At 35.8% G+C, this 72,089-nt stretch overlaps 3 protein-coding genes and 1 non-coding gene across 6 annotated transcripts in view; 2 read left to right on the top strand and 2 right to left on the bottom strand.

Annotated features, from left to right (window-relative positions):
* LOC124455534 (low-density lipoprotein receptor-like) overlaps positions 1-5,210 on the top strand; it is an 18,751-nt gene extending 13,541 nt beyond the window's left edge. The window contains exons 2-6 of the mRNA XM_047006168.1: positions 22-77; positions 261-450; positions 1,888-2,063; positions 4,438-4,616; positions 4,903-5,210. Of these exons, the coding sequence (XP_046862124.1) occupies positions 270-450; positions 1,888-2,063; positions 4,438-4,616; positions 4,903-5,074 (708 nt within the window). The 5' untranslated portion in view covers positions 22-77; positions 261-269 and the 3' untranslated portion in view covers positions 5,075-5,210. The remainder of the gene's footprint in view (positions 1-21; positions 78-260; positions 451-1,887; positions 2,064-4,437; positions 4,617-4,902) is intronic.
* Positions 5,211-31,192: 25,982 nt separating this feature from the next.
* LOC124455514 (leucine-rich repeat-containing protein 56-like) lies at positions 31,193-54,192 on the bottom strand. Of its 3 annotated transcripts, XM_047006148.1 has the most exons (15): positions 53,874-54,185; positions 52,506-52,706; positions 50,729-50,816; positions 49,590-49,650; positions 46,992-47,088; positions 44,196-44,278; positions 42,869-42,986; positions 41,067-41,289; positions 40,055-40,249; positions 37,027-37,074; positions 36,851-36,906; positions 35,842-35,963; positions 35,300-35,377; positions 34,772-35,086; positions 31,193-31,494 (listed from the first exon to the last, which is right to left on the bottom strand). In XM_047006148.1, exons 2-15 carry the CDS (start codon positions 52,668-52,670, stop codon positions 31,311-31,313), a joined length of 1,833 nt encoding a protein of 610 aa, XP_046862104.1. In that variant the 5' UTR covers positions 52,671-52,706; positions 53,874-54,185; the 3' UTR covers positions 31,193-31,310. The 3 variants fall into 3 exon arrangements, with proteins under 3 accessions (XP_046862104.1, XP_046862105.1, XP_046862106.1); XM_047006149.1 differs by lacking the exon at positions 35,300-35,377 and having other exon boundaries at positions 53,874-54,186; XM_047006150.1 differs by lacking the exons at positions 31,193-31,494; positions 34,772-35,086 and adding an exon at positions 35,152-35,228 and having other exon boundaries at positions 53,874-54,192.
* Positions 54,193-54,943: 751 nt separating this feature from the next.
* Trnal-cag lies at positions 54,944-55,027 on the bottom strand. Its single transcript has one exon. It is a non-coding gene; the product is annotated as a tRNA-Leu (tRNA).
* Positions 55,028-55,129: 102 nt separating this feature from the next.
* LOC124455515 (FGFR1 oncogene partner 2 homolog) lies at positions 55,130-70,150 on the top strand. Its single transcript, XM_047006151.1, has 4 exons — positions 55,130-55,497; positions 57,148-57,333; positions 65,695-65,757; positions 69,729-70,150. The coding sequence occupies exons 1-4, from the start codon at positions 55,372-55,374 to the stop codon at positions 69,963-69,965; spliced, it is 612 nt and encodes a 203-aa protein (XP_046862107.1). The 5' UTR covers positions 55,130-55,371; the 3' UTR covers positions 69,966-70,150.
* The last annotated feature ends 1,939 nt before the right edge of the window (positions 70,151-72,089 follow it).

Raw genomic sequence — 72,089 nt, 5'->3', positions numbered from 1 at the left:
ATTACACACAGGTCATCACGTTGAGACAGAACTCATTGGTTAAACTATTTGAAAAAGAAAAGCTGTTAAAATACAACGTAAGTATGTGCAATCTTTTAAAAGTATATACATTTATCTTCGGTGGAACAAAAACTTTTAACGTGAATGTAATTAAATTGTGTTTGAAGTTATTGTCTTCAACAAACAATGTGTTTTAATTTGCTAAAGATGTTGTAAATGTCTACAATTGCAATTTAGCTACTCTGATGATTTTTTTGTAGAACGTAGAAATGAGTACTATGAACGTTTTATTCGTAACACTGTCAATGATTGTTCTGGTGCAGACTGTAATTGGAAGTACCTACTACAGATCATGCAAGTCACAAACAGAGCTATGTGTCAATCTCAGATGCCAAGGCTATTCCTCAAGGACTAATTTGCCATTTAGCTACAACTATGGCTGCTGCAAAGGTAAGGTATAATAATTGAGACGAATGCTGTATGTGAGTAAAGAAGTTTATGTCAACTTATTTAGATGACGGAGAAAACCTGCATTTGCGTACTTTAACTAATTCGAACTACTTAAAAATCAATAATATAATTTATCACAACAACGATTTCCATTCATTTTCTCGTTGTTTTCAAAATTGCAGCTATTCATTCTTCGATGCACCGATACTAAACTTTCTTTCTATTTGCGCACGCACAAAAGACTTCAAACAAACTACTGGATAACGTTATTAAACAATAAACACTTTTTGGAACAAATTGTTATATTATAGAAAAATAATACGTATGAATCACGTTCGTCAATTCACCTTAATTTTCAGCTATAAAAGCATGTAACATGTGAATATCTAAAACAACCTACTTTCAATACGGCTCTAAGATCAAGGAATGGATTTCCAGAATTTACTAAGAACCATAACATTGCCGAAAGTTGTTTGATGTCGAATGTTGATGCACACAGGCAGTCAAAAAGAAGAGTCCACCGGTATTAAAGTAATTCAACATGGCGTAGCATTTGGACAAAGTGAAAAATTATTAGATATATAAATCTTAAGCATGCAAACATTATGGCACTTTATCATCTAAAACTTCCTAGGTATAGATATCGAAGGATATGCAACAGAGTGCACGAAGAATTCTGCTAACATTACATGGTCCTAAAAAAGCCCCGTAGCACAACGAACATTCCATTATTAGCTAAGTAATATGCTATGTAAAATGTAATTTTATGTTATATTTCTTTCCAAACTAACAAAAATAACAACGTACTGAAAGATTTTTTACCAAGCACTTTATGAACACCTATGACGTGAAACCAATAATAAAATATCGTACTTTTCTTTGTAAAAGTGAATTTATAAGCTCCATCTGCAAGTTTACAAAACTTGGATGATAAACGTAGATGATAAACATTACTATCCAACTTCACTGGACAAAGGCTTGAGAAATTCTTTTTAGTTTTTACTGCTTTAGCACCAAATATTTTATAAGTTTCGTCGTTACCGACAGTAGCGGTAAAATAGAGCGCTTTGAATTGTTTGGAAATATATTTGGCTATACCTATTACTTTTCTTCTGGTAATGGAACAAGGGTGTATTATGCAAAAGGATGAACCAATTAAACAAGAGAAGTGAAAGTTAATTCTTTTGAAATATCCAGGAAAGCATCGAATAAAAGAAAGACAGTTTCGTGTTATATATGTCAAATAATGTCATACAGTAACTTTTTATTGACCTCGCATTTGCTTAATTAAAGCCCGAGAGCAAAAGAAGATATTGTAGTTGTCTATTTGAATTGTTTCTAAAACATTTCAATTTATACTTTGTTATCGGGTTCTTGTCGTAGAATGAATAACACTGGTGCAATACTAAATACGGGCAATAATTAATATATTTTTAGGAAAAATATTTGACGAAAGAAACTTTGTGTGCGTATCTCGCCTTACTTCGTCTGGTTACAAAACTGCCATTGAAAGATGTAATCCTTGCCGTCAGTACAAGTGTGGAAATGGGCAGTGTATATTATCTCATTGGAAATGCGATAAAACAAAGGATTGTATGGACGGAAGTGACGAGGTAGATATTAATTTGTCTTCTATCTTTAAGACTACGTTTTCACTACGCCGGAGCGAAATAGTGACAGATAATTTTACTGCGTTTACAGTGATCCGTTTAAATTCCGCTACATTTTATCAGGTGTTTATACGTAGTGTTTCTTGCAGTCAAAATTCGTTAGTTGTTTGTGAAAGATGGCGCCGTTTCTTACTTGCATATTACTAGATGTTTATATCTCTTGACATACGTCATAAAAAAATATTAATTTTTAACAATACAACGGAATCAGTCATTAAAAGCTTTCTACAACATGAAATGTTCACCATTTTTAATTATGCCCCACTAATTAAAGAGAACTGGTATCTAAAGCGTAGACAAATATTAACGTTTAGTTGTGTATACGACAAAGCGTAGCGGTCCGTTTTCGTTCGACCACGTTTAGAAAGTGTAATCGTGTCGCTCCAACTAAAGTGACGTTTTCAAACAATTCCGCTCCGGTGAATTATTAGCGAAACCCGATTGTGCTACTTTTTTTGCGCCGTTTTCAGACCGATCCGGAGTAATGTAAACGTAGTCTAATAATGACTCTCTCTCTAAAACAAAGCTGCCAAGTTTCCCGTTATACCAGTCAGTTTTTTGTTTTTTAACATAAATGGTTTACTGTAACATGTTAACACTTAAAATATTAGAGAATAACTATGATACATAACTGAATGTAAAAAACAAACTTCTTAAAGCCAAACGTTCATTGATGGCACAAGATCGAGACTTCACAAATATCTGTGCTCAATTTCAGGGCTTGAAAGCCGATACAAATTTTGAAAAATCCTTTTATGGAATATTATATAATGAGCAATGACGTATGCTTTAATCATTGAACTAAAATAGGTGGAAGGCCTCGTCAGCCGAATCTTAGTGCCAGTTAAACCCTGTTTTAATCCAGGCATTATAAACACACGGTCATTATGCAAGTGTAAAATAACTTGTACGAACTGCAAAGATCTTAAAAAGACACAGCCATCCTTTTTCTTAACTATGCGAGCAAAACATTTCAAATGAGACTTAACATGAAGCATACACAAATTTTGGACAATAACATTTTTGTATAATAAGCCATAACCAACCATAATTGAAAGCCATTTTGCTACAGCTGTTTTATAGTTGTCAATTTGAATAAAGATCAATCCCCGTCACCTTTAATGCCACAATACTTTTCCATCTCTATTCTTTGAACAAAATCAAAAGACTTCGGTAGAAAATGTTTTATTAACAAGTCCAGCGTAACGTGTATAACTTCGCGTGTGCAACACACGTAATTTGACCTCCAGACACAGCTACCATTATCATTCTGAAATGAGTTTTATTAGTTTTCAAGCCATGCTCTTCTCATGTGAGATAATTTTAAAAGAGTGCTGCATTCCTCTAAAGATGTCAAGATTTCATATTTGTCTAAATTACAGTTTGTTTTTCTGACATTACGATGTATTGAAGCAGTACATTAGAATTTTCGTTGCAATTTCTAACGACTACGTAAAATAGTCACTTGCCCACGCATCCAATCAAAACTATTTGATCTAGCTCCTCAAGCAGTAAATTTATAAGTTCATGTAATCTATTTCTGGACTTTGCAATTTGTCGGATAACCTTTTAGTTTCTTAATGGTAATAGTGAGATGAAAATATCTTGGTGGAAATTGGGGACGGACAAAAAAATTTTTCGGATGCGTTTCTCCCTTTGACTACCCCAGCACTGCCTCGGAACATATTGTTTTTTAATCATACGAAATCATCAATGTGACTAAATTAGTTTTATTGCAAATATTGTTCGACATTAAGTATTTACATTTACGATAGAAATGAATAGAGTTTAAAATATTTGCAGGTAACATATAAAAAGCTAATGATTGTGTGCATGAATTTCATTAAAAAACCAAGAATAGTGTTGACGAAGTGAACTTGGTTAAGAAAATAAAGTTTGCGTTTGGTAATACATACGACTCCTCAAGTTTTGTTTGAAAAATAATTGGCATGTGTCAAGAATGACAGGGGCTGGTGAAGATAGATAATACGGGGGTATTTATATATGCATGTTAATGCTAGTTTTATCATATACTTTCTAGATTATGAATTATTGCATATGAATATATGAATATCGCCACCAATCTCCTAGCAGTTTGTAACTTCGATTGTGTTTCCGCGTAAATATAGAAAATGAAAATACAATCAATTAATTGAAACCATTTTTACTGTTGGAAGTTTATTTATCGTAGAATATCATGACAATAACGCTTAGGTAAAAACACAAATAAATATCAATGTTGATTCACAATGTGATTGCATGATTCTTTCTGATGTTGATTGAAAACTACAAAATGAATACCCGTGTTTTATTATAGGTTGGCTGTGGTAGCTGTTCGAGCAGCCAGTTTCGCTGCAGAAGTGTTAATCAATGCATCAGTGCCAGCTATGTGTGCGATAAAGACAACGACTGTGCCGATGGATCTGATGAAGCAGGCTGTCCAAGTCCACACGGTGGTAAATGTGGATTCAACTCTTTCCGTTGCGATAACAACAGGTAAAGTATTTGTAAAACAGAGGAATTGAAGCGCATGACATGCTTAATATATCTATCATGAGACAAATCATCCTATCTCTAAATGAGGTTTAGTCAAATATACATGTTTTAGTTTTTATATGACATGCGACAAAGATTATATCAATTCTATCATATATATGCTTGATAAAGAAACATATTCCTGAAAATACAAACGACAAACTTGTATGAAATGATAAATCAGGAGTTTTGCTTAAAGACAACATTCGCATCAAAACATTTTCATAAATCTTGCATACCATCATAGATGCATACATTGGACAAAAGCTTGTAATGGTAGACGTGATTGTACAGATGGCTCCGATGAAACAGGTTCAAGGTGTAGAAGACATGCACTTTATGGAAAGAAACGAAGTGAAATTCCGAGAGGTGCCCCAGGTGCGGCTAAAGATGGTGAATCGGGAACTTTTGCACAATAAATTTTTGCTTCATTTCGATTTAAAAAAGGTTTTTCATACGGCTTAAATGTTATTAATTACTTAGTATAGTTTATATTACTACCTTGTAACGTTTTTAGTTTAAAACGATCACTTCAATTACACTTTAGCATTGCAATGTTTGTTTAATTTCGATTTAGAATAAGCAAGTAATCTTTAACCTTTAATACATGATTTATTTAACTAGAAGAAACTTTATCAAATTCACATTTTTTATTGTAAACAACACCCACACACCACACTGACAGCCGTACGGACACTTTTTCAGCGTTACGTCACAGATAAATGATTATACAGAAGGGTCACTCAGGTGTACAATTTGTCCTCATGTAGGCCATTATTCCAGCCAGATAATTAGGATTTCTCACTTTTTTCCAACCATTAAAATTACTTGACGTCAATACTTAATAATGAATTCAAATATATTTTGACTCAAGAATGACTTCGGATCAGTTTGAAGGCTGGAAAAAAAACAAAAACCCTCATCATCTGGCTGGAATAATGGCGGCCACCATGCACGGCACGACATGAGCGAGAACAAAAACTTCAAAGTTTCCGACACGAGTGACTCTTCTGTATATTCTTATTCTGTGGTTACGTAGGGATTAGCTTTAGCTACATGTTGAAAAAACGCTCATATAAAATGCCAATTTCTTAGAAATGAAAGCAGAAGTACAGACTGAGTAACGAAATATGTGAACTAGGCATCTAGCTTCAAAATTGAGTTTGTCAGCCATCGTTTTGCGACCACTGTTGATGAGAGATTTATTGTAATATAGGCTATTATCAACTATTTTTGTCCTCTTGGTCTCCTTTGGGAACATTGATCAATACTCCAAGTAAAAGAACTTTATGACAAAAAACTCAACGTCGTCTTGGGAAACTCATTATTTTCCTCATGAGCATATATTAAATGTATTGTCTTATATTCTTGCTTTGCACGAAAGGAGCTATTTATAATAACCCATTATGTAGCTCGTACGTATAATTAGTATTTTTATATCCAGTGGTAAGATATTTTTGCGTAACTGTGACCTTTTTGAAAATAACAAACAAGCTGGAAGTGGAAAAAATATAGTAGTCCCCCATTTGAAATTATCACTTTAGATTCGTAATTCTTACAGAAATAAAAGAGAAGTGAAAACTTACTGTTGAAGCATAAAAAGAGCAAAACTGTAATGTTGGACACGAATTGACCACAAATTCAATATAATTGGCATTGAAAGCTATTTTTCCTTTAATACTATACCTATCTCGTCGTCCAAGCTTGTCTCTCATACCAACCTTCAGACATTGTATGTCAGTATGATCGATCAACATACATATAACACGCACATATGATTTGTGTTCACAATTTGTTTAGTGATGTAACCATCCGGCAATAAGCTGTATTAATTTCCGTAGCATTATCATTACTTATTTCGTTAGAAATTTGGTCATTAGTTAATAACAGATAAACTTGAACAGCAAAGTCAAAGTAATGGCTGGCTTTGCCACTGCTTGCATTGCCGCTTACATACATATGTACGACATTTGTGTTTAATAAGCTAGGGCCAATAAGCCATATTGTTGCTTTTTTATTTTTTGGCGTATATTAACATTTCTAAACACCTTAAAGAGTAATCTATTGGTAAAATTGTACTCTTCATAAATTAAAAGTGTTTTTCTGAATGTAATTTGAATATAAAATCGAGGAGCTATTATTTTATTCTGACGTACACGGGATCCCGCCACTGACGTTCTTCCCAGACGAACAAAGTTTATTTACATTAAATACTTCGTTTGATGAAATACAAGCGTCACTGAATAAAGTTTCTGAATTTCCCATCTAAAAGTATTTACTCCACTTAAAGTCGTGAAATCAATTTAAACATTACAACTTTGAAAAAGACTTGCAATTGATTTCCCTGAGAAATTTAACCTAGTTCAAGTTGTCATTTTTGTTTCTTAACGCTGTATAAGAATAACGTATTTCTTGGAAATTAAAGCAATAGGTCATGCAACATGAGACGTAATATGGATGTCTTGGCGACTAGTAACACTGAGATGAGCGAGGCAAGAATGATGTTTTCGTCATTGAGGAGAATCCAAGTCATACGTCGACAGGAAATATCAATGCACGATATTGCATTCAATTCCTTATCTGTGTTGTTAAAAGTGATAGCAACAGATGTCTCTTTTTTTTATTAAATAAAGTGAACTCCTTAACGACGTTTCCATGTTGATCAAACACTTGTGCAAAGCAGCCATATTTTTTTATAGTGATCACATTCAACTCATGATCTATAGTGGCAAGTGTTGGCGCGACTATTTCTGCTTGTAGTACCAAGCTCTTAATTTCTGAATCACGAATCTTTGTTGGAGCACCTTGAAGGAATATGTAATTCTTCTTTGCAATGAGTATTGCAATGTCGACGTCTGCAGGAGGGGAACTAATACCAAAGAATTATCTGTCATGATAAACTTCTCGTCGACTTCCAATATTGAACCATTCATATCAAAGATATAAACATCATACATACAATGTCCGGGAGACAATGTGTCATCAACCACGTCAACAAAGACAAGTAAATTATCATCAGTGTTAACAGTCAAAAATGACACAACCGTAATATTAATCGGGTATTAACGTGTTATATGTCCAGGTACTAGTTTGTATCAGTGACCACTTGCATACGCTCATACTATCGTGCGTAAATCGTGAAAGATATTGGAAAAGAGCAAAACTGATGGTGAAAATTGTTTGAACAATCTCATGTCGTTTAACAGAGTTAAACATTGCTCTTACACCACCTTGACGATCACCTTTAAATGTCTCTCCAATCTCGGGCAGATTAAGTAAATCTGTCAGATAAGATTTACAAAGTATGAACAGTCCAGGGTCTTCTAAACTAAGAACTAGGCGACTGTGTATTCTAAATGACGCCGCCATAATGCGATCTTCCAGGCTCAAGGAGGCATCGTTGAAAGCAAGTGTGGCGTTTGAATACTCATCCTCAACACTCTTCATTGCAGAGTGGTATTTGCGGAAAGACGTGAAGAATGAAGGTTGTTAACTTCTTTCATTAATTCTTCCGTACGGTTGTAGTTATAGTTAACAAGATAAGGAGGAAATTTCCATTCTGTCTCGTCCTCTTTGTTTCTGCAAAAAATGAAATGAAACAATTCATCCAGGAGCAATAACATAGAGAAGTATTTCTCCTCAGTGAAACATTCAAAATCATGTTACAATCTTGGGATGATCAAATCAATGTTGTGGTTAATAAAGGCAAGAAACTACCATCAGACTCACAATGGTAACTTAAAATCAGAGCATTTTTACTCCTTTTTTCAGCGTGACCTGTATGTAGTAATCTGTGCCGTGTAAACAGTGTTTAAAGAATGGGTGAAAAGAAGTCTTATTTCGAGATCAGTGTGGTGTATTTAGTCTGCCATTTTGTTATATATGCGAGTGACACAATATAGCTCAGTCTGCGCAACTCATCTGAGGTTTATTTGAGATTGACGAGATTGTCGAATCTATTGATCTACATAGTATATTTAGTGAGTGTCTTCACTAATCTTACATTCATTACAATATTTAGACCCCGTTTACACTATATCAGATTGCTTTTGTATCAGATTGATTTCCTATCAGATAGAAATATTATGGGTGTTCCAACTATATGGTCGCTTATAGCTATTTCAGGTCTCTATTGTCATAGTAACAGACAATCTCGTGCCAAAATTATACAATACGTCGTTGTCGAAAGCAAAGGAACTAAATACTTGAAAGCCATAAAAAGACAGGGAGATGCTTTTCCAAGTAATTTAGAAAATGTGCATTGCAAAAAGCTGACAAAGGCATCGATTAAGAAAACTAGCAAGGGGGCCACGCCACCCCCAGCTATTAATTTTTAGGGGAGGCTGAAAGACAATGGGGCGTCAAGTTTTTAAGTTATGTTGGAGAAATGCATTAGAAATTATACGGTTGGTACGATTTTATTCCCCAAAGTCCAAGAATTAGCATTTCAGAGCTTCTAATCTAAAAATTTTCCTTCAAGGGAGCATTCCTCCAGACTCTCTAAACACGACTTGCACCTTTGGCACTCGGCTGAGGCTTTTGACCCTCGTTATTCAGCAGTTATATTTTTAAGGCACGTTTTCAGTGGTAACCGATTGCCTTCCCTCCCCTCCACGAAGAAGTTGTTCCAGTGCGCTACTGACAACCATTGTGTATTTTTGGGAAAGGCAAATATCAAATGTTGAGAAAAATTGAAGTTTCTATTGGAATGCACCGTTTACACTATGCCGTCAGGTATCGTATTGCTTTTCGTGTCACCTCCAGAGCGGAATGATTTTCACTACGCTAGACATACAAGATTGATTCAAATACAGCACTCACAACAGCCCAATCCTATACAAAAATTACGGCGCGACGATGCAATCCTGTATATAGTCGTGTGACTAGCGTATATATCCCACGCATGAATGAATGAATGAATGAATGAATGAATGAATGAATGAATAAATGAATGAATGAATGAATGAATGAATGAATGAATGAATGAATGAATGAATTAATGAATGAATGAATGAATGAATGAATGAATGAATGAATGAATGAATGAATGAATGAATGAATGAATGAATGAATGAATGAATGAATGAATGAATGAATGAATGAATGAATGAATGAATGAATGAATGAATGAATGAATGAATGAATGAATGAATGAATGAATGAATGAATGAATGAATGAATGAATGAATGAATATTTACAGAGTTTAGTTTATTCAATTAAATACATGTTAAACTAAATCATAAAATCCAAGCAGCAATTTTCATTTGAAAAAGTGACACGCTTTTGCTATTTCTGATTTCTGCTGGAATTGAATTCCAAACAGAAGCCCCATTTTTGTAAAGAGGTATAATTCTTGCTGTTTTTCGCTCATCTGGGAAGAGAGATAAAATTATGCACTGATTGAAGATATAGATTAATGTTTCAGATATGACAGGTGCAGCTAGCTTTAAAATTTTACATGAAATCCAATCACAACCTGTTGCCTTATTTGCAGAAAGTCCACAAATGAGATAGTACACATTATGGACAGTAGTTAGCTGAAAGGCAGCAAACTCTGATTTAGTTGTATTTATATAATTTTCAAAATTAGTTTTTGTGTTGTCTATTTCTTCTGCAAGTTTTGGGCCAATATTAGAAAAATATGTATTAAGGCCCTCTGCTATGCTTTCTGAGGTTGTAAAAGTATTGTGGTTGATAATCAATTAATTTATACTGGTTTCATTCTTTTGTTTTCCCAATAAATTATTAAAAGTTTTCCAGGCCTGTTTAGGGTTTTGTTTTGCAAAAACAATCTTTGAAGAGTAGTACTCTTTTTTTTGCATATTTTAGTTTAATATTTATTTTTTTCCTGCTTTTCCTGTAACACAGCCAGTCTGTTTCGAAATTTGTTTTCATTGCCTTGTGCTTCAAATAGTCTCGCTTTTTCATTAGTTCTTTTATGTCATTTGTCATCCACGGAAGATTTTTCCTCGAATCTTTTCATTTTGAATGGGTGCATATTTGTCAAAAATCTCAAGGAGTAGACCTTCCCACACTTCCCACATAGCATTAGTGTCATGGGGGAAGAAATATATAAAATCCCATGGTAGCTGCCTGAATTTATTAAGAATATTTTTCTCATTAAAGTTTTTCTTGTTCCTTATTTTCATGATGTTTTCACTTATTGGTATGGAATTTTTCTGATTGCAAAAATCATATCATGGTCATTAACACCTGTGTGAATAACTCCTGATTCATAATATTTGTGACTATGTGGTCAATCAGACTTTTGGAGCATTTTGTGACTCGTGTAGCCTGATTAATTAATTGAGTAAGCTAATAGGTTTCGTAAAGTGATTTAAGTTTCTTTGTTTTCTCCAACATATGGTCACATGGTTTTAGCATTTCACAATTTAGATCGCCTAATATTTACATTTCTCCATTTTCATCATCCATTGACTGTATATTTTTCAAATTCATTAAAGAACTAAGAAGGAGCACTGGGTGGGTCTGTAAATTGTGCCAACTAAAAATGGTTTACTAATTTCAATGCAAATTGCTTCTACATTTGATGAGACAAGGTCATTTCTGATTTCATAGTTTATGGTATTGCCATAAATATATTTCTAATGTGTTAAAGCCAATGAGCGAACGCCCTTCTCTTCATGCTGTCAAAATTGCATTTCCACATATTGAGCATTTTGCTATATTAATGTACGATCACGCAAGCTTATGTGCAACCATTAACGAAGCGCACAAAGGTCTATTCACACGGAAAGGTATATCTATCGAACGTATTCCATGGACAAAAGATGCTCTGTTACAGCATGTTAAGAGAACAGTATACCAAGCTGGCTATGTCTGGGGTACGTCAACGGAGCATTCACCAACTTTACCATGTGCAAATATATGGGGCTGGAAACAAGATTCATCTTATAATTTGGAACCTGTGTGGTGGTCCCGGAAGCTTCCAAATGTTGTCATGAGCTATTTAAATGTGCCTGCAAAAACGAAAAGGGCTGCACAGGACGATTCAAGTGTGTACAAGCCAGCATGCCGTGCACAGCATTATGTTCATGAGGTATTCCTTGGCAAGATTAAGCTAATGCAAGCAAAATTCTATTAATTTAAAACTTTTCTTGGATTTATAGTACTCTGTATTCCTTTTCTAGCAATTCATATGCAGTGAAAAGTGAAAACGTCTCTGTATTAGACGTATAACAGGTCTGTAATTCTTTAGTGACGTCATGTAATGCAGCAGTTAAGGCAGGGTTCTTCACTGTTTTTAAAACAGTGCAATACAATCACACCAGCATCAACAGCAAGTTTTGTTTCACAAGTCAAAATTGAAATTGTTTGTGGTTTGGTGCTTTCAAACATTAAAAACAACAATTTTAGAAATTATTTAGTGACGTCACACGACTTCTAAATAAGGAATCGTTTTTTGCTGTTTACAGGCACATTTACGATGGGGTCCATAGAAAGTTTTCTTCAGCATGTCAAAATGTAGAAATGGGTTAAATTTGGTGCTTTTAACTCATAACCCACAATTCTCCCATAAAAATGCACAAACCTGCCGGACTATAATTTCAAAGGTAAAGTTTGATTGCTTTTTTAACCAATCACATCTTTTTGTCGACTTTTATTAGATGTCCTCGGAAGACAATTAATCAAGAAATGAAACAAGACAAAAAACAGATTTTAAGAGATTCTTCCGTGTTCAATTTCCTCAATGCATTATGATGCTAATAAGATATTACACGACTATAAAACTCAAAAATTTCTACACTTTACTTTCGAGTCTTCAAAATTATCATTAAAATCATGTTTTGGGAAAAGTAAGCGCCCACAAAATTAAAATTAGGTTATCCAGAGTATTGGAAAACAGTATTGCTACAGACTTTTACATATCTTATTAAGCAACTCATATCATATTATATTACAATAAATCTGACTAGTGCGCATGTTTTGAACTCCTTATTTTCATCTCTATGTCTTTAATATAAGAAAAACTCGATAAGATTATGTCTTATGTCAGGTAATAACAAAATATTGGATGTAGCATATGCAAAGTAAAACAAAACTTTAGCACTATTCCAATCTTCCATTTGAATTTTTGTAGCTCATATCATATTACTTATGTCAACATAATGGCAGCAAGCTAATTGCTTTTTTAACCAATAAGAAGCTGTGTTAGCTAAACCATCGGTATTAAATATACGGCTCCATTAAGTTTTAGCAGATTTTGTTTGCCTGCTTATAGCATTAGATAGCGCTGAAAATTACATAACATAACTTTGGGATAGAGCACAATTCAAAATACGCATGTAGAATAACAACGAGAAATATTAAAAAGGGAAATGTTGGGTCACATAAGCTTTCAGCTGTCAATAAATGTGTTGTACACAGTTGTAGTACTTTCAAATGAAACAAATATCAAAACTACATGAGCAAGAGCATTCTTCAGGAAAATACTGTCCATTCAATTTTAAATGTCTTGTATTCTAAGGGTGAAACGAAGGATGCATACGCTTCATAATACCTCATATGAGCTGTACTTAACTGGCTGCTGTGACAAAAAAACAATGATAGACAAAAATAATTCCGAATTACTTAAATAACTCAACAATGGAATAGTTATGTTTTAAAGTTCATATAAGTAGCTATAATATGTAGTTAGTCCTTCAATATTTATTGATATTATTCAAGAAATTGTGGTATAGCTAGATATTTCGACCAAAATCCATATTTCATTTCTTTCTTAATATCCGTCTAAGCAATTGACAATGTCATGTACAAACTCGGACACCACGGCAAGTATTTGTTTCACTCAAGCAATATACGTCAATGTAAATTGCTTTTAGAAAGGCAGTAGAAAGTATTAAACCTTATCTTTTAGCTAGTTTGCATAAACATTTAAAGCCATAAATACTTTTAAACAGTTTTGCTAAATTGTGCTTATTTTACTGCACCACAAACTACATCTGCATATTTTTATTGTCACTATATTTGTCAAGACGCTTAGGGGGTGTGGGGTTCGAGATAGCAAAAGTGTTGTTTAATATCCTATGTTAGGTAAATAGAAATGAATTAGCAGTTTAATTGTTCGCTTACCACTATGAGCCACAAAAAATCAATATACAAAAAGCTCAAGTTTAATCAAATGGTCAAATCATTTTAAAAGATTGCACGAATCTTGCATAGCGTTATCCACTGGATAGCAAATTTTTCTGAACGTTTATAAAATCTCTTATAAGTGAAAAATATACGATTTGAACAGTGCGATCACCGATATAAAATATTCTTTCGAAGATTACACAATTTCTTTGTAGAAAGGAAAATATAAATACCTTTTTTACAAGTTTGAAAATTTTCGCTATCCAGTGGATTATGCTATCCAGGCTTCGTGCAACCGGCCTCGATACTTGAATTACTTTACATAGTTACAAAACTGCTTTAGCTTGCTCAATTGTATGAAAGTTGTAATGATATTGATCCAAATTCTTTATAATGAAATTTTGAAACCACATTGCACGATTAAGTTATTATCTAGTTTGAGCTAACGTGTGAGCGACTTGGATTGAACGAATTCAAATTATCCGGCTCTGTGTACTTTGAATGTTGATTTACATCAACTCTACCAATCATGCAAAGGAGGCAAAGCTTTCGGTTATAGTTTCATTTGTGAAATTTTTCTCTAAGCCTTAATTGTACTAATCTAAAATTGAATTCATCCATCTATGTTTTATATCCTAATTTATAATCTTATTTTGGCCTTTATAAACTGTGATCTGGACAGTATTTCGTCGTCTCGGATGCTTATACCAGACTATAGTGCATATGTTTTGAACTCCTAAATTTCTAAATTTCATCTTCAAGTTTTCAATATAACGAAAATTGTTAAGATTTTGTCTTAAAAGTTAGTTAACAATGCAAAATTAAAAATAACTTATCCAAAGTATAAGAAAACATTAGGGTTAATACTAGGAAAACATTTTGGCTTATATCATATTACGTTTGTGATCATAATGACAGAAGTTAACTGCTTTTTTAACAAATGAGACGCTGAGTTAGCTAAATCATAGTTATTAAATATACAGCTCAATTTTGTTTATCAAACTAGTCTTGTTGTTGGTATTTCTCATATTTCTTGTTGTTAACTAAGACGATTTTTACAACTTTTGTAATATGTACGATGGTAATTGGATAGGTGATTATTTTGACAAACTTTTCTATTTTACATTCCATTTCCATAACATCCGCCTCAGAAATTGATATTGCAATGCACACATGGCACTGTAAATGTTTGCACGACAGATCAGTCAAACGATCTTCGTCAATGAAAAATTTCGTTTCGGAAATAAAGGGAAAAACCATTTTGTATGAAAATTTTTTGCTAAATAAAAATCATTATAAATTCGGCTCATTTTTATTACTTATATTTCATCGTCGATATCTTTGACTTAATTTGAATGTTGTTTTACATCTACATTATTATCTACGGTACCAATTACATATTCAGAACCAACAATTCGATAAGATTTTTGTAGCTTTATTCAGAGTAATAAACTGAAATGCCTATGTTAGTTGGGTTTGTGTATCTTCCTTGTAGCGTAGAGTACACACTAAAGTAAGACGTTATTCCACATTTAAACTATCTTGGATCTCAATTTCCTTCGAAAAACTTTACATGGCATAACAGTTTTACTCGCAATTTCCTGGAAGATTCAAAGTATTATCTACATACATGAACACTGCCTTCCTATAAATCCTGAAGTAATGACATGCTTTTGAAAATATTTCTGCTAAATTAACCTATTCACTAATCACATCATTCGATTTTTCGTCTATTTGGCTTTTGCTATCGTAAATATCCATACAATTTTGAGCAAAACATTTGAGTCACACCACATAGCTGTAATTACTGATGTTGCGCATTCAATAAAAACGACAAGTTTTTTTAAAATAAACATGTTTTAACATCGTATGATGCCATCTTCAGTATTATAAGGAATATTATGTATGTGATGAATATGTATGAGTAATATGATACTGTTATACAATTTATACACTTATGAATAGATTATTATATTACAATGAAATAGTGGTTAGACTTAATGATGAAAGTATTTACGGGCTGAATATAGTGTTAAAACGAAAAACTTGAATGTTGAGATTAGGGTTAGTTTCGTTAATGTGAAGTGCTTCTTTGCTTTTGAGTGCGAATGTAGTATCTGCAGTGTCGATGAAATCATGTCGATGGCATCATGAGCTGTTGAAACATGTTCATTTTAAAAAAACTTGTCGTTTTTATTAAATTCGCAATATCTATAGTGCTTTTACGCAGCTATGGTAATTACTGATGTCGGAGAGTATTTTTCATACTTTTTAACATTTCAAAAAATGAAACCTCTTGGCCAATTTTTTGTAATTAGCAGAGAATTGGAGTGTGCCAAAGCGACTGGGGACGCGACTACTAAATAAATTTGTTTCATCTAATCTGCATCATGGAATTATTTGATGTGAGAGGGAGTAATTCACCGCTAAAGATGAATTTATTTTGTTTCTTATCAATTTATTAAATATTCTTTGCTGAGACTGAGTCTTATGCAAAAGTGCGATGTATATTCTACAATTACCAACTGTGAGAGCAGTAGTTCACAGCAGTTTTTTTGAACAAACAATTCTTAGTTAATATTTTAACAGGAAAAAGTCTCTCTACAGTTAAAAAACACAGATCTTCATTAACATTTACGTATAGCATCCGTTAAAGCAAGTTGTTGGAGGAAATTGTTGGAGGAGGATACTGCTCGTCATTTTCAAAAATTATAAATGTCCTTCACGTTTATTACTTTTGTCATTACACACAGGTCATCACGTTGAGACAGAACTCATTGGTTAAACTATTTGAGAAAAGAAAAGCTGTTAAAATACAACGTAAGTATGTGCAATCTTTCAAAAGTATATACATTTATCTTCGGTGGGACAAAAACTTTTAACATGAATGTAATTAAATTGTGTTTGAAATTATTGTCTTCAACAAGCAACGTGTTTTAATTTGCGAAATATGTAGTAAATATCTACAATTGCAATGTAGCTACTTTAATGATTTTTTTTGTAGAACGTAGAAATGAGTACTATGAACGTTTTATTCGTAACTCTGTCAATGATTGTTCTGGCGCAGACTGCAATTGGAAGTACCTACTATAGATCATGCAAGTCACAAACAGAGCTATGTGTAAATCTCAGATGCCTAGGCTATTCCTCTAGGACTAACTTGCCATTTAGCTACAACTATGGCTGCTGCAAAGGTAAGGTATAATAATTGAGACGAATGTTGTGTATGAATAAAAAAGTTTATGTCAACTTATTTAGATGACGGAGAAAAACTTCTTTTGCGTACTTTAACTACTTCGAACTTCTTAAAAATCAATAATATAATTTATCACAACAATGATTTCCAGTCATTTTCTCTTTGTTTTTAAAATTGCAGCTATTCATTCTTCGATGCACCGATTTTTAACTTTCTTTCTATTTATGCACGCACAAAAGACTTCAAACAAACTACTGGATAACGTTATTAAGCAATTAACACTTTTTGGAACAAATTGTCATGATGTAGAAAAGTAATACGTATGGATCGTGTTCGTCAATTCAACTTAATTTGCAGCTATATAAGCATGTAACATGTGAATATCTAAAACAACCTACTTTCAATACGGCATTAAGGTCAAGGAATGGATTTCCAGAATTTACTAAGAACCATAACATTGCCGAAAGTTGTTTGACGTCGAATGTTGATGCTCACAGGCAGTCAAAAAGAAGAGTTCGCCGGTATTAAAGTAATTCAACATGGCGTAGCATTTGGACAAAGTGAAAAATTATTAGATATATAAGAGGGCGTCTTAAGCATGCAAACATTATGGCACTTTAACATCCAAAACTTCTTAAGTATAGATATCGAAGGATATGCAACAGAGTGCACGAAGAATTCTGCTGCCATTTACATGGTTCTAAAGAAGCCCCGTTTCACAACGAGCATTCTATTATTAGCTAAGTAAACGCATTGAAAGGTTATGTTATATTTCCTTCCAAACTAACAAAAATAACAACGTACTGAAAGATTTTTTACCAAGCAAATTATTAACACCTATGACGTGAAACCAATAATAAAATATCGTACTTTTCTATGTAAAAGTGAATTTATAAGCTCCATCTGCAAGTTTACAAAACTTGGATGATAAACGTAGATGATAAACATTACTATCCAACTTCACTGGACAAAGGCTTGAGAATTCTTTTTAGTTTTTACTGCTTTAGCACCAAATATTTTATAAGTTTCGTCGCTTCCGACAGTAGCGGTAAAATAGAGTGCTTTGAATTGTTTGGAAATATATTTGGCTATACCTCTTACTTTTCTTCTGGTAATGGAACAAGGGTTTATTATGCAAAAAAGTTGAACCAATTAAACAAGAGAAGTGAAAGTTAATTCTTTTGAAATATCCAGGAAAGCATCGAATAAAAGAAAGACAGTTTCCATGTCAGATAATGTCATGCAGTAACTTTTTATTGACCTCGCATCTGCTTGACAAAAGCCCGAGAGCAAAAGAAGATATTGTAGTTGTCTATTTGAATTGCTTCTAAAGCATTTCAATCTATACTTTGTTATCAGGTTGTTGTCGTAGAATGAATAACACTGATGTAATACTAAATACGGTAATAATAAATATATTTGTAGGAAAAATATTTGACGAAAGAAACTTTGTGTGCGTTTCTCGCCTTACTTCGTCTGGTTTTAAAATTGCCATTGAAAGGTGTAATCCTTGCCGTCAGTCCAAGTGTGGAAATGGGCAGTGCATATTATCTCATTGGAAATGCGATAAAATAAAGAATTGTATGGACGGAAGTGACGAGGTAGATATTAATTTGTCTTCTATCACTAAGACTACGTTTTCACTACGCCGGAGCGAAACGTGACGCATAATTTTACTGCATTTACACTGATCCGTTTAAATTCCGATACAGTTTAGCCGGTGTTTACACATAGTGTTTCTTGCTGTCAAAATTCGTTATCTGTTTGTGAAAGATGGCGCCGTATAATATTTGCATATTACTAGATGTTCATATCTCTTGATATACGTCATAAAAAAACGTTGATTTTTATTAATTACAACAGAATCAGTCATTAAAAGCTTTCCAAAACATAAAAGGATCAACATTTTTAATTATGCCGCACAAATTAAAGAGAACTGGTATCTAAAGCGTAGACAAATATTAACGTTTAGTTGTGCACACGACAAAGCGTAGCGGTCCGTTTTCGTTCGACCACGTTTAGAAAGTGTGGTCGTATCACTCCAACTAAAGTGACGTTTTCAAACAATTCCGCTCCGGTGAAGTATAAACGAATCCCGATTCTGCTACTTTTTTTGCGCCGTTTTCAGACCGATCCGGAGTAGTGTAAACGTAGTCTAATAATGACTCTCTCTCTAAAACAAAGCTGCCAAGTTTCCCGTTATACCAGTCAGTTTTTTGTTTTTTAATATAAATGGTTTACTGTAACATGTTAATACTTAAAATATTAGAGAATAACTATGATACATAACTGAATGTAAAAAACAAACTTCTTAAAGCCAAACGTTCATTAATGGCACAAGATCGAGACTTCACAAATATCTGTGCTCAATTTCAGGGCTTGAAAGTCGATACAAATTTTGAAAAATCCTTTTATGGAATATTATATAATGAGCAATGACGTATGCTTTAATCATTGAACTAAAATAGGTGGAAGGCCTCGTCAGCCGAGTTTTAATGCCAGTTAAACCCTGTTTTAATCCACGCATTATAAACACAGGGCCATGTTGCAAGTGTAAAATAACTTGTACGAACTGCAAAGATCTTAAAAAGACACAGTCATCCTTTTTCTCAACTATGCGAACAAAACATTTCAAATGAGACTTAACATGAAGCATACACAAATTTTGGACAATAACATTTTTGTATAATAAGCCATAACCAACCATAATTGAAAGCCATTTTGCTATAGCTGTTTTATAGTTGTCAATTTGAATAAAGATCAAGCCCCGTCACCTTTAATCCCACAATATTTTTCCATCTCTATTCTTTGAACAAAATCAAAAGACTTCGGTAGAAAATGTTTTATTAACAAGTCCAGCGTAACGTGTATAACTTCACGTGTACAACACACGTAAATTGACCTCCAGACACAGCTACCATTATCGTTCTGAAATGAGTTTTATTAGTTTTCAAGCCATGCTCTTCTCATGTGAGATAATTTTAAAAGACTGCTCCATTCCTTTAAAGATGTCAACATTTCATATTTGTCTAAATAACAGTTTGTTTTTCTGACACTACGATGTATTGAAGCAGTGCATTGGAATTTTCGTTGCAATGTCTAACGACTAGGTAAAATAGTCACTTGCCCACGCATCCAATCAAAACTCTTTGATCTAGCTCCTTAAGCAGTAAATTTATAAGTCCATGTAATCTATACTTGCCCACGCATCCAATCAAAACTCTTTGATCTAGCTCCTCAAGCAGTAAATTTATAAGTTCATGTAATCTCTACTTGCCCACGCATCCAATCAAAACTCTTTGACCTAGCTCCTCAAGCAGTAAATTTATATGTCCATGTAATCTATACTTGCCCTCGCATCCAATCAAAACTCTTTGATCTAGCTCCTCAAGCAGTAAATTTATAAGTCCATGTAATCTATACTTTCCCACGCATCCAATCAAAACTCTTTGATCTAGCTCCTCAAGCAGTAAATTTATAAGTTCATGTAATCTATACTTGCCCACGCATCAAATCAAAACTCTTTGATCTAGCTCCTCAAGCAGTAAATTTATAAGTTCATGTAATCTATTTTTGGACTTTGCAATTTGTCGGATAACCTTTTTGTTTCTTAATGGATAATAGTGAGATGAAAATATCTGGGTGGAAATTGGGGACAGACAATAAAATTTTCGTGATGCGTTTCTCCCCTTGACTACCCCAGCACTGCCTCGGAACATATTGTTTTGTAATCATACGAAATCATCAGTGTGACTAAATGAGTTTTATTGCAAATATTGTTCGACATTAAGTATTTACATTTATGATAGAAATGAATAGAGTTTAAAATATTTGCAGGTAACATATAAAAAGCTAATGATTGTGTGCATGAATTTCATTAAAAAACCAAGAATAGTGTTGACGAAGTGAACTTGGTTAAGAAAATAAAGTTTGCGTTTGGTAATACGTACGACTCCTTTAGTTTTGTTTAAAAAATAATTGGCATGTGTCAAGAATGACAGGGGCTGGTGAAGATAGATAATACGAGGGGGTATTTATATATGCATGTTAATGCTAGCTTTATCATATAGTTTCTAGATTATGAATTATTGCATATGTGTGTATGAATATCGCCACCAATCCCCTAGCAGTTTGTAACTTCGATTGTGTTTCCGCGTAAATATAGAAAACGAAATTACAATCAATTAACTGAAACCATTTTTACTGTTGGAAGTTTATTTATCGTAGAATATCATGACAATAACGCTTAAGTAAAAACATTAATAAATATCAATGTTGATTTACAATGTGATTGCATGATTCTTTCTGATGTTGATTGAAAACTACAAAATGAATACCCGTGTTTTATAATAGGTTGGCTGTGGTAGCTGTTCGAGCAGCCAGTTTCGCTGCAGAAGTGTTAATCAATGCATCAGTGCCAGCTATGTGTGCGATAAAGACAACGACTGTGCCGACTGATCTGATGAAGCAGGCTGCCCAAGTCCACACGGTGGTAAATGTGGATTCAACTCTTTCCGTTGCGATAACAACAGGTAAAGTATTTGTACAACAGTGGAATTGAAGCGCATGACATTCTTAATATATCTATCATGATACAAATCATCCTATCTCTAAATGAGGTTTAGTCAAATATACATGTTTTAGTTTTTATATGACACGCGACAAAGATTATATCAATTCTATCATATATATGCTTGATAAAGAAACATATTCCTGAAAATACAAACGACAAACTTTTATGAAATGATAAATCGGTAGTTTTGCTTAAAGACAACATTCGCATCAAAACATTTTCATAAATCTTGCATACCATCATAGATGCATACATTGGACAAAAGCTTGTAATGGTAGACGTGATTGTACGGATGGCTCCGATGAAACAGGTTCAAGGTGTAGAAGTCATGCATTTTCTGGAAAGAAACGAAGTGAAATTCCGAGAGGTGCCCCAGGTGCGGCTAAAGATGGTGAATCGGGAACTTTTGCACATTAAATTTTTGCTTCATTTCGATTTAAAAAAGGTTTTTCATACAGCTTAAATGTTATTAATTACTTAGTATAGTTTATATTACTACCTTGTAACGTTTTTAGTTTAAAACGATCACTTCAATTACACTTTGGCATTGCAATGTTTGTTTCATTTCGATTTAGAATAAGCAAGTAATCTTTAATCTTTAATAGATGATTTATTTAACTAGAAGAAACTTTATCAAATTCACATTTTTTATTGTTAAAAACACCCACACATCACACTGACAGCCGTACGGACACTTTTTCAGCGTTACGTCACAGATAGATGATTATACAGAAGGGTCACTCAGGTTTACAACGTATCCTCATGTAGGCCATTATTCCAGCCAGATAATTAGGATTTCTCACTTGTTTCCAACCATTTAAAATTACATGACGTCATACTTAATAATGAATTTAAATATATTTTGACTCAAGAAATGACTTCGGATCAGTTTGAAGGCTGGAAAAAAAAACAAAAACCCTCATCATCTGGCTGGAATAATGGCGGCCACCATGCACGGCACGACATGCGCGAGAACAAAAACTTCAAAGTTTCCGACACGAGTGACTCTTCTGTATATTCTTATTCTGTGGTTACGTAGGGATTAGCTTTAGCTACATGTTGAAAAAACGCTCTAATAAAATGCGTATTTCTTAGAAATGAAAGCAGAAGTACAGACTGAGTAACGAAATATGTGAACTAGGCATCTAGCTTCAAAATTGAGTTTTGCAGCCATCGTTTTGCGACCACTGTTGATGAGAGATTTATTGTAATATGGGCTATTTTCAACAGTTTTTTTCCTCATGGTCTCCTTTGGGAACAATGATCAATACTCCAAGTAAAAGAGCTTTATGACAAAAAACTCAACGTCATCTTGGGAAACTCATTATTTTCTTCATGAGCATGTATTAAATGTATTGTCCTATATTCTTGGTTTGCACGAAAGCAGCTATTTATAATAACCCATTATGCAGCTCGTACATATAATTAGTATTTTTATGTAAAGATTTTTTCTGCGAAACTGTGACCTTTTTGAAAATAACAAACAAGCTGAAAGTGGACAAAATATAGCAGTGTCCCATTCAAAATTATCACGTTAGATTCGTAATTCTTACAGAAATAAAAGAGAAGTGAAATTTTACTGTTGAAGCATAAAAAAGGCAAAACGGTAATGTTGAACACGATTTCGCACGAATTGACCACAAATTCAATCTAATTGCCATTGAAAGCTATATTTTCCTTTAATACTATACTTATCTCGTCGACCAAACTTGTCTCTCATACCAACCTTCAGACATTGTATGTCAGTATGATCGATCAACATACATATAACACGCACATATGATTTGTGTTCACAATTTGTTTAGTGATGTAGCCATCCGGCAATACGCTGTATTAATTTCCGGAGCATTATCATTACTTATTTCGTTAGAAATTTGATCATTAGTTAACCACAGAAAAATCTTGAACAGGCTGTTCAGAACAGCAAAGTTAAAGTAATGGCTGGCTTTGCCACTGCTGTATTGACGCATACATACATATGTACGACTCTTGCGTTTAACATGCTTAGGCCAATAAGCCTTAGTGTTGCTTTGTTATTTTTTGGCGAATGTTTACATTTCTAAACACCTTAGAGGCTAATCCATTGGTAAAATTACACTCTTTAGAAATTAAAAACCAATAGTGTTTTTCTGAATGTAATTTGAATATAAAATCGAGGAGCTATTATTTATTTTGACGTACACTGGATCCCGCCACTGACGTTAAATACTTAAATATTAAATACTTCGTTTGATGAAGTTTAAGCGTCACTGAATAAAGTTTCTGAATTTCTCATCTAAAACTATTTACCCCACTTAAAGTCGTGAAATCCATTTAAACAATACAACTTTGAGAAAGGCTTGCATTTGATTTCCCTGAGAAATTTAACCTAGTTCAAGTTGTCATTTTTTGATTCTTAAAGATGTATATGAATAACGTATTTCTTGGAAATTAAAGCAATAGGTCCTGCAACATGAGACGTAATATGGCTGTCTTTGCGACTAGTACCACTGAGATGAGCAAGGTAAAAATGATGTTTTCGTGATTCAGGAAAATCCAAGTCATACGTCGACAGGAAATATTTATTATCAATGCACGATATTGCAATCAATTCCTTGTCTGTGTTGTTAAAAGTAATAGCAACACATGTCTCTTCTTCTTTATTAAATAAAGTAAATTCCTTAACGACGTTTCCATGTTGATTAAACACTTGCGCAGAGCAGCCATATTTTTTACAGTGATCACATTCAACTCATGATCTATGGTGGCAAGCGTTGGCGCGACTATTTCTGCTTCCAGTACCAAGCTCTTAATTTCAGAGTCACGAAACTTTGTTGGAGCACCTGGAAGGAATACGTAATTCTTCTTTGCAATGAGTATTGCAATGTTGACGTCTGCAGGAGTGGGAACTAATTCCACGGAATTATCTGTCATGTCATGATAAACTTCTCGTAGACTTCCAATATTGAACCATTCATATCAAAGATATAAACATCATACATACAATGTCCGGGAGACAATGTGTCATCAACCACGTCAGCAAAGACAAGTAAATTATCATCAGTGTTAACAGTCAAAAATGACACAACCGTAATATTAATCGGGTATTAACGTGTTATATGTCCAGGTACTAGTTTGTATCAGTGACCACTTGCATACATTCATACTATCGTGCGTAAATCGTGAAAGATATTGGAAAAGAGCAAAACTGATGGTGAAAATTGTTTGAACAATCTCATGTCGTTAAACAGAGTTAAACTTTGCTCTTACACCACCTTGACGATCACCTTTAAATGTCTCTCCAATCTCGGGCAGATTAAGTAAATGTGTCAGATAAGATTTACAAAGTTTCAACATTCCAGGGTCTTGCCGAGAACTAGCCGACTGTGTATTCTGAATGACGCCGCCATAAGCGATCTTCCAGGCTCAACGAAGCATCGTTGCAAGCAAGGGTGGCGTTTGAATACCCATCCTCAAAGCTCTTCATTACAGAGTGGTATTTGCGGGAAAGACGTGAAGATTGAAGGTTGTTAACTTCTTTATTAATTCTTCCGTACGGTTGTCGTTATAATTAACAAAATAAGGAGGAAATTTCCATTCTGTCTCGTCTTCTTTGTTTCTGCAAAAAATGAAATGAAACAGTTCATCCAGTAGCAATAACACAGACAAATATTTCTCCTCCGTGAAACACTCAAAATCACGTTACAAGTTTTGGGTGATCAAATCAATGTTAAGGTTAATATAGGCAAGAAACTATCATTTGACTCACAATGGTAACTTAAAATCCTAACATTTTTACTCCTTTTTTTAACTCCAGCGTGACCTGTATGTAGTAATCTGAGCCGTGTAAACTGTGTTTAAAGAATGAGAGAATAGAAGAATTTCAAGAACGAGTTGTAATCGGAAACATGGAGAAAAGATGTGAAAGTTTACAAGAGAATAGATGTACTAGTTATTATGACTTCCGTTATTGGCAAGCGTAAAATCATGCGTCGGATCTAGAAACTAACATACGTTTGTCAAAACTTGGGTTCATTACCCATGGCCTTCACACACAGGCTTCACTGACATCCTTCCTCCTTCAGTATAGAAAGTTTTGAAATCTAGGAACTGAAATGCGATTCCCTATTTTTACAAGTATATTTGGTACGAAGTATATAAAATTATATTAGTTTCTAAATTCTTACGAGTATTGAGAATATTGATTTGATCAAGTATTTTGCCCAATTTCATAGCTCCAAAAGCATGTCCATAATTCACTTCTCTTTTCAGAGTGATTGTAAGATCACACTACATAACTGAATATTCATGTTTTCCAAAAATCCCAGATTGTTTAATTTTTCTGAACTCAGATTGCAATTTGTTCCCAATCTCGTAAAATTTGCATCAGTAAAAAGTATATTTACCCTGCAATACTTTACGACATGCCGAAAAATACCATTATTCCAACCTCAAATTTTTTCCAGTCTAAGAACGTAATATATTCTAATGTTGTAGGCTTGCAGCTTGGTGTATCACTGATCTCGAAATAAAACTGGTCCAAGCAACTCTATATTTGTGATAAACAAATTTTGAAGACAAAGCCGCCATTACTAAAGGACCAACACATCGAAAGATTAATTTGTTCAACAAGCAAAACTATCAAAAATCTAGCAAAATCATGCTTTCAAATGATACAGAAGGTGAAAAACAACATTTGGGGCAGTGGTAAAGAGAGTCAGAAAGAATAATAGGCTTTATAACAACAGTTTGCAAACAGGTTTCAGTCCGAATCACTAATAAAAAAGGCTTGCAATTTTAAAGGATTGACAAGTTTATGATCGTAAATGAGAATATTTAATCATTTTGTACTTCTGAACTACGATTCCAACAATTCTTGGTATTTCTATGCAATTCTGGGCAATTCTCCACAGTTTTTCCATACCACAGTAGAATTACCGACGACAAAAATGGATTCATTTTGATCAAACTTCATCATATTTCATTGTATGTTTAGCTTTTATAAACTGATATATCTCTGAGTTATGTTCATGTAATTACATGTTGAAAATTCAGTATTAGTGCAGTGTCGGATAGCTGATTACTATCAGTTATTATAAGGTTGTAATCAGATATGTGTAATTGTGATTTTAACATGTGGTCGACTAGAACTTGTCGTCAAATTTTTATTTAAAGGATATTAATGAGAAAAATATGTACCAATGAGAAGTTGGGCTAAATTCCTGTCTTTAGCCACACGTACTTTTGACAGTGGCGGCCATATTGGACTATCCACTTCTTGTATATATTTTATAATGAATTTTTATCATATTTTGTATTCTTGTTATTTACTCTTTCAGAAATAATGCCAAATATTTTATCATGATATTTAAGCAACGCGAGAAGCTTTCTATATGAAATTTAGAAAAGATGAGTTTCTGCTTAAAATTTTTCTATTGCAGTCATTTCGTCATAATAATTCTTTTTTGTCCCAAGAGTAAAACATATGATCCAAAATCAATGGGAGAGTAGCAGTTTGAAAAAACTGCTAATCTCGCATTAAATAAAACCAATATAAAAACTGAAAAGTAGATAGCACAATATGGCTGCCACCTGGCTTCAAGTCCAGCACTCAGTTGTGTTATCCAGGTTTATACATATCTGTGTTACACACCAATACCCCCAATATGCACCTTTGTGATATTTTGATCCGATAGAGTCTTTAACACAATTTGCCTCAAATCAATTGTTTCTTATGATATATGCTTCACATAAGCAAATTTTAATTTAATGCAACACAATTTTTTCCTTTTGTTATGGTAATGACGTCATTAATGATCTGGATTTATGATTGGTTGGAAGTACAATAAAGTACATTACTCTTTAGCATTGATTAGTCTCTTAGTTGTATCCTTGCTCCAATCAGAAAACCATTTATATTCGAGTTAATATAACTGCATTTCAGACGACACCATTTCTTTGTTCTAGCTGTCTACCGCCTCTGTAATATAAGTTTAGTTCAACTTGCCTGTTTATTTCACATCAAAACGTTATCCGTCTAGATTACGGGAAGCCTAAATGGCAGAAATATTAAGGATAGCTTTCACAATGAGCTTGGAAATATTTGTCGACGATGTTCCTTTGTCATTAACGGAAGGCGCAACCAATATCGACATCGGCCGCTCTTTACTACTCTGCGATACGATACTTGATAAGTTAAACGATATCCAGGAGAAAATTGATCGCCATTCAAGAAGCGAACTGCTACCTTGTCTAAGTCATATGAAACACGGGATGAAAATGCTTCTACATGTAGTAGAAAAACATGAGGCGATGCAATTGAAAATGCGAACAAAAATGCAAAGACAAATGCAGAGACACATGTTAGATAAATATCAGAAAAAACGTAAAAAAAGGGTTTTTTCTAAGGACTTGCCTCTTTCGTGTTACATAGAAGAATTAATTGACCTAGTGATTGATTTAAAAGACACTTCGATAAGGTAAGATCATTTCGTTGTTAAAGCATTACGGGGGGCTGTGCACTGATCTGAAAATATACTGGGTAACGCACGCCGCTATTTCTGTGAAGCCAGAAACGCCATATTGTAAGGTCCCACTTAAATACGAAAAAATAATCATAATATTAATCAAAATCATATTTCCACAAAATCAGCTGGGTTTATACATGGTTTTAAGTTCCAAAAAATAAAAGAAATACGCCGTCATTAAAGCACTGTCTGTTTGTTATCGTTCCCTGAGTTGCACCTAGTAATTTGGTGATTACTTGACAGACTTACTCCAACTGCCTGAGATTAAAGAAATGTTTCAATTGGAAACGTTTCCATTTGCTGACTTTTTTAGAAGCAAGCTTTTATCACGCTTGTAACATTGAAGGCCGAGACACACTATCGCTGTCGCTTGGTCGTTACCACTCAGCGACATGTTTGCCATATATTCATCGTAACACGGTTTTAATATGCACATGAAAAACATGTGACTTGAGCTCCCACCTTCGGGATACTAGTCCGCCGCTCGACCTGTTGAGCTACCAAGCCCACAGGGATTGTACACGAGTCAAATCTCTTTTAAACTGCGTATGGACAAGAGATTCTCGCCACTATAGCAAATACATGTTATATTACATGTATGCCAGGTTACCAAGCCTTGTCGCTGTGTCGTTTCAACACCGCCAGCGAATTCGCTGGAGCACATGGAATCGCTGCGTCGCTGAGACAAAATGCAGAATGACGTCTTGCGAAGAAGCTTGAATAAATAATTTTTTTATGTATCCTGTCCTTTGACAAGACTTTAAACGATTATAAGAATGAAAAAGTCAAAGCAAATGTATGGGATCATACATATGTATTGATATCACGGAACTACCAGCGTCTATTGCAGCTCCTACGTTGTCGTCTTTTCTTCCACTTATTCGTTTAAAATTATGGCTAACAAAGTAGCGCGTAATGCCTCGTTAGTCGCCATGTTTGAGAGAAACCGCGAAAATCATATTTTCCGCAATAAATGCCATCAAAATTTAATCACTTCGCTTGTATCGCTAGCGACAGTGTATCATTTTTACATCGCTATGTCGTTATGTCGCTGAGTGGTAACGACCAAGCGACAGCGATAGTGTGTCTTTACATCATTTTTACATCGCTATGTCGTTATGTCGCTGAGTGGTAACGACCTAGCGACAGCGATAGTGTGTCTTTACATCATTTTTACATCGCTATGTCGTTATGTCGCTGAGTGGTAACGACCTAGTGACAGCGATAGTGTGTCTTTACATCATTTTTACATCGCTATGTCGTTATGTCGCTGAGTGGTAACGACCTAGCGACAGCGATAGTGTCTTTACATCATTTTTACATCGCTATGTCGTTATGTCGCTGAGTGGTAACGACCTAGTGACAGCGATAGTGTGTCTTTACATCATTTTTACATCGCTATGTCGTTATGTCGCTGAGTGGTAACGACCTAGTGACAGCGATAGTGTGTCTTTACATCATTTTTACATCGCTATGTCGTTATGTCGCTGAGTGGTAACGACCTAGCGACAGCGATAGTGTGTCTCGGCCTTAGTGCTCAACTCAACCTTAATATTCATTCTTTTTTTAACTTCTATTCCACTGTTTGTTTGTGTAATAGAACGTGATCTAATTCATCTGCAGTTTAACGCTCTTAGCGACCAATTTGGAAGTTGTACAGTTGCTACCTGAAAACGCAGAATGTACAATATTAAGAACCATTTAGTCCACACCGTCCAACAGCATGCATCAGCCAGGAAATTTTTGATTTCTCGAACCTGCAAAACTATTTACAAAATTTTGAGGACACATCAAAACAAGAAATTACATAAATGATAAATTAAAAAAAACCCATTGAAAATAACCAATAAAAGGTCTTTTTACGAAGTTTAAAACCGCTAATGTAACTGGCTTCCAAATCTCTGACATAAGCTTGCCCAAAAAATTGCCTATTCCACATTTTGGGAGGCGGTTTCCCTTGCACCAAGTTTTGAGTTTCCGTCTTTGCAAAACATCGGTGTAGAAAGTCACCTTCGTCATTTATTTACAATTTTCACAAAGTGAAACTAAAGAACACATTGGCACAAAAATATTCATTGGTCACAAACAATTTGTAGTTTTTTACGTCTTTACTCCATGTGAATGTGACGTAAGCGGAGGCAAGCACAAGTCGTATCAGCACTTGCAACCATGGACGATGACTTGGACGTGGCCATATTAGAAATAGATACTGACAGTGGTGAAATATTTGATCACTATAGAAACGTCAGCAATTTTTTGACTTTAGATAAGACAGATAAAAAGTCACGTGTTGCAATAACATTCAACAATTTCAAGGAACGAATCACCATATCGTGCATTGATGGCGAATCTTTTCTATACACACATGTTTTAGATTGTCTTGAAAAACGAAAGCGTCCTTTCCGCCTAGCTCATGTCAGTGGTTTTGATCACAAAAACATCGATTAACATTTACTTAAAGCCGAGTTCCCACATAGTCGTCCGAGTCGTTTCAGTCTTGCCAAAATTTCACAGACGACCCGTGCGACTGTATGAGAACATTTCAGAGGCGACTGGGATGACCTCAAATGGCTCACACGACTGAAACGACCAGGGTCGCTTGGATAGAACTTTACTCTATCCGGAAGACCGAAACGACCGTTGAGAAATGCAAGCGACCTCTTTATGGCGCATAACGATTTTAAGAATCAAATAACTAACCAAAAAACGTATAAACTGATAAACAGCAGTTGCCATTTTTAAATGTTTCGCGCGAAAATTTCTTAAGCAGTCTCTCGGCAGGGCTTGTACGAATACATGAGAAGTATATAGCTTGAGTCAACCCAGTCGTTTTGAAAAACAACGAAACTACTCGGAACGACTCGGAAGACTCAAGCGGCATAATGAGAACGAGGCTTAACGGTCACTGATGGCTTAATCCAAACACGCGGGAATGAAGCGCGAGTTAAGAAGTGTGCACGACGTATAAATACGGTGAAGTAAAATCCTCAACCCTTTATTGTTCACAGTTGTCATAAGGAAATAATTACGAAACAGTATCAACAGATGAAAAAATTCATCCTGTTATAGGTGCTCTAAGCAATATTGCATGGAGCAATTTACGCCATTTCACTACATGTAAGCAAGTATAATAAAATCATCATTCCTACACGTCGAAAGAACTTATTACTCGGATTTCTATACCTTTAATAGATTTTTCTTACACTTTTCAACTCTTTCTTACCACTGTCCAAATAATAAAATACAAATAAATAACAATAAATTATAAACAAAAAAAATCTTCCTACTTTAATTTCGCTCTAGCTTTATGAGTTAGAGGTCGCGAACTTGCTGGTCTTACTCCACGCGGCTTTTCTGGTTGTTCAAGAAGTTCTTTGGAAGCCGAAATGACAGGACTATCGGGAACTATTTGAAGATTACAATGTGATTCCGCGTTGCATGGTAAATCACATGTTTTTGAAGGCGATCTAAATAGATAAAAGTAAACTAAAATCACACGATATTGTGTCATAAGTGACAAACCAAAAGCAAAAAATCAAAAACTCCCCCTTATCACTCTGTCACCATATTTTTTGCTTGCACACCATTTGCCCCATAAGGACTAAAACGATTGACTCTGATTAAACCATATATATGTATAATAAACTAGACACCTCATTGCAATATAACGCCCAATCAAAAGTTGAAGCCAAAGTAATTGGTGCCTGTTGTTATCACCCGATTACTAGGTCCCACTTGAGGAGTAAAAACTAATTTTAATATACGACAGAGCTTTAGTGGAACTGGCAAGTGCAACTACAATGGCCTGATGCTACTATCTCTGTGCGCACAGCACGAGCTAACCATTACTAACACTCTCTTTCAACAAGCTGACAAGCTGAAGAACACATGGATGCACCCTCGCTCCAAACAGTGGCACATGCTGGACTACGTAATCGTCCGCCAGAGGGACCGCAGAGATGTGCACATCACACGCTGCATGCGTGGTGCTGACTGTTGGTCTGATCACCGCCTGCTACGGAGCAAGATGAACATCCAGCTCGCCAGAAAGAACAAATCAGCAAGAGAGAAGCCACTGAAGAAGTTGAATGTAACTCGCATTCCACCCAACAAAGAAGAGCTGCAAGAGAAGCTAGAGGTAGCCCTGGGAAACATTAACATCACGGGCGAGGATATAGAGGAAGACTGGAGCACTTTCAAAGAAGCCGTCTACAACTCTGCAGCGAGTGTCATTGGATACGTTGAGCGAAAACATCGAGACTGGTTTGACGAGAATGACGCTGAGATCAACGGGCTTATTGACAGGCTCCATAAGGCTCACAGCGACCTTATAGGGGACAAAGCTTGCGAGAAGAAGAAGCAAGACTACCAACAAGTGAGGCAGCATGTGCAACACAAGCTGCGGGAAATGAAGAACGCCTGGTGGGAAAAGAAAGCCGAAGAAATCCAAGTGGCAGCTGATGCTCACGACTCAAAAAAGCTCCACGATGGGCTTCGCGCGGTGTACAGTCCAAAATCGTCAGGCTCTACCCCCATCAGGTCTGCAGACCGAACGACACTGCTAACAGACAAAGCTGACATACTTTCACGCTGGGCTGAACACTTTAACAAGCTGCTGAATAGAGAGTCACAGATGAACGAAGAAGCCATTGAGTCCCTCCCCCAGCTGCCAATCAAAGAGGAAATTGCCGACCCACCCACCAGAGACGAGGTTGCGAAAGCCCTCAAGCAGACAGGGTCTGGAAAGGCTCCTGGGGCTGATGGCATTCCAGCTGACGTCTACAAGAACGGAGGCCAGGCACTCCTGGACAAACTGACATCCCTGTACCAGGAGGTTTGGAAAGTTGTCAAGGTCCCCCAGGACTTCAAAGATGCTGCCGTTGTGCACATCTATAAGAGGAAAGGTGATAAGACCTTATGTGACAACCATCGAGGCATATCTCTCCTCTGCATCGCAGGCAAGATTTTGGCTCGAGTAGTCTTAAACAGGCTAATCACAAATGTTGCCGAGGCCATCGTCCCTGAATCTCAGTGTGGTTTCCGGGCAGGCAGGGGAACTACTGACATGGTTTTCGCTATTCGCCAGTTGCAGGAAAAGTGCCGTGAGCAAAACAAGGAACTCCACATGGTCTTCGTAGACCTAACTAAGGCATTCGATACCGTTAATCGGGAAGGCCTTTGGAAAATCCTGGGAAAATTTGGGTGTCCAAAGAAGCTAGTCTCTCTGATAGCTTCCTTTCACGATGGCATGCAGGCAAGAGTCCAGGATAGTGGGGAGACATCGGACTCATTTCCTGTGAAGAACGGTGTGAAGCAAGGTTGTGTTCTTGCACCTACTCTCTTCTCCATCCTGCTCGCAGCGATGCTGCTCGACGCCTTCCGTGACTTCGACAAAGGGGTGTACATTCAGTTCCGTACTGATGGAAAGCTCTTCAACCTCAGAAGACTTCATGCCAAGACCAAAGTCTACGAGGCACTCCTGCGTGAATTTCTCTTCGCAGATGACTGTGCACTAGCCGCCCACTCCCATGAAGACATCCAGTGCATAAATGACCGCTTCGCAACTGCATGTGATCGCTTTGGGCTGACCATCAGCCTGGGCAAGACTGAGACCCTGGTCCAGCTTCCACCATCCCAGACTCGTGACACCTCACCACCACCTCCTGTCGTCATTAACCACACCAACATCAAGACTGTTGACAAGTTCTGCTACCTTGGCAGCACCATCAGCAACAATGGTTCCCTGGACGCAGAGGTAATGCTGCGTATTGCAAAGGCCAGTGCTGCTTTCGGCAGACTAAAGAGAAGACTCTGGCAGGAACACGGCATCAAGATCGTCACCAAAATTGCTGTGTACAGGGCTGTGGTCCTGAGTGTTCTGCTGTACTGCTGTGAAACCTGGACCACTTATCGCAGGCACATACAACAGCTGGAGCAGTTCCACCAGCGCTGCCTGAGAAAAATCCTCCGAATCAAGTGGCAGGACAAAGTGTCCAACCTTGTAGTCCTTGAAAGGTGTGGACTCTCCAGCATTGAGAGCTTGATCATCAAAGCTCAACTCCGATGGACAGGCCATGTCGTAAGGATGGATGACAGCAGAATCCCAAAGATGGTGCTGTATGGTCAACTACAAGACGGGAGCCGTGTACAAGGAAGACCGCTGAAGAGATACAAAGACACCCTTAAAGCCAACATCAAGAGCTGCAATATAGACCCAAACACCTGGGAGGAGTTCGCGGGAGACAGACTGCAGTGGAGGCATTTATGCTCCCAGGGCGTTCGGAATTTCGAAGCCGGTAGAGCAGCCGCCATTAAGGAGAAGAGGGCTCGAAGGAAGCAACGCTCTGCCCCTCTTGTCTCGTACCCCTGCAGGGTTTGCGGACGTTCGTGTGCATCACAAATTGGCCTCCATTCACACATGAGGTCCCACTCTCGCAGATAGACCTGCATGCCTACTCATCTGTCGCCCCGACAGGAGAGTCCATAAACTAGGTCCCACTTGAGGAGTAAAAACTAATTTTAATATACGACAGAGCTTTAATGACGACGTATTTCTGTTATTTTTTGGAACTTAAAGCCATGTATAAACATAGCAGATTTTGTGGCAACATGATTATAATTAATATTATGATTATTTTCTCGTATCAAGTGGAACCTTCCAATATGGCGGTTCTGGCTTCACAGAAATAGCGGATTGCGTTAACCAGTATATTTTAAGATCAGTGGATTAAACTAGCTACGTACCTTTCAAGAGGATGTGAGTCAACTGGTGCTGAATTTATTCTTACTTCCGACGTGTTCATTTCTAAGTCTTTTTTAGAAGTATTATTTTCAAGAATGTTTTCTCGTCTTCGGTTACGATTGGACAAAGAAGATCTATGTCGAAAACTCGGAGCAGTTCGCGGTCGATCGGAATAATCCGGTGGCGTAGGTAAAGGGTATGATTTACGAATGACGGGATTGACATTGCGCCGTAGAGGAGATGGTGATGTCGAAGGAAATGGAGGGGGAGTTGGAGACATTGAAGATTTCTTGTTGTTTTGGGCAGGAGAAAGGTTACTAAGTCAAAAAAACATTATGTGATCACATGCAAATGTTTTTATCGTATTGCTCGGAGAGGCTTCCACACTCCCCTCCTGTACTAAGAATTGCAACTCAGTAAAGCAGGGGGGAGAGTCTATCGAAGTTCATCAGACCAAATCTATTAAAAAAATTTTCATACGTAGGGTAGCCCCAAATTGCACGTAATGCTCAGTAGACATGGCTGCATACCTGTGACTCTGTGTTTCATGGTCATAGTTCTCGTCTGATTTTGATAAGACAGACGTTGTCCCGCAATCATTCAAAAATCTTTAAAATAGAATAGTATGACTGTCAAAAACGCACAATTTCAATAAAGCAATATGGATGCAATACAGTTACATACATATAGCACAATGCAATATGGATGCAATACAGTTACATACATATAGCACAATGCAATATGGATGCAATACAGTTACATACATATAGCACAATGCAATTGTGTAATAGCAACAAACTTGCGTTACACAGTGTTTCGGCAAGTTTGCCGAAATTTTTACAAAGAGTTATTATATTGTGAAGAAGATAAGATTCAAAGCTTTTGTAGTGCAAAACGCGATATTTGTAAAAACATCTATATTTTCTAATGCGATCTTGCTTAAGTATCTTACTGTAAGGCGCGTCTGCTTAGATTTTGCTTCAGAAAAGTGGGAGACACGAACATCAAAGGTTCCGACACGAGTGAACATTTTGTTAAGATATTGACATTGAAGAAAGCCATTATCGCTAACCTGGCATACTCTCTTCTCCATGTTTTTAACTCTTCAAAAAGATCTCTACGAGATGTTTTATCAACGTCACTATCTTCGTTTGCTGTAGATAATTGATGAGATACGATCTCTTTCCTCATGTTCTGCAGAAAAAAAAGATATGCCGTTACAAATGTGACACAAAGTGTCATACATAAAGCATGACACAAAGCACATTGACAATAATGTATACGTTTGCCAACGCCAAAAGTGGCGGACACTAGGGTGGAGGGGGGGGAGTGAAGAGGGGAGGCTACAAATGTTTATAAAGCATGACACAAAGCACTATTGCACATTGACAATAATGTATACGTTTGCCAACGCCAAAAGTGGCAGACACTAGGGTGGGGAGTGAAGAGGGAGGCTACAAATGTTTATAAAGCATGACACAAAGCACTATTGCACATTGACAATAATGTATACGTTTGCCAACGCCAAAAGTGGCGGACACTAGGGTGGAGGGGGGGGGGAGTGAAGAGGGGAGGCTACAAATGTTTATAAAGCATGACACAAAGCACTATTGATACATTGGCAATGGTGTATAAATTCGCTAACGGCAAAAGTGACGGACACATTGGCTACATGGGCACCAAGCACAAGGTTTACCAAGTACTAAACGATACAAAAGTTGTACATATTTCGTTCAATAGCTCGTTTTAATAGATTGATTATACACACTCTAGTAATTGGTCGTAATGATATTTTTTGAGCAGTTCTTTTTCACCGCCAGTAAATAAACATGGCAGACAGAAAGAAAACAACGGCAAAATGAAGGGCAATAATGTCGCTACACAAATTTGTTTTCTTTTTATACATACAGAAACTTCGCAACTTCCTTAAAATTTTAACTAAGATATTCGTTTGCAACTCCAAATCGAACAGACAAACGGACAAGCTACAATATATGAATCCAAATTAAAATGAAGGATAGAAATCAACTTGCCAATCAACGCCGTAAAATACAAAAGAAAATGACATCATTGCTGCAAACCTTTCTTCGCGATTTCAAGGCTCGAGAAGGATTTCCACATATGACAGCCGAGGAACCTAATTAATAAAATGTTCTGTATCGATAGTGTGACAACGTTGATGAAAAAAAATACGCTAAGCGAGCTAATACTAGCTAAGACACTTTACAAAGTTAGCACAGACACATTGAACTGTTACCGTGGGTTAAGTCACTGCTATCATCTTCATCTGAGCTTTCGCGTTCACCTACAAAAATAATAAAATTGTTGATGGGATACAATAAGTCATTGTGTAAATTTGTAAGGTTTAATTTTGAATTGAATATGCAGGAAAACAATGTCGGGGTCACGGGGAGGAAGGTTAGTGAAGAGGGTGAACACAGTGACTCCAGTGACTCAGTGTGATTAACATTCGATCTTTATTTCGTAAGCAGGCTGTTGATATGGATTGACATGCTCATCTCACAAAGGATGTATAAAGTTTTTACAGCCACATGGTCATCTCACAAAGGATGTACAAACTTTTCATAGCAACATGGTCATCTCACAAAGGATGTACAAACTTTTCATAGCAACATGGTCATCTCACAAAGGATGTACAAACTTTTCATAGCAACATGGTCATCTCACAAAGGATGTACAAACTTTTCATAGCAACATGGTCATCTCACAAAGGATGTACAAACTTTTCATAGCAACATGGTCATCTCACAAAGGATGTACAAACTTTTCATAGCAACATGGTCATCTCACAAAGGATGTACAAACTTTTCATAGCAACATGGTCATCGCACAAAGGATGTACAAACTTTTCATAGCAACATGGTCATCTCACAAAGGATGTACAAACTTTTCATAGCAACATGGTCATCTCACAAAGGATGTACAAACTTTTCATAGCAACATGGTCATCTCACAAAGGATGTACAAACTTTTCATAGCAACATGGTCATCTCAAAAGGATGTACAAACTTTTCATAGCAACATGGTCATCTCACAAAGGATGTACAAACTTTTCATAGCAACATGGTCATCTCACAAAGGATGTACAAACTTTTCATAGCAACATGGTCATCTCACAAAGGATGTACAAACTTTTCATAGCAACATGGTCATCTCACAAAGGATGTACAAACTTTTCATAGCAACATGGTCATCTCACAAAGGATGTACAAACTTTTCATAGCAACATGGTCATCTCACAAAGGATGTACAAACTTTTCATAGCAACATGGTCATCTCACAAAGGATGTACAAACTTTTCATAGCAACATGGTCATCTCACAAAGGATGTACAAACTTTTCATAGCAACATGGTCATCTCACAAAGGATGTACAAACTTTTCATAGCAACATGGTCATCTCACAAAGGATGCACAAACTTTTCATAGCAACATGGTCTTCTCACAAAGGATGTACAAACTTTTCATAGCAACATGGTCTTCTCACAAAGGATGTATTAAGTTTTTACAGCCACATGGTCAAGCATAACCCATTGAATACGTTTGATCAAGTAAGTACAAACTCTAGCAACATGTGCATTTTCACTGGAAAAATTCGACTAATTGAATAAATTAAGGACAATCGCTTGGTTCTCATACCGATATTAGGTATGATATTAAAGTATGAATACTGACCTATTACCCCTTATACTTCATCTTAAATCAATAAAGCGGTAAACGATTATACTCTAAAATGGTTGATAGCGGCAAAGGGTTATACTCTAGGATGGTTGATAGCGGTAAAGGGTTATACTTTAGGATGGTTGATAGCGGTAAAGGGTTATACTTTAGGATGGTTGATAGCAGTAAAGGGTTATACGCTAGGATGGTTGATAGCGGTAAAGAGATGGTTGGATAGCGGTAAAGGGTTATGCTCTAAGTTGGTTGATAGCGGTAAAGGGTTATGCTCTAGGATGGTTGATAGCGGTAAAGAGTTATACTTTAGGATGGTTGATAGCGGTAAAGGGTTATGCTCTAGGATGGTTGATAGCGGTAAAGGGTTATGCTCTAGGATGGTTGATAGCGGTAAAGGGTTATACATTAGGATGGTTGATAGCGGTAAAGGGTTATGCTCTAGGATGGTTGATAGCGGTAAAGGGTTATGCTCTAGGATGGTTGATAGCGGTAAAGAGTTATACTTTAGGATGGTTGATAGCCGTAAAGGGTTATGCTCTAGGATGGTTGATAGCGGTAAAGGGTTATGCTCTAGGATGGTTGATAGCGGTAAAGGGCTATGCTCTAGGATGGTTGATAGCGGTAAAGGGTTATGCTCTAGGATGGTTGATAGCGGTAAAGAGTTATACTTTAGAATGGTTGATAGCCGTAAAGGGTTATGCTCTAGGATGGTTGATAGCGGTAAAGGGTTATGCTCTAGGATGGTTGATAGCGGTAAAGGGCTATGCTCTAGGATGGTTGATAGCGGTAAAGGGCTATGCTCTAGGATGGTTGATAGCGGTAAAGGGTTATGCTCTAAGGATGGTTGATAGCGGTAAAGGGTTATACATGAGGATGGTTGATAGCGGTAAAGGGTTATGCTCTAGGATGGTTGATAGCGGTAAAGGGTTATGCTCTAGGATGGTTGATAGCGGTAAAGAGTTATACTTTAGGATGGTTGATAGCGGTAAAGGGTTATGCTCTAGGATGGTTGATAGCGGTAAAGGGCTATGCTCTAGGATGGTTGATAGCGGTAAAGGGTTATGCTCTAGGATGGTTGATAGCGGTAAAGAGTTATACTTTAGAATGGTTGATAGCCGTAAAGGGTTATGCTCTAGGATGGTTGATAGCGGTAAAGGGTTATGCTCTAGGATGGTTGATAGCGGTAAAGGGCTATGCTCTAGGATGGTTGATAGCGGTAAAGGGCTATGCTCTAGGATGGTTGATAGCGGTAAAGGGTTATGCTCTAGGATGGTTGATAGCGGTAAAGGGTTATACATGAGGATGGTTGATAGCGGTAAAGGGTTATGCTCTAGGATGGTTGATAGCGGTAAAGGGTTATGCTCTAGGATGGTTGATAGCGGTAAAGAGTTATACTTTAGGATGGTTGATAGCGGTAAAGGGTTATGCTCTAGGATGGTTGATAGCGGTAAAGGGTTATGCTCTAGGATGGTTGATAGCGGTAAAGGGTTATGCTCTAGGATGGTTGATAGCGGTAAAGGGCTATGCTCTAGGATGGTTGATAGTAGTAAATAAATAGTAATAAACATTGATCTTGCTGTTAATACTAACCTATTGCAGTAGAAAGAAGTACTAAACTATTTGACTCCGACCTATGATCAGAGCTGACTCCAAGCCTATGATGAGATGTACCGGGTCTTTGTCGTCCAGTACGTGGCCTTCCAGACGACATTCGTTGTCGACTCGCAGTCATTGGACGATTCCCACGAGCAGTTGACGGTCTGGCATGATTTGAGTCACCCTCACCTAAATTCACACGATATAAATATTCGTATCTTAATTGCTTCGCTTTTCAACTTTCTTTCAAAAAACGTTTTCTCTTAAATTAAAAAAATTTCCATGGTTTAGTTCTTGTGCGATTACATGATGAAAGATGCACAAAATTACTTCCCACTAATATAGAAAAAAACAGCAAATACCAACATCTGTCTTGAATGACTGCAAGCAGGGCGTATTTTCTGGGGGGTGGGGGTGGGCACACCTAAATTCTCTAGCACCCTCCCCCTAAGAAATTTCCAACGTACTGTTGACTATTATTATATTAGTATTGTACGATAGGAAATTGTACAGTGAGACTGAGCAAAAGTGGAACTTTTCATTCCAAGGACAAATACATCTTTTATACTACCAACATTTGAAATTAAGTTACTACCATGCACGCTTCTGTTCAAACATTAAAAATGAAAAAAAAAGTAAGCGCGAAGTAAGTTGTTACTTTATCATGCCAACTTCGTCTGCCTTTTATTTTTTGCCTGTGGTTTGTCACGTGTGAAAGCAACTGTTGTTTTAGTGTTCGCAATATTTAGACCCATAATTTATAAAGATTTATTGATCATTACGCAAGGTTCACTCATGAGCATTTCATTATATAAGGTTCACTCATGAGCATTTCATTACGAAAGGTTCACTCATGAGCATTTCATTACGCAAGGTTCACTCATGAGCATTTTATTACGTAAGGTTCACTCATGAGCATTTCATTACGCAAGCTTCACTCATGAGCATTTCATTACGCAAGGTTCACGCATGAGCATTGATCCGCCCTCGGGCTATAAGTTCTTACCTGTTACAATTTCTTCATCATTAAATGTTTTTATTCTTTCCGTGACGAGTTCCCAATCTGACTGAAGTTTTTCGTTAAAACTTACGTCATGCTGCGGTGCGGGAGTTGTTTTCAATATCTTCTGACCGTCAACGAGATCAAAAAGGAACGGTTCGTCATCTAAGTAGGTTAATTTTGGTAAAACTTTGTGTATTTCCACACGGTAATTGTAGTCGAGTTGAACCTAATAAAGATTTTTAATGTTAATTTCATATAAAGGCTTTGCAAAACAGCCGACATCGATTGTTGATATCATACCACACCTGTAGACAACATTAGATAAACGTAGACACACATAACATTACTCACAAGCTATTTAAACTGAAAACACAGGGGATGCATCAACGAACATTAACACATCATCATACGTCAGCACAAATAGGCGTGCGCAATGCAAACCTATTTTTATTATTGTCGTCAATGCTTAAAATATTAATTAAACACCAGTCATCACGACACCCCTGCCAATGGCTGAGACACTATAGGAAGGCAGGGGGCGAGCTGCAATACTAAATAATGGGTATTTGTCATCATTTATCGCTATGATGACGTCACTTAGAAACACGTGACCTAATGTAATACACCCAAATTCAAGACGGACTTTAATGATAATATACATGCAGCCCCAAATCAATCAATAAACTATAAAACGCGCGAAGTCGAAAATCAACACAGCTCGCTAATTTTATCGGTGACAAAATGGACGTTAGTAGAAAATATCGTCCATAAAGGTATACAAATAGTAATATCAGAGAAAAAATATCAGCAACTTCTCAGTCCAGTCCATTCACTTTATAAAAACTCGTGTTATCTCATACGACGTCGCTAATTAGCTGTTAGAGTGATTTAGCAAACACGACGTTTCGTCTAAGACGTCGTCAAATTTTGGCGAGGGATCTGGGTCTAGCACACTATAACGTCGTAAAGTATTTACAATTTAGCAAACCTTTTGTAGGACTTCGTCAAATGATAGTATGAAACATGTTTCATGCATTTCGGCATTTTTCCTGCTGAATCGTGTTTTCCGATCGTTTTAAACTAATTTTTTGATATCAAAAATATACTGCAGTATATTCATTTCAATAAAATTATAAATAAAAGCAAAATCATCGACATACGGCTTTGTGACTAAAATTGTTTTGACACCGAGGAAACCCAGGAAATTAGAGCAGACTCCGCGTTGTTTATTTGTTTGTTTTTTACGCTTTAAGAAACAAAATATTCGCAGTTTTTTCTTAAAAGAATAAATGTAGGCCTATGTAATCTTTTAACATGCAAATATCAAGGATATTTCAAGGATATTTCAAGAATATTTCAAGGATATTTCAAGGATATTTCAAGGATATTTCAAGGATATTTCAAGGATATTTCAAGGATATATCAAGAATATTTCAAGGATATTTCAAGGATATTTCACGGATATTTCAAGGATATTTCAAGGATATATCAAGAATATTTCAAGGATATATCAAGGCAAGTTTGTTTCAGCCGTTGTCTATACGACGTCAAATTGTATGTTTTCACGTCGTCGTCGTCAACACGACTGCCGTCGAAGATTGAACCGGAAGTAAAAGGCGCATGCCACATCATTTTCACGGCGTCTTAGACGAAACGTCGTGTTTGCTAAATCACTCTATTATCGAGCTATTTTGGAAAAAAAAACACTTTCAGAGAAAAGTCGTTAACTGACTACTTCGTCACATGTATATGTAGCTCTTTCAGTTAAAATAGTGAAAAGATAAAAAATGCAGAGTAAATTATACCTGAGGAGTGCAGTCTACTTGTGGTTTCATACAAACTGGATTACCCTCCAAAGTTAAACGTTTCAGTTCTGGGCACAAAACTAAAAACTCCACCTGGGCGATATCATCCAATAAATTCCTAAACAAAACAAATTGAGAGATTATTGACAGTAAGAATTAACAATTCAGAGTTGTAATTAAACCAGCAGGAGGATAGAATATAAGACGAATTTAATACAGCAGAGTTGCAATTGATGACATCCCTAGCGCACATCAATTCATATCGCTAAACATTGATGAAACTTGCCCCAGGCCTAACACAATCAATGAAAAGGAAGTATAATACAGCAGAGTTGCAATTGATGACATCCCTAGCGCACATCAATTCATATCGCTAAACATTGATGAAACTTGCCCCAGGCCCAACACAATCAATGAAAAGGAAGTATAATACAGCAGAGTTGCAATTGATGACATCCCTAGCGCACATCAATTCATATCGCTAAACATTGATGAAACTTGCCCCAGGCCCAACACAATCAATGAAAAGGAAGTATAATACAGCAGAGTTGCAATTGATGACATCCCTAGCGCACATCAATTCATATCGCTAAACATTGATGAAACTTGCCCCAGGCCCAACACAATCAATGAAAAGGAAGTATAATACAGCAGAGTTGCAATTGATGACATCCCTAGCGCACATCAATTCATATCGCTAAACATTGATGAAACTTGCCCCAGGCCTTACACAATCAATGAAAAGGAAGTATAATACAGCAGAGTTGCAATTGATGACATCCCTAGCGCACATCAATTCATATCGCTAAACATTGATGAAACTTGCCCCAGGCCCAACACAATCAATGAAAAGGAAGTATAATACAGCAGAGTTGCAATTGATGACATCCCTAGCGCACATCAATTCATATCGTAAACATTGATGAAACTTGCCCCAGGCCCAACACAATCAATGAAAAGGAGATATAATACAGCAGAGCAAAAATCATCTTTCACCTAATGAAAGCTAAGAAACAACAACATTGAAACAGTGATATGACTATAAGTAGATCAAAGCAGTTAATGAATTACGAGCAAATAAATTATGTTGGAAATACACACCAACACAGAGGCGAAATTCACCGTTACTTTGGAGGTCATTGTGCTAAAATATCACGAGAAAATTTACAAGTACTAGTGGTGATTAGTCTTCTATTTTTTTAAAAGGATAAAACTTAATTATTGGGTACAAGTTATTAAAGAAGGCAAGACAGTTTACAACAATTAGAGAAGTATGTTGTATTGTTGATAATTAGGGATTAAAGTAAATGTGCACGTATATCATTACCCCTCAAGATCCAAAACTTCCAAGGTATCCAGCATCGTTAGAGGACTTACTTCACATATATCATTATAAGCAAGATATAACTCCTTGAAAATGGATACGACAACAATAAAAGATAAGAAGTTAGACAAAAATAATTTCTTAGGGGCCGAATATATTATGAGCGAGTTGTCCCATCTAGGCAATTAGCCCCAGCTTAGCCGAGTTGAATCGCTTTGTAAATGTGTTATATATTATTTTGACAGTTGGATTACAAGGCAATCGAGTTGTCTCGCCTTGCCGGGATCACGGTTGCTGCTTGCCGAGTTACTCGCTGAGGCGGGATGAAAATTCCCATGTAATTGCATTCTGTCGAGTTGGCTCGGCAAAGCGGGCCATGAAATTTGACTCACGCGTGCGTTTATTGGTCAGTTTAAATTGACATAGACGTTAGTGCGATGTAAATGATGACAAATACCAATTATTTAGTATTGTTCAAACGGCTGCTGCAAAGTCGACAAAACAGATAGGCATTTATGCATCTTTACTAAAAATTGCTCTCCCGTGCAGGTTTCATGTAATTGCAATTTTTAACTCGTCTCGGCTGGGCCGAGTTGATCCGTTTATGTGGGACAGCTCGCCACATGTAAAAGATCCCTTAGTCAACAGTTAAAGGAGCTTCGAAACTGTGATGGCTACAAAGCATGCCACTGGGGGAGCAAATAAACAGCTAGTGATGTGCATCAAAGCCAAAGGGCTGGAGCTGGAGTCTTGATGTACTTTCAAGGGCTGCATGGGATTTATATCAAAAGTTAAATACAGGTTGTAGAATTTTGGTGGGAAGATCTTCCCACAAAATAAATAATACTATCTAAGGCAGCCGTAAACATGGCGTCAATATTGACGATTTTACTCTCTCCTTTACTGTAGTATGTTCCATGAGAAAACTATCCATGAGCTTCATAAAAACAAGGATTATCTGCTTTCTAGCAGAAAGTTTTCAGTAAATATTGCCTAGCAGCACTTTTACAAATGATTCGCTACATGCTCCAGCAAAATAACAAAATTGAACGACTAAAGGTACGTTTACACACAACGATTTGTCAGGCAGACACTTACGCCATATTACGTGATTCTTGCCATATATGGAACATTTGTCGTGAAAGACAAACCGCTGTGCGTAAATAATGCATCCAATGTATTTACGCGATTTCAAAAAAGAAAACAAATATGTCGAAGAACAATAGCAAAACGAAATTAAAAGTTGCCATTGTAGCTACGAAGGCAATTTATGTTATCATCATTGCCTCAAAAAATAAAGACAAAAAGAAAACAAATATAAAGATTGGTGCGAGTAAAGTGTAAATCAAGGTAAATTTGCCGTATTTCTTTTTTCAAGAAAATATTCTTGACTTCTTTCTTTTTCCGAATCTCTGCAGCTTTTGGTTTTTCAATAAGAACAACGACGCTTTCAGCACTTTCATTTTCCGTGTTGAAAGAAGACATTTCGATGATTTTTGGATAATCATAATTTGTTTATTTCCGAAGCCATAGCAACATAGTAAAAATCGGGAACAAATCTGTAGCTTGTTACAGATTTTCATCCGATTTTTCGAGTGGGGCGACTCTCCAAATATGGCAAGAACACGTAATATGGCGTCAGTGTCGGTCCGACAAACCGTTGTGTGTAAACATATCTTTACACTGCAAAATTAATTTAATTTAAGTGCAACTTAAATCTAATGTTTTAGCACCATAATGAACTATTGTTGCCGATATGCAATCCTTTTTGATTGCTTGTGCAAGATATACTACGCAGCTCAATAATTACGTAGCCCTGATTACTCAATAGACCTTATGCGTAATGACGTCAAAAGGGCGTTGCGCGTAGTGCATTGTGGTCTTAGTAGTCACGCGAATGTAAACATTACAATATGGCTATACAATTTATAGTAAGTCTGTATCTGTTTTTCGTTTTCTTTTACAAGATTTTAATCCGAATAAAGAACTTAAATCTATTGTAAACTCTTGCACGGGTCTTCGGGGACTTGGCTGTCTTAAAAAAAAGGCAAAAGTCCAGTTTCTGTGCCAATTTCGGCCGAGCAAAGTGGAGAGTAAGGTGACTTCACTTCTTGTGTTCCTACATCAACAAATTGCATCCCGGACGTTCTTTTTATTATTTTCCAAAATGTAAACACATAGAATACACAAATCTTTAAAAGGCATGAGTAAATTTCATATCGTAGAAGAATTTTTATCAAACGCCTGGTCGTAAGCTGTCATTTCACATTCCTAAAAGACTAATATCCTACGCGAGTGTTTATGAAGTAACTAAATCAACTCTTAACGTCAACCAACAGTACTTTAAGACCAGATGTTAGACAAAAATTTTTCTACCTTACGATAATTACCTATTCCATACATAGATCTGTGCATTCTATAGGATTAAAGTTAAAAAATAAAGAAAAAGCTCGGGATGCATTTTGCTCCTGTAGGAACGCAACAAGTGAAACCACCGTACTCTTCAATGTTTGGCAGAAATCGACGGTGAAACTGGCTTTTTTTATAACAGCCAAATTCCTAAAGAACCGTTCAAGAATTTATAAGAGAATTAAGGTCGTTGTTTGAACTAAAAGCTTGTAATACACGTCGGGAAACAGCAGCCGACTAGCTATCAATAGTAGCTATATTGCTATTTTTATTTTTGCGTGACTACTAACACCACAATGCACAACGCGCAGCGGCCTTTTGACGTCATTAAGCATAAGGTCTATTCTAAGATGCTCCAAGTAAATTCACTCAACTTCGTACGTGACTCACCTTAATAGAGCATAAGGAGCTGATGCCATCTAAATCAGACAAACCACACTTTGCCATCCATAATGATTGAAGGTTGACGAGACTAGTGCCCAGATCCCTATGAAAACATTCAAATGAATCATTTTGTATCAGCATTGTTTAAGAACATGCCCACGGCACAGATAACTACATAATGAAAAGAGTAAATTGAAGTGTATTTGAGTACATGAAGAAAAGCAAATAGCTACGTAAATTATACAATTTTAGGGAATATACCTAAAATGAAACATTTTCAGAACAACATCGAATTTTGTTAACTCAAGGTAACAAACAATGACTTCTACTCTTTTTGGAAATACTTCATGTTGTTGTATTATAATAAAGCATTGTTTGTCAAATGTATTGTTGCGTCTACGTAAAATTATTACCTCGAAGATTTTGCAATAGCTAAATAGTTTGATTTTTTAAAAATTCCACGATTTTAAACCTATTTAAATTTACTTTGGGAAACGTTTTTGGTTTAAAAACTTAAGCACATTGAGCATTTTAACTCTTGAAGAAAAAATTGCCAAAATTAGGGATAATCCTGTGTATCCTGGATTAACGGATGGTTGAAACTCTCCACAGGCCTTACACAAACGGTGACAACTTTGTCGCAGACATCATGACTTAAGAAATAAAAGATGTTTATTGTATCCACAGGCTTATGCAAAATCGAGAAGAACTCGAGAGTGCAAACACGAAAAGCATCTTTTATTTCTAAAATGCATTCATGAGCGTGATTAATGGATTGTTTTGATTGATTTGATTGTTGAGCACAGATCTGTTTCGCACAGGCAAGGCTAATAGAGAGCTTTAGCAAAGACTACGAGTACAACTACGTCATTTTGGCGCGAAAACATTAGGGAGTTTTAGCAAGAGTACGACTACGAGAACGAGTACGAAATTTGACCGTGTAAGGGAATGGCACGAGGAAGGTTGTTGTCGTTATCGCTTCGTCAAAATTTTGCTTTAGTTGTAAACGACAGAACGAGCCTTTTTATTGTGTAAAACACCGACGTTTGCGAAGCAGCTACGGCTCTATTTGTCAATAATGATATCAAAGAATCGATAATACTGGTTTTTTGAGAATATAGGACTCTTTAGACTGAAAAATCTTCACTATTTTAAGTTTTATGTACGATATATTTGTACTATTTTATTGTTTGTTTATCTTTCACTTTGCGTACGAAATACATGAAAGTTTTGCAGGTCATATTTTCCTTTTTAATGCGCATCTGCGCTCAAAAAGGGTTCTAAATTAAAGCTGGATGCTCGAAAATAGTACTGTAAACTAATTTCTTACAGAATGAAGAAATATACCTAATTTCTTTGGTTAAAAAGACATCGTAGTCGCGAATACGAATTTTTTACAAAACATCGTACTCAGATTGATGACGGCTACGTGTTTTTGTTGTCGCAACAATGTTTTCGCGCCAAAATGACGTAAATCGTACTCGTAGTCGTACTCGTAGGCTCTGCTAAAACTCCCTATTATTGCGACAACAACAACAACAACAACCATTGAGTTCTATAATAACTGGAGCGGCTAACTTTACTGGGGCGAGGTCGCCAAAAAAATGGCGGCCAACGGACGTATTTCCGCTGAAATGATCGCTTTGCAGAAAAATAATATTCTCGACCTCCCCCTGGTGTCTATAGTAAATTTTATAGAATTTTTCAAAAACAAACACGATATCACAGAATATGGATATCGTTAGTTCCATATCGCTTCTCACAGGTGAGATAGTTGCTTGTTTTGTTAGTCCGTCAACGATTGAAAAGCAATTATACATGAACTTGAAAAGCCATAAAATACATATCAAAGATCGTATTCTTTAAGACTGACTTGAACGCCAAACATACTGACGTTTTCCTGTTTTTGTTTATATAACTCAGCATACTTTTCTGTCATTTGTTAAAGCATTAAATCGTAAATTTACCCATCTATTTGCAAAATAGTTTCCTTAAAGCAAAAAGACCCTGCACACATTTTGCTCTGTGAGTATCAAAATGAAACGATCAGCCCAATGGCTTTACAGTTTTATTTTATTAGTTTACAGTACTATTTTCGAGCATCCAGGCTTTACTTTAGAACATTTTTTGAGCGCATATGTACATTTAAAGGAAAATATGACCTTGAAAACTTTCGTACCAAATATGACCATGTATTTCGTACGCAAAGTGAAAGGTAAAAAACAATAAAATAGCATAAATATATCGTACATAAAATATACAATAGTGAAGATTTTTCACTCTAAAGAGTCCTATGTTCTCGCAAAATCAGTATTACCGATTAGTTGATATCGTTATTGATAATTTGAGCCGTAGCTGCTTCGCAAACGTCGGTATTTTTTACAATAAAAAGGCTCGTTCTGTAGTTTATAACTAAAACAAAATTTTGACGAAGTGACAACGACAACAAATTTCCTCGTGCCATTCCCTTACACGGTCAAACTTCGTACTCGTTGTCGTAGTCGTACTCTCGCTAAAGCTTCCTAATAATGCAGACACGGCATACACCTTTGTTTTTATTTTATAATTTACATTAACACAGTAGAATATATAAGAAAGCCATACCTTATCGATGATATCACACTATTGGAGAGCTTTAGTTGTTTAAGATTTTGTACCATGCTTCCTATAAAGATAAAAAGCAAATGACATATTTTCGCATTTTGGTTGACGCGTCCCAAAAATAGAAGCGTCCGAAAAATTCTTGAGAAATTCATTAGTTCACGTTTATCAGTTGGTTTGAGAGAACTCCGTGGAAAAACACCTCACATCCTGCTTGGAAATGTCCAATCATAGCATGTAAATTTTATTAACTACCCAAAAACGTCAAAGCTTTCTGAAATACTCTAGCCTCTATCCTCGAAAGAAAAAATGCTGAAATTTCTCAAGCTGAAAGATCTTTTGAGTTGGTTAAATTGCTTCGTTGCAGTAACGTTTATGACTGTGACGATTATTTTTCACGACTGCTAACAGCGAAAGAAGTATTTCATGAGCAGTTGAGTTTTAGTGCATTCTGTATTTACCACATGACCACATTTCTTTGTTTATTGTGAATGTAAAAACATATTTGTGCACACTCCACAATGACATCTTGAAACGCTCACTACCGTAAAAATAATACCAAACATATATACAATAGTGTAATGTAAGAAGTTCAAATTCATCAGTCGTGTTTCAAATATATTATGACGGTTATAATGATTTCGCCGTTAACAGCGCTCAAACTTATTATGTTACGGCTATAAAGGTCATCGTTGTGATGCAATTTCAGAAAACCACCAAAAGTTGCAACTTCAAAATTTTGTCAAACCTCTTTTATATTAACAGATTCCAACATATTCTTCTTTGAGGCATGGAACGCGCGACGGCACGGAGCGGTTCACACAGGTTTGACGTGATTGGTTGATTTAAAAATTTACATGGTATGATTGGCAGGTTTAGAACAGGAAGTTAGGAGTTTCGAGTCAATGGAGTCGTTTCGTCAAAAAATTGAGGAGTACCGTAAATAAACCGACAAACGAGAGTGATGAATCGCTCAAAATTTTTCAGAACACTTCAATTGCCGCAACTGTAACGCAGTATGGAAATTATCAGTGGTTAATACTGTTTCTTGACATTAGCACAAATATTATGTAAAATACTCAATTTAAAACACATACGTATGCCGATTTTCCTAAAAAATATATTCCTGCGTGGTATCTTACCAAAATTTCCCAGACTGTTTTGCACTGTATTTACTTTCATTTCCAAGAATACAACCTCATCTAAGTCTTGAATTCCTGTCAAACTTTTCTGTGAAAAAAATATGTAATTTAGAAATTTACATCTCATGCTGATTACTTCACCTATGAATTGTAACATTTCGCTATTTATTTCCAAACCTAAACACCTTGCCCTAACATTGTAGTTTCAAAATACTATTATGCATTGCTGTAGCAAGTCCATGGAAACACACCCCTCCTGCAGAAATATTCGAATTTCGGTCTCTGAAAGGGCATTACAGGTTTCTCAAATTGTAAAAATGAAAAATATTCTGTATATACAGCTTTGTAATAATGTAATAGTAATACAACTTTATTCTAACACGTTTATGCTTTACAACAAATTTACTCATCATAATGAAATATGCATCTTAAATAAAACTTTTACTTTAAAGCCTCACTTTACTTATAATACAATAAAAACATGGGTGAGTTCATTGAAATTTAACTTTTAAAAAACATTTCTATGCCTAAGACAGGTACTTTGTAATTAAGTGTCCATGAGCAAAACTTAATTCAAGGGGTGCGTGATGTGACACATGACACATTTGTACATAGCAATGTTAGAATATATGTACACACATTTTCATTATCTTTCTAATATCATCAATGTATTTTCCATGTAGATACTCCTTTTCCCCTGAATGACTGCACATACGTATAAAGTATAGTTCTAAAATATTGTAAGTTAGGCAATTCTATGTTTAAATGCACTTAATGTTCAGTTTGAAAACTGATTTTAAGTAGAAACCGAATCCAATTCTTCAAAATTCAAATATTGAATTTTGTGAAAATGTAAGTTTTTTATAATCAATATTAGTAAATTTTTACCCTTTTGAAAATAGTAACATAAATTATGTTACATAATAATGCAATATTATACATATGTGTGAAGTTGTTGTGTCATAATGAATATTGTTATTGAGTTTAAATTTTATTGTAAAAATTGAAGGAACCTAAGCAAATAAAAATATTTTAATTTCCATTACAAAGAAAACTATCATTTATTTAAGGAAACAGAATATTAATACAAATGTTGCTCCAAACTGTCTGTTGAAAACTGAGTAATTCCTGAATACCTCACATATATAGTCATAATTAGGGAGCTTTAGTGAGTGATGCTTGTCAAATTTCAATTCATTTTAAAGAAAAATCACTAGTCATATGACATATATAATATTACAACCTTTAAAATGATGATTGGCATACATGGTAACAGTGTGCGAATTAGTTTAGAAAAAACGATGTGCAATTTTCTTGACAAAAGTGTTTCTTTAGAGGTATAATCAAATCGATATTACCTTAATTATTACACAGCGCTAATTGCTAAATTAGTAATTTTAAACGTGAACAAATTCATATGATTTACGATAGTGTTTTTTGTTAAAACTGCTGATTTTTGCACATCGTTTGAAAAAGTGATGTGCAATTATTTTCATTTTAGCTAAAACGATGTGCAAATTGCACATTGCACACCATTAATTCGCACACTGATGGTAAAGTCTGTTACATAGAATTGACCAGTTGTTACTGACAGTGAATTAGTGTAACAGCATAAAAGGAAAATGTACCATATAAATTAGTTTCCTGACAAACAATTTGTTGGGTATTTTTTTGAAATGAAAAAGATAAATCTACGACTCAAAGTAAACATTGACCCACCAGCCAAAAACTAAATGTTTTTTAATCATTTTTGAATTGTAGTCAATATATAAAATACCAGTTTTTGTGGCGAGAGATAGTCCTCGATAAGCTGTTCAGTGTCCACATTTGTTACCACTGGATCAGGATTCACAAGAGTGTCATCAAACTCTCTGATACTGACACATACACCTGATGATGTTGATGAATTTGGCATTTTATCAATGCATACGTCAGCAGCCATTGACAAGAGGAGTTTTACAAGACCTCCATGTTGGCCCTGCAATATGAAATACATTATTAAGCATTAATATGGAAGATGCATCCAGTTTAAATAATTAAACATTGTTAATATAGAGCTTTTTTTAAAATTATGGATATGCATGAAACTTGATGTAAAGTAGGCTACTATACTAAAATCAAATCATCGTTAATATTCAGTGAGGTACTTCACAAAACTATCATCATTAATGTTCAGTGAATTACTACATAAAGTCATCATCATTAATGTTGAGTGAGGTACACCACAAAATTATCATCATCAAAGCAATTTAGGGGGATCCTACTCTAGACTGGAACTTTTTTTAATGTGCAACAAAGAGTTGAAACTTGCACATGTATGTATTTAGATTTCTTCAACTGTGCATCTGAGACACTCAATACCATTTAGCTATCCTGTGTGAATCACAAACTCCACCATCAAGATACATAATTCAAATGATGTTGACAGGATGCAGGCTAGTTGATAGCTTACATACATAAGTGACATACATACAGCATGTTCAATACGTTTACCACATTAAAAGGCAGGTGAGGGGAACTGCTTAGTAATTTTGGTAAAGTAATTTTCATCACCCACAATGTTGCATTTTTATGAGTTATTTCAATTTGCATGTGAGCTTCCAGATTTCTGAAAGCATGTATCAAACATCCATTACAAAAGTTACTCTCACATTGTTGTTTGATGTCAAGATTAGGCTTATCAACATCATTATAAGAGGAAAAACTTTAGAAACTCTCCTAAATTAAAATACATGTGGGTAAAATATTAGATAAGATGTTCTCAGTAAGCACAGTGATGTCCAATATTGGTGTGCAGGAATGAAAATCAAAACAACGAAAACATATAGTGCAATGATGCAAACAAATAACGCGACTGATAGTATCAGATGATGAGGATAGTAACAAAAGCTTATAAAATGTCAGTTTTGTAAATTATAAAATAACAAAATAAACAAAAGCAAGTTTATCGATTCTTATAGTGCACTTCAATGCCAAGTATGGTAAGTTTTTGTTTCTTCAGATGGATACTCATCAACAAATACTGATATTATACAGAAATTCATAACAAAACGAACTTTCAATAAAATACTGTAACACGAGTACATGGCGCTATTTCTACCTTGGAAACACAAACAGTCAACACAAATTCGACAGAAATTCTCACCAAAGAAAATATTTCTCGCTGTTCATGTCAACCTCTTTTACTTTCATGTGAAGAGCACGGACATTCTGAGAAAACAGTCGATTTTTAGTGTTAAAATCATTAAAACCATTAAATTCAAAATGTTCACACGTTGCTTTCGTCGATTATAAAGTAGAACTATTCCGACCGGACATTGACACCAGTAAATTGTGCGAAATCTGTTGCTCGTCTGCCTCGGCACTATCGTCAAAAATCGAGGCTGCAAAACCCAGGAAAAAGTCAAACTTCTGTCGACAGCGCGACAGGTTGACATGAACTTCTGGAAAATGTTAATTTTATCTATGCTTACGAGTCTAAAAAAACAGAATGAGAAGTTTATGAATAATTGAGCGATTTGAGCCTGCAAGAACTATGGTACAAATTCTCACGATGGTCACAACATATGTAACATGCTTGATATTTGGTTTGCATGGGATGGAGAAGTACTTAAAAAACATTAAGATTAATAAGTGATCTGTAAGTGATCGCAAATTAATCAAACTAGGTATGTAAACACGATATCAAATATACATTTCATGTCTTAACCACTCTCGACAATGTTGCCACTTGGCACTTGCCAGATCGTGATTCTTTTTTCGTGAACAATGTTCATAGATTTGTGAACTTATTTTCTTTTATGAACTTTTGATAGACATCAAAAGTTTATGAGTTAAATGGAAAGTCAATGACTGAGCGAAAATCTTCAATGGCAGCTGCTGAACAGGTTAAACCTTAATTGCTACCTCAAAAGAACGCCTAAGTTGCCTAACTCAATTTTTCATGGAGAATTTCTCGTCATAGCTAGACAATATTTGGACAATTATTGGGTAATTCTATGGACAATGTGTAATACAAATTTGCGCAATTAACGAACCTGGAAAGTATGGAAACATGTTAGGAAAAGCTTTTTTAGTGTTCAAAATCCATAACAAGTTAAAAAATTTGCAAAGTTTGCAAACTGTGCAAAATTTGTTCCCTCAATGTTTCGTTATATTTTAATGCCACGCTTGTAAAAAACAAAGTAAGGTTACCTAAAAACTGAAAAAGGATAATGTCAGAAGTGGGATTCGAACCCACGCCTACAAGAGTAGACTGCGACCTGAACGCAGCGCCTTAGACCGCTCGGCCATCCTGACAACGTTGCGGAACGAATAGTAAACTGCTGAAAATTTCTTGCTTGTTTATAAAATGGCAAACTACACCAACTATTACATGTCCCCCCCTGAAAAAGAATACAAAAAAGAACAGAAAATTAATCTTGGCTGTTTATATATTGTGATTGCTATGAATACTGTATTTGTTTTTCCTAAATTAAAATTGCACGCGTTGTAAAGTTTTCATGCAGTGTCACATCATATGCTTAACTTGGAAGGACTTTTGTAACTATCGATAAATTTTGTCAAAGCACACTGCACGTATGTTGGCAATAACTATTTAGGATTCGAAAAGAGAATATATTTTGTGTAAAACTGTTAAAGAAATGATGGAACAACTGCTTGTCGATGCTAAAAGATTGATGTTGAAGATGAAAGAGGATGATAACGCTGCAGACATGCTGGTCACTGAAGGAACGAATCTTCTCAACAGAATAAAAGCCATGAAACAGGTTACTCGAGATTATGTGTTCATCAAAATATTATCATACCAATATTACCAGCCTTGCAATTTCTGATCTTTTGATATATGTATATCTATCGTAATGACAAGATTTTGCAAGATTTTGTTGGCATGACTGTTGATTTAATAATTTAGTTTTAATAATTTTATAAATAAATCGTACTTGTCATGACCATAATTGCATAAGTGTGGAAGGGGGACGTTGCATACTTGTGTTGTCACTTTAGTAAAGGTCTTTGCTTGGTAATAAAAGATTTATTGACTTTGTACAAAACATGATTTACATGTACAGTTTAGCAGTGAATGCATATATATATGTTTTGATGGATTTGAACCAATTTTTAGCGATTCAATAGCTTTCTGTTCACAAATTTAAAGTATGAAGTTTAATATCTATGCAGAATAGCTACAGTGGAAATCCCATACTTAGTCCTTATCCACTGATAAAGACTGGGTTATTGGTCAATGGAAGCAATGTTGTCAGTGAATATTAATGTATCATGAAACTTTGTGAACAATAAACACTAATTTAATGACTTTGATACATACGTAAATTTTATTTTCCATTCATAGCTTCATTATTAAATTTCATGTGATTAGTATGTGTTCAATTGACAAAATACCAAGGACAAATGCTTACACAATTGTATAACAATGATTTAATGCCTAGAGTAGACAGATTTATTGTTTAAAAAATTACAGATGTTACATGTTACAACCCCATTCATTCAAAAAATCCAAACCAAAAAATCAAGCTAAGCATTTGTTGACCTGATGATTTCTTGGATAATAAGAGTGTTTTTCATAGTAGTTGAAGCATTGATTTTCATGTATTGATTTTTCCTACAAATTTGTGTGATTTTTCAAATTAAGTTGTAATTTGCAATACATTTTAATTATAATTGTGACTCTACGTGAAGTATAAAAGATTTGTCTTTCTCGCAAGGACGAATCCTAGCCATAGTAAAAATTCACTTTACATGTACCTTTAACCAGTTGTGATCATGTAAGGTAACATTTAATAAATAGAAGTGTTCAGTTGGAATGTACAGTCTGGTGTATTTATGTATGTGATCTCTGAAAAAATTGAGATATATCAAAGTAATAAAGTATGCAAGTCAACTGCTTCAATTGCTCTAATAAAGTTGGAATTTTTGTTGTTGAATTAGAATTCACTTAATTTTTTTTAATTCAACAAGCATAAAGCTTTTTTTTCTCATATAGATTGCCTTGTATTGTGTATGATGTTTTACTGGTTTTGGATTACTAGTTCTTGTTGTACATTTACGTACGCTACTTGATATTAACATATGGAAGGCTTCAAATGTACATATTTGTTTTTCTATTAATTAGAAGTTTAACAACTGATTAAATGTATTAACTAGTATATACAACTTTATATCCAAGAAGATCAAAAAATCTATCATTGTCAGAAATAGAAGTAGGTTTAAGTTTAGGCTCATTATGCAAAGTACATCTTCCTATTTTTAAACATACATTAGCATCTTATGGGATCTCAATAAGATATTTCTGGTATGTACACTCTGTGGAAACTTTAAGTTAAATGCGGATTTAGATGCAACCATTTTATTACCTTTCATATGAGCATTATGATGATTGAAGTTTTTTGTTACTTCAGTATAGAGAAGATATAACCAAACTCAATGAACTTGCAAAGCACAGACCGAAGAGCACATTGTTGCTGGGAAGTAAAGAGGAAAGCACAAGAATAGCAGAACTGCAGCAAGAAAATATTGATCTTCAAACAACATTGGAGGATCATCAGTCAGCACTAGAACTCATTATGAGTAAATACAGAGAACACGTAAGTTGGTTTAAAGTTGCTTTCAAAATGATTTTTCGAGTCGAGAAACTCGTCTGATGTGAACCCGGAGAGAGGCAAGTTTCTCATGTAAACTTTTCCGTCTAACTTTCCCGTGCAAATAGACTTTAAAGTAACTATAGTGGGACGAGAAACTCGTTTCAAATGAAAGCTTGTCTTAAATTTGCATCTAGAAGGATAAACAATGCGAGTTTCATGTTTGTAAATGCACAGGTTTTGTAATTTTGTTTAGTAGTTTATCAATTTCAAGGTACGTGTCCCTCAAAAAGTGTTATTTACTATAAAATAAGAAGTTACATGTTTGTAGATGTAGATCGTCCAGGTTAGTATAGTCCTGAGAAAGACTGTTTTTTTTGTTGTTGACTGACGTTTCGACAACCTTAGCGGTAGTCATCTTCAGAGTCAAATGACGAGATTTTCGACAACCTTAGCGGTAGTCATCTTCAGAGTCAAATGACGAGATTTTCGACAACCTTAGCGGTAGTCATCTTCAGAGCCATACCTCCTCATTTGACTCTGAAGATGACTACCACCAAGGTTGTCGAAACGTCAGTCAACAACAACAAAAACAGTCCTTCTGAGGACTATACCAACCTGGACGATCTACATTTACAAACATGTAACGATACTCCCGGGTTCAAACCATTTACTTTATCAAGACGAGTTTATCAAAAATAACCAGGTATGGTGGAAAAGGCGGTGGGCTAAGAGGCTTGGGCCACCAAATTTTTCTCTCAGATGAAAATTTTGCTACTATTTATATATTTTAGCTAAACTTTACGCAAAATAAGACGCAGTAAATTTAGTAAATGTAAGTCGTAGCACCCCTTCAAGTTCAATTTTGTGTCACCGTCCCTGATAACACAATCGAAGACTGGAACTAGAAGGTTATTCAAAGCAAAATGGCGCCCAAAAAGAAAACAAAGCACTTACCCGACCTCTTGCACTACCCTCAACCGACTACCAACTCATCTTTCTAAAAGACAAGTTTTTTAAGACAAGTTTCCCCTCTATAACGAAGTGTCGAACAATAAAAATATCGAAAAAATGCACGTGTTAAGTTTCACGGCAATTCAAGTTACACGCTTCCCTTAAAATTTTTCATCGAGTTATCTGGTTTCCATCTGTTTCGAGTATTCATGTAATTGGACAAGAAGAAAAATATATAAATTCCTTGAAATGCTCAATGTGCGACGATGAAGTTTTAATTGCAATATGTTTGGTCGTGGTGAAGACGACATAAAAGTCAATGTGCGACAGTGAAGTTTAAATTGCAATATGTTTGGTCTTTGTGAAGACGACATGAAAGTCAATGTGCGACGGTGAAGTTTAAATTGCAATATGTTTGGTCTTGGTGAAGACGACATGAAAGTCAATGTGCGACGGTAAAGTTTAAATTGCAATATGTTTGGTCTTGGTGAAGACGACATGAAAGTCAATGTGCGACGGTAAAGTTTAAATTGCAATATATTTGGTCTTGGTGAAGACGACATGAAAGTCAATGTACGTCGGTGAAGTTTAAATTGCAATATGTTTGGTCTCGGTGAAGACGACATGAAAGTCAATGTGCGACGGTGAAGTTTAAATTGCAATATGTTTGGTCTTGGTGAAGACGACGGGAAAGTCAATGTGCGACAGTGAAGTTTAAATTGCAATATGTTTGGTCTTGGTGAAGACGACATGAAAGTCAATGTGCGACAGAGAAGTTTAAATTGCAATATGTTTGGTCTTGGTGAAGACGACATAAAGTCAATGTGCGACGGTGAAGTTCAAATTGCAATATGTTTGGTCTTTGTGAAGACGACATGAAAGTCAATGTGCGACGGTGAAGTTTAAATTGCAATATATTTGGTCTTGGTGAAGACGACATAAAGTCAATGTGCGACGGTGAGATTCAAATTGCAATATGTTTGGTCTCGGTGAAGACGACATAAAGTCAATGTGCGACGGTGAGATTCAAATTGCAATATGTTTGGTCTCGGTGAAGACGACATAAAGTCAATGTGCGACGGTGAAGTTTAAATTGCAATATGTTTGGTCTTGGTGAAGACGATATGAAAGTCAATGTGTGACAGTGAAGTTTAAATTGCAATATGTTTGGTCTTGGTGAAGACGACATGAAAGTCAATGTGTGACGGTGAAGTTTAAATTGCAATATATTTGGTCTTGGTGAAGACGACATGAAAGTCAATGAAATCGTGAAAAGTACTTGTGAAATTAATATTTTTTGCAAATTGGTAAAGAACGAAAGGGAACCAGTCGAAAGGTTAATGATAAACTAGCATTACCTGGCTATCGAAGTGCATTTATGTCCTCTAAAAAATAATTCATAAGCATACGAGAAGAACGTAGAGCTTTGATAATCTAGTGCTTATGTTTATGTTGCAAGGAAGGACCAGGCAACGTACTTGGTGTAAGCAGAGCAACTGTTCCATTCCATTGTACCATGTAGGTGTAAAATGGATTTAAAAAGAGCATTTTCTCTCCATTAGTTTGTTATGAAAACCGTATTACAACTGGAATCACTGTTAAGAAAGTCAAGCATCTCAGCTGCCAATGGTGATTACACTTGACAAAACGACACAACAAAATGAAGCAATGCCAGTCTTCTTGGCATCCTATGTAGAAAACATTCAGAACATCAACTTGAACTTATAAAAAAGGCTGGAAACGTTTTCAAAATATTTTCCGGTGGAAAAATTGCCTGCCTGTGTAATGTCCTAAGTTTGATGTATAATTGCAGCGTGAAGCTTTTAAAGTGCATATGCAGTGAAATTTAAATACATTATTTTATTTGCTTATTCAAGAGTACTTGCTCTCAACATCATTTTTATGGAAACAGAGTTCAATTTTGTCTTTTTAGATTGATTTTTTGGACATCAAAAGTGGCGGTTTTTGGTTCTTTTTGTGCAAACTTTTTTGGCTGCCATGTTTGCTAAATTGACGTCATAAGTAGTACACATTTTCAGCATGGCAATAGTAATTATAATTAGTTTGGCGACTTCCGTACTACTTATGACGTCAAATGAGCAAATATGGCGGTCAACAAAATTTGCACGTGAGGACAACTTTTGGTGATGAAATTAGTCAATTTCCACTCAACGTAAAATGACCATAAATATGTTAAATTGCTTGGAAACATCTGAATATTTCATTAAAGCTATAAAATAGTATATGAAAATTCACTGCATAAACACTTTAATAAATTCGAAACAGCTCAGGCGTGAGTGTGTGTACTTTGCACGACTCAAACTTAAAGTGCTACTGAAGTGAAATTTTCATATTTCGTTTTTCGATACAAACGTTTTCTCTGTATTTTACTGATCATTTTGAGCTATCGCCCACTGAATTTAGTCGATGGGAACGCATCAAACTTTGCGTTCAAACATGGCATATTTGCTAGTTTTGATGCGAATTTGACTTTGAGTGCGTGACGTCATTTAAAGGACGGAAGTTCAATTTTAAAGCTCTTAGTATATAAAAATTATATACGAACAAGCATATTTCCAACAGGAATTTTACATATTTTATAACTTCTCTTCGCAAAAATTGCGTATATTTAGTGACAAATGAGCAACACGCATAGGTAAGCAACATTTACAATCGATTAGAGTTTTATAAACTTCTTGAATTAACTTATATTTCTCAATAAACTGGGTGCCGCATCCTTGACGAAGTCTGCGGTTTTAACACACACGCAATGTTATCAGAAACTAACTGTAACGCGCTTATTTCCAATCATCCAATGTATACTACTTTTATAAACTTCTGGATTAGACTTATCATTCTTATCATATGGGTGTCGCATCCTTGACGTAGTCTGTGGTTTTAAAACCCATGCAATATTATCACAACGCACATAATATAAGGAGAATAATTTTTTATTAAGTTAGTCAAACATAACGATACACCGCAAGTTAAAATATGGCGAGTAGGCAAAATTCTGCAAAAAACCGTCGAGGAGGACAATATTGTGTTGCTGGTTGGCCCAACGGAAAAAGTTGTACAAACAGTCAACACACAGAGGGTGTCTCAGTACATCGTTTCCCCATGAATCACAAGGAGAGGCTGAGTAAATGGACAAAATTTGTCAGGAGACATAGGCCAAAATTCGTTCCTCAGCAGTACTCTGTGCTATGTTCAATGCATTTCGCAGATTCTGCATTCACCGTGAACGCAACAGTTGCAAAATCGCTAAACATGAGACGACAATTGCGCTCTGATGCTGTTCCAACCATAGACTCTGTAAAAGGCATTTCAATCCAAGGTGATAAGAGCAATCGCGACCGCAGAGTTGTAAGTACAAAATTATACAAGTTAAATTACACAAGTTTGTATGCACAACCTCGCTTCCAATGTTCGAGGTTCTAAGCCATCTGCGTCTTCTTCGACCGACACAAAATTCTCTCCGACTGCGTTCGCAAGAGGTTCATTTTCGTAAGGATTTACAACTGAATTAGCCACAATTGTATCCTCATCGCCGGAATTCGAAAGTAAATTTTCATTTGCCATATCTGAGTTTTCAGTATCCGAACTGCGTTCGCTTTCACTGCTTGAAGAACTCATATTTTATTGTGTATATGTGTTAAAAATCTAACAAAATACTAGTAAATCAATGCTCATACTTCGACTTCCGTCCTTTTAATTACGTCACATCCGTATAATATTTCAGTTATAAAAATTCGCACGCGTAACCCAACTTTGAGCAAAAATTTATTGATGATCCCGTGCTTCAATATGCATAAAAATTATACCAAAGTGATCAGGAAAGATAGGACTATTTGATTATAGAAAAAAATCGATACTCAAAATTTCATTTCAGTAGCACTTTAAAGAAACAAAGATCTCTGCGGACTCATGTTATAATCTCGGGGCAGTTTTATTGCAAGATGAAATACCCCACTCCTGGAAACCAGTTTCATTAATATCTTTCATGTCTATGACAGCAACAGACACAAGGTACGCCCGGACACAGAAAAATTGGTACGCATGGCGTACATTTGGTATGTTTGTGACCATAGTATTGGGTCATCCATTAAATTAGTATTAGTCCACACGACAGGCAACAAAAATGTTTTGGATTTTTTTGGAGGATTGTAGGACCAGACAGCAAAACGAACTGCGAGGCAATTCTTTATTTATGTCTAAATTGTTACATTAATCCATTTTACGGTACGAAATGGTATTTCTTAAATTTTTTCGTTTTCCAAAGAACTAATCAACAAGAGGTTTTATTGCAAATCAAATGCCACTCATTTGGGAACCAACCAGTTTCCCTTATATCTATAACATCTACACGGCAACATGGTCAAGTACGCCCGAGCAGAGAAAAATTGGTACGCATGGCGTACATATGTTGTTCTTGTAGCCATAATATTGGGTCAGCAATCAAGTACTCGTCCACTTGACAGGCAACAAGCTTGATCTCGTAGATTTTTTGGAGGATGGTAAAACCAGGCAGCAAAGCAAACTTTTGGAAGGCAATTTATTATTTATTTTCATTAAAGTGCTACAGTAAGCCTTTTTACGCTAACTACGAAGTTTACGGTAGCTACGAAGTTTACGGTAGCTACGAAGTTTGCAGTAGCTACGATGTTTGCGGTAGCTACGATGTTTGCGGTAGCTACGAAGTTTACGGTAGCTACGATGTTTACGGTAGCTACGAAGTTTACGGTAGCTACGAAGTTTGCGGTAGCTACGAATTTTACGGTAGCTACGATGTTTGCGGTAGCTACGATGTTTACGGTAGCTACGAAGTTTGCGGTAGCTACGAAGTTTACGGTAGCTACGATGTTCACGGTAGCTACGAAGTTTACGGTAGCTACGATGTTTACGGTAGCTACGAAGTTTAAGGTAGCTAGGAAGTTTACGGTAGCTACGAAGTTTACGGTAGCTACGATGTTTGCGGTAGCTACGATGTTTACGGTAGCTACGAAGTTTGCGGTAGCTACGAAGTTTACGGTAGCTACGATGTTCACGGTAGCTACGAAGTTTACGGTAGCTACGAAGTTTGCGGTAGCTACGAATTTTACGGTAGCTACGATGTTTGCGGTAGCTACGATGTTTACGGTAGCTACGAAGTTTGCGGTAGCTACGAAGTTTACGGTAGCTACGATGTTCACGGTAGCTACGAAGTTTACGGTAGCTACGATGTTTACGGTAGCTACGAAGTTTAAGGTAGCTAGGAAGTTTACGGTAGCTACGAAGTTTACGGTAGCTACGATGTTTGCGGTAGCTACGATGTTTACGGTAGCTACGAAGTTTGCGGTAGCTACGAAGTTTACGGTAGCTACGATGTTCACGGTAGCTACGAAGTTTACGGTAGCTACGATGTTTACGGTAGCTACGATGTTTACGGTAGCTACGACGTTTACGGTAGCTACGAAGTTTACGGTAGCTACGAAGTTTACGGTAGCTACGAAGTTTACGGTAGCTACGATGTTTGCGGTAGCTACGATGTTTACGGTAGCTACGAAGTTTGCGGTAGCTACGAAGTTTACGGTAGCTACGATGTTCACGGTAGCTACGAAGTTTACGGTAGCTACGATGTTTACGGTAGCTACGATGTTTACGGTAGCTACGAAGTTTACGGTAGCTACAAAGTTTACGGTAGCTACGAAGTTTACGGTAGCTACGATGTTTACGGTAGCTACGAAGTTTACGGTAGCTACGAAGTTTACGGTAGCTACGATGTTTGCGGTAGCTACGATGTTTACGGTAGCTACGAAGTTTGCGGTAGCTACGAAGTTTACGGTAGCTACGATGTTTACGGTAGCTACGATGTTTACGGTAGCTACGATGTTTACGGTAGCTACGATGTTTACGGTAGCTACGATGTTTACGGTAGCTACGATGTTTACGGTAGCTACGATGTTTGCGGTAGCTACGATGTTTACGGTAGCTACGAAGTTTACGGTAGCTACGATGTTTACGGTAGCTACGAAGTTTACGGTAGCTACGATGTTTACGGTAGCTACGATGTTTACGGTAGCTACGATGTTTACTGTAGCTACGAAGTTTACGGTAGCTACGAAGTTTACGGTAGCTGCAATGTTTGCGGTAGCTACGATGTTTACGGTAGCTACGAAGTTTACGGTAGCTACAAAGTTTACGGTAGCTACGAAGTTTACGGTAGCTACGAAGTTTACGGTAGCTACGATGTTTGCGGTAGCTACGATGTTTACGGTAGCTACGAAGTTTGCGGTAGCTACGAAGTTTACGGTAGCTACGATGTTTACGGTAGCTACGATGTTTACGGTAGCTACGATGTTTACGGTAGCTACGATGTTTACGGTAGCTACGATGTTTACGGTAGCTACGATGTTTACGGTAGCTACGATGTTTGCGGTAGCTACGATGTTTACGGTAGCTACGAAGTTTACGGTAGCTACGATGTTTACGGTAGCTACGAAGTTTACGGTAGCTACGATGTTTACGGTAGCTACGATGTTTACGGTAGCTACGATGTTTACTGTAGCTACGAAGTTTACGGTAGCTACGAAGTTTACGGTAGCTGCGATGTTTGCGGTAGCTACGAAATTGGAGCTCCTAAATTTCTGGCTTAGCTTAGAGCTGATCAACAAGTGATGCATAGTAATAAATAAAATTATACAAATTTTAAGATGTTGTGCATTTAAAGTTCGAGAATGCGCATTGCAATCCAAAGCTTGAAAAGTTAGTGTGGTAAATGAAGTTTGAGTAACATAATGGTGGAGTATGCGATTGTAACCATTTCGTGTACTGTCTGAAATTCAATCAGTTTTAGCAACTAATAAAGATAAATCCAGTGATGAGGACACTATATTGATAAAAGTCTGGGACTTCTCCCCCATGAAAAAGGTTGAGATAAACCCCCCGGGGAACAATAGATGCACTCATTGTTGTGAAATAAGCTAGTGAATTTTTAGGAACGCATGATTTTCAAAGTGCAGTAGATTTTGAGGTTTTTTAGAATTTAGTGGTGGAGGGTAGAATATAAGGGATTTTTTCTTCTGGGGGGGTTCTTTTAGAAATTAAGTATGAATGCCATGTTAGTATGTTTTTACCTATCAGATAAGTTTTCGAAATTCCGGTGCGTCGGGAAAAACTTAACCTTTTCCAGTGGCATAGACCTGCATGGAAAAAATACCAAATAGAAAGACCTTAGCATTATTTCAATTGGGTCGTCAAAACCAGCCGCACTCCACTTTTTGGTTGTCTCAACATTTTTTCCCCGTTGTGAAATTTGACAAACGTCCTTTTAAATGGCAATTGACATCAAACGATGAAATATCATTCTTGATAACTATACGTAACTACATGCTATTTGAAATTGACTGATTTGTTCTACTAAATTCTTTACAGATATTTAGTTTGGTGTCCGCCAACAGACTGGATGCCGAAGTATTAAAAACCAAATTTTCGAATGTAAGTAATTTCCATAGTTGATGTATCATTTTAGCGATAAAACCATGTTGAAAACACATTTTTAGTCGTCAAATGAAATCGAATTTCTATTTTACTGTAGTAGAATGTGATCAATTAAATTTTAATCCCGCTATACATATCTTATACAAAAGAATTGATTTTTCTGGGTGTAGAGATTGTTCGACTCTAGTAGAATGTGATCAATTAAATTTTAATCCCGCTATACATATCTTATACAAAAGAATCGATTTTTCTGGGTATAGAGATTGTTCGACTCTAGTAGAATGTGATCAATTAAATTTTAATCCCGCTATACATATCTTATACAAAAGAATCGATTTTTCTGGGTATAGAGATTGTTCGACTCTAGTAGAATGTGATCAATTAAATTTTAATCCCGCTATACGTATCTTATACAAAAGAATCGATTTTTCTGGGTATAGAGATTGTTCGACTCTAGTAGAATGTGATCAATTAAATTTTAATCCCGCTATACATATCTTATACAAAGAATCGATTTTTCTGGGTATAGAGATTGTTCGACTCTAGTAGAATGTGATTAATTAAATTTTAATCCCGCTATGCATATCTTATACAAAGAATCGATTTTTCTGGGTGTAGAGATTGTTCGACTGTAGTAGAATGTGATCAATTGAATTTTATTCCCGCTATACATATCTTATACAAAAGAATCGATTTTTCTGGGTATAGAGATTGTTCGACTCTAGTAGAATGTGATCAATTAAATTTTAATCCCGCTATACATATCTTATACAAAAGAATCGATTTTTCTGGGTATAGAGATTGTTCGACTGTAGTAGAATGTGATCAATTAAATTTTAATCCCGCTATACGTATCTTATACAAAAGAATCGATTTTTTGGGTATAGAGATTGTTCGACTGTAGTAGAATGTGATCAATTAAATTTTAATCCCGCTATACGTATCTTATACAAAAGAATCGATTTTTGGGTATAGAGATTGTTCGACTCTAGTAGAATGTGATCAATTAAATTTTAATCCCGCTATACATATCTTATACAAAAGAATCGATTTTTCTGGGTATAGAGATTGTTCGACTGTAGTAGAATGTGATCAATTGAATTTTATTCCCGCTATACATATCTTATACAAAAGAATCGATTTTTCTGGGTATAGAGATTGTTCGACTCTAGTAGAATGTGATCAATTAAATTTTAATCCCGCTATACATATCTTATACAAAAGAATCGATTTTTTGGGTATAGAGATTGTTCGACTCTAGTAGAATGTGATCAATTAAATTTTAATCCCGCTATACATATCTTATACAAAAGAATCGATTTTTCTGGGTGTAGAGATTGTTCGACTGTAGTAGAATGTGATCAATTGAATTTTATTCCCGCTATACATATCTTATACAAAAGAATCGATTTTTCTGGGTATAGAGATTGTTCGATTCTAGTAGAATGTGATCAATTAAATTTTAATCCCGCTATACATATCTTATACAAAAGAATCGATTTTTCTGGGTATAGAGATTGTTCGACTGTAGTAGAATGTGATCAATTAAATTTTAATCCCGCTATACGTATCTTATACAAAAGAATCGATTTTTTTGGGTATAGAGATTGTTCGACTGTAGTAGAATGTGATCAATTAAATTTTAATCCCGCTATACGTATCTTATACAAAAGAATCGATTTTTTGGGTATAGAGATTGTTCGACTCTAGTAGAATGTGATCAATTAAATTTTAATCCCGCTATACATATCTTATACAAAAGAATCGATTTTTCTGGGTATAGAGATTGTTCGACTCTAGTAGAATGTGATCAATTAAATTTTAATCCCGCTATACATATCTTATACAAAAGAATCGATTTTTCTGGGTATAGAGATTGTTCGACTCTAGTAGAATGTGATCAATTAAATTTTAATCCCGCTATACATATCTTATACAAAAGAATCGATTTTTCTGGGTATAGAGATTGTTCGACTCTAGTAGAATGTGATCAATTAAATTTTAATCCCGCTATACGTATCTTATACAAAAGAATCGATTTTTCTGGGTATGGAGATTGCTCGACTCTAGTAGAATGTGATTAATTAAATTTTAATCCCGCTATACATATCTTATACAAAAGAATTGATTTTCTGGGTATAGAGATTGCTCGACTCTAGTAGAATGTGATCAATTAAATTTTAATCCCGCTATACATATCTTATACAAAAGAATCGATTTTTCTGGGTATAGAGATTGTTTGACTCTAGTAGAATGTGATCAATTAAATTTTAATACCGCTATACATATCTTATACAAAAGAATCGATTTTTTGGGTATAGAGATTGTTCGACTCTAGTAGAATGTGATCAATTAAATTTTAATCCCGCTATACATATCTTATACAAAAGAATCGATTTTTCTGGGTATGGAGATTGCTCGACTCTAGTAGAATGTGATCAATTAAATTTTAATCCCGCTATACATATCTTATACAAAAGAATCGATTTTTCTGGGTATAGAGATTGCTCGACTCTAGTAGAATGTGATCAATTAAATTTTAATCCCGCTATACATATTATATACAAAAGAATCGATTTTTTGGGTATAGAGATTGTTCGACTCTAGTAGAATGTGATCAATTAAATTTTAATCCCGCTATACGTATCTTATACAAAAGAATCGATTTTTCTGGGTATAGAGATTGCTCGACTCTAGTAGAATGTGATCAATTAAATTTTAATCCCGCTATACGTATCTTATACAAAAGAATCGATTTTTCTGGGTGTAGAGATTGTTCGAGTTTATCGAGACAAGAAGTCTTGATAAACATGCCTAATTTTCTGAGTAGTTTGAAAGTTCAAGTGTCATCGTCAAATCATTGTCAATTTGGCATTTAACGGGAGAATAGAAATTCTCAAGTCGAAGTATTAGACTTACCACAACCATAGTAGTTGTAATGTTTCTTCTATACTAATCAAATAGTAGGACAGTGGACTCGTGTCTCATTTAACTGACCACGTGACTCGTGGACTCATTTAACGGGAGAATAGAAATTCTCAAGTCGAAGTATTAGATTTACCACAACCATAGTAGTTGTAATGTTTCTTCTATACTAATCAAATAGTAGGACAGTGGACTCGTGTATTAGTTTAAATTGCAAGAGGATGGCAGAAAAAACGTATAGCTAGCTATATAAAAGTTCATGTCATGTCACGAAGTCAGTTTTCATAAAGTTAAGAGAGGCGCTTCTTTGATGAGTTTGATATGAACATTGATTACTGCCATTTTCAATGGGCTGGATTTAGTATTTTAGACTACAGTCGAACCTCCCGCGAGCAGGCACACTTGAGAGAACGCCCTGCTGTCCGTTGACGGGAGGTGTCCGCTTCCGAGAGGTGTACGTAGCTAAAAGTGTAGAGGTTTTACTGTTTATTAAGAGAAAAGGAAGAGAGTGATTACCTTGTCCTTGGTGTTTAAGACTTTTCCTCGCCCGTTTGGCGCATGGGAAAAAATTTTTGTAGATACTGTAGACTGAGAGGTTTCTGTTACCTCCGACAGCCAAACACTTCGTCCTTACTGTTTTATTTATAGTTCAACTGTTGCCTTCATGGATCCGCATTTTTATCTCCTATTGTCTCTAGTCTTCATGCTCTTACAAAGAGTTATGATCTTTAGAATATAGCTATTATTCCAGTCTTCTGATGGTTATAAAAATGTTCTAATATTAATTGTATTTTTGTTTTTACCTTGAATGTTATAAATTTAACACAATCAACATTAAGAGGGTTGTTCAGATTTGTGATTAGTGTTAGAATCGTTTTCCCAATATCTAGATAATGACAGCATGGATAATACTGACATCCGTTTTGCAGACTCTGCTGTACGATTCTCTCGAGCAGTGGTTTTAAGATGTGCACGTTGCGTTATTTAAAATGTATACATTATGAAATGTATGTGTAAATTTCCCCTTTCTATCCGTACTTTAGAAAGAACAATCAAAGACAGAGCAAATCTGTGAAATGGCCAGCGTCATGTCAAAAGCAATACAAATTGACGACGCTGCCATTCAAGAAGAAGAAGAAAGACACGCTGCTCTTGAGTTTGAAAATCAGGGTTTACGCGAACTTCTTCACATAAGTGGTATTTCTCGCTCCGAATTTGAAGAGTTTCAAAAGGAACGCGAGCGACAGCGAGGATCATCTACACCGACAATGTCAGATTAGATTAGACTTGAAAAGCTATTATTTAGTTAGTCAACGGGCTGCATATTAGTAATAAAAACTTCGAAATAATTTTTAAACGTCAACATAAATACATTTGGGAAGCATTCCAATCTTTCAAATAGAATGTAAACGTACATGGTATGTTATGTTTGATAATGCGAAAATGCATCGATATCCGGAGTGTATATATTTTGAGGTTTAAATTCTACGGTTTTTAGAATTTCTTCGTCCATCCCAGTCAGTGCAGCAACTAGGGGCTTACCTCGTGGCGCAGGAAGAAAATGGGAGCGTTCAATTAAAAGGATTTTATTTTTTTGAGCTATTACATAAACATGACAATCTATCACTGGATAGCTTGCAACCCAACTTTCCAACGAAAAAAGTCTTGGTACGAGCATATGTTGCATAAAAAGCGTCGTATATCACGACGATATCGTTATTCTTTGTCAGTTTTATGATTTATATAGTGCAATATCTTGCGCGCATGTGCATTTAAACTCTGATAAAAACCTGACGTCCTATTATTCATGCGGATTGTCTGGCTAATGGTTTTTCGTGCAGCGTTTTATGTTTTTTTTTGTTTCTGCAGAAGAATAGCTATAAAGAGACTGACATTTTCATGATGTGATTTTTTTATCTGTTGCAGATATATTGTTTGCTTTTTGCTTGTAGACTAGATCACAACGCCAAGATTTCTGACGTAAGTTGTTTTAATGTGATGTATTATTTGTTGCCATACTGTTTAGCTGTTTTTTACCTACATCACAGAATAATGATTATACAGAAGATCACTGAAGTGTGCTGCACGTCCTCACGGCCGCCATTATTCCAGCAAGATACTTCGGGTTTTCCACTTGTTTTCAACCACCGCAATTACATGACGTCATTTCGTCGTAATGAACTCGAAAATATTTCAACTTGAGAAATGACGTCGGGTCATTTTGGTGGTTGGGAACAAGTGAAAACCCCTAAATATCTTGCTGGAATAATGGCAGCCGATATGCGCCCTCTGATATGTATAAAACTGGATAGCACAACTTAGTTCTTGACTTAAAGCCGGGTGGTGGCCATATTGGACTATCCACTTTTTTAGTTTTTATATAGGTTTTATATAACAAACTGCTACTCTCGCATTTATTTTGGATCATATGTTTTACTCTTGGGACAAAAAAGAATTATTATGATGACATGACTGCAATAGAACGGTTTGGGCAAAACTCATGTTTGCTAAACTTCATATAGAAATCTTCTCACGTTGCTTAAATATCATGATAAAAGATTTGGAATGATTTCTGAAAGAGAAAATAACAAGAATACAAAATATGATAAAAATTCATTATAAAATATATACTAGAAGTGGATAGTCCAATATGGCCACCGCAGTCAAAAGTTGGCTTCAAAATTTTCTAGGCACCAGAATTAGGTGCGTTATCCAGTCTTTATATATATATCAGTGATATGCGGCGCACAACATGCGTGAGGACATACACGTCAAAGGTATATTCCATATACTGTGCTTATATCATCATTTCTTTCGTACGTACTTGCAAAATAACAAAAACAAGTTCGTCATTAAAACAACTATGAACCTCTTGTTCTTTGTACGGCAATGGAAATGCTTAAAGTCAATGAAAGATGAAATCGTCCATTTCATGTATGCATGCATGCATTTCATGTAAGAGAATTTAATCTTATCGATCTTTTACCAATTCACTTTCATTTAATTTAAGTACATTATTGAATGAAAAGAACAGTGATAGTGTGTTTTCCAGTAGATGAATTGAGGTAAAAAAATTTCCAGCCGACTATTTGAAAAAGTATAAGATAAAACGTATATACTCCAAAAAACATCATCTTATAAACTCTAGATTCGAGTTACATTACAAAGAGACAAAATTTAAAAGCGTTTAAATTTTTTTTGCTACTAAAACTCGACTTTTGAGTTCACAACATCCTAGCACCTGCAAACATAACGCACTGTTAATAATACATTAAATCATGTCTGCGTTGTTTTCCATTCAGTCAAGACAAACTATTATAAATGATGTATTGAATTATGTGTGCGCTGTATAGCAAAATAATTGTTGCTGGCATAGCAACTAGCAACTCCATATATATTCATAC

This window comes from Xenia sp. Carnegie-2017, unplaced genomic scaffold (assembly GCF_021976095.1).
Source record: "Xenia sp. Carnegie-2017 unplaced genomic scaffold, XeniaSp_v1 HiC_scaffold_4, whole genome shotgun sequence".
NCBI classification, from domain to species: domain Eukaryota; kingdom Metazoa; phylum Cnidaria; class Anthozoa; order Malacalcyonacea; family Xeniidae; genus Xenia; species Xenia sp. Carnegie-2017.
This window is presented reverse-complemented; position numbering and strand designations above follow the sequence as displayed.

Coding starts and splice junctions, on each gene's coding strand:
- LOC124455514 (XM_047006148.1), bottom strand. CDS start 52,670: ATGGCTGCTGACGTATGCATTGATAAAATGCCAAATTCATCAACATCA. Junction 41,290..42,868: donor AAGTAGACTGCACTCCTCAG/GTATAATTTACT, acceptor AATCTTTATTAG/GTTCAACTCGACTACAATTA. Junction 37,075..40,054: donor ACTTCTTTCTACTGCAATAG/GTTAGTATTAAC, acceptor TTATTTTTGTAG/GTGAACGCGAAAGCTCAGAT.
- LOC124455515 (XM_047006151.1), top strand. CDS start 55,372: ATGATGGAACAACTGCTTGTCGATGCTAAAAGATTGATGTTGAAGATG. Junction 55,498..57,147: donor GAATAAAAGCCATGAAACAG/GTTACTCGAGAT, acceptor TTGTTACTTCAG/TATAGAGAAGATATAACCAA. Junction 57,334..65,694: donor TGAGTAAATACAGAGAACAC/GTAAGTTGGTTT, acceptor AATTCTTTACAG/ATATTTAGTTTGGTGTCCGC.